General features: G+C 38.1%; 2 protein-coding genes and 1 non-coding gene across 3 annotated transcripts; all 3 read right to left on the reverse strand.

Moving 5' to 3' along the window:
- Positions 1 to 6882: 6882 nt before the first annotated feature.
- On the reverse strand, positions 6883 to 27370 carry LOC145785670 (cytochrome P450 4F12-like). Its single transcript, XM_082597359.1, has 13 exons — positions 27245 to 27370; positions 26808 to 26904; positions 23941 to 24028; positions 22916 to 23072; positions 20831 to 20884; positions 20375 to 20502; positions 19703 to 19830; positions 18991 to 19098; positions 17539 to 17683; positions 15203 to 15393; positions 14223 to 14353; positions 10579 to 10726; positions 6883 to 7494 (listed from the first exon to the last, which is right to left on the reverse strand). The coding sequence occupies exons 2-13, from the start codon at positions 26885 to 26887 to the stop codon at positions 7329 to 7331; spliced, it is 1524 nt and encodes a 507-aa protein (XP_082453485.1). The 5' UTR covers positions 26888 to 26904; positions 27245 to 27370; the 3' UTR covers positions 6883 to 7328.
- Positions 27371 to 63592: 36222 nt separating this feature from the next.
- LOC145785628 (uncharacterized) lies at positions 63593 to 66933 on the reverse strand. The gene is made up of 3 exons (XM_082597304.1): positions 66738 to 66933; positions 65515 to 65767; positions 63593 to 65074 (listed from the first exon to the last, which is right to left on the reverse strand). The coding sequence occupies exons 1-3, from the start codon at positions 66884 to 66886 to the stop codon at positions 65030 to 65032; spliced, it is 447 nt and encodes a 148-aa protein (XP_082453430.1). The 5' UTR covers positions 66887 to 66933; the 3' UTR covers positions 63593 to 65029.
- Positions 66934 to 68073: 1140 nt separating this feature from the next.
- Trnak-cuu (transfer RNA lysine (anticodon CUU)) lies at positions 68074 to 68146 on the reverse strand. The gene has a single exon. It is a non-coding gene; the product is annotated as a tRNA-Lys (tRNA).
- Positions 68147 to 72089: the final 3943 nt, after the last annotated feature.

Genomic DNA, 72089 nt, shown 5'->3' on the forward strand with positions numbered 1-72089 from the left:
AACAAGCGATTAAAATGTTGTGCTCACATAATACTGTGTGTTGACCGCGGCATAGATAAAGTGTACAAAATGCTGAACAGAAAATTGGATTGCAAAATCTCTTACCACTAACTGTTGGTGAGAAAGTCTTCGGCTCCCATGGCACATCAGTTCATACCTTAGGACTCATAGCACTCGCTAAGTTGTTTTCGCCAAGTCATGCGTCTCACAGTGTTTCGCTTTACAATGACTATAGGCCTACACAGTGGATGGAAGATAATAATATTGATCACCGAGGATTCAGAGGATTTGTATCTAACCGATTTGGGCGCATTGCAGATTTAGCGCGGTTGTATTTGCAACATCGTGTGCACATAGATGCGTTCTTTAACCAAGTGGTAGACATCAACAGCAATAAGTTGGTGCTTGCAGTTGCTGCATACGTTCAGAATGAATGGTTCACTCGATGCTCAGAAATCTACACCAAAATGGGAAATGTAATCATATTCCCTCTGATGCAATTTTTGGGCATTGATGAGACTGACAACAAGGTGCGGCATGACGACAGAAATTGGAATGGAGTGAAGTTTTTTTTTATCAAAAATTGAATGTGATGAAAGAAGTGATGGAGGCCAAGCGAGAAGGCGAACCAAGTGGTCTGGATAAGTTGGAAGCTGCAGTGATGGGGGAAGTTATTGATTCTGTGGAGAGGCAACTTTCGGCAGTCGAATTCCTGTGGCAAGATGTAAACGTGGGCGTAAATAGAGAAGCACTGAAGCAGGCACCACTGACAAATTTGGGCTGCGAGTCACAGTTTGCAAAATTTGACAATCGTATAAGAGTTACATGTGGGAGTACGTCTGTTACTACACACTCGTCGAAAAATGTGGTTTTCACAAATGGCTTACTGGTGGACTCCAGCTTTGAACAAAAATCTGTATTGGAAAAGAAAGCACGCTGGAAATGGGCAAGATGCTCAGAAGAAGTCGACAGCGTGAAAAAACTGGAATCGGACTTTCTGGCTACTGTCAAGGCAACAAAAAAACTTTCACTGATTAAAAAAGCAGATCTAAAGAACAAGAAGACACAAAAGACCTTACGTCAGATCGACTTACAAGTGCAAGTTGCATGGCGGTCCAGTTACTAGTACATCGCTTGATTTATTGGAATGTTTGAGTGGAAAACAACTTTTAGCCGAAGTTAGCCATCTTCGACTAACTAAGTAACTATAGCACCCGAAATTCGACAAATGAGACGAGTTAAGGTGGCAGACGGACGATACCGGGTTGAAAAATTTGTTGCAGAAGAACTGAAGTCTTCCATTAAAAATGTACTAAAGCCTGTATCCAACATTACGACGACTGTGGACTCTTTTTTGAGCAGAATTATGTGAACTGGCATGTGTAATTATGCGGGAATGATTGTCAATGAGATATTCGTATGATTATTTTCTGTTAGATGGTGAAACACACTAAAAAAATTTAATTTTTCATGTAAAAAGCGTTTTTTTTTGGTACTTTCAGATGATATCGCCACAGCAATGCAGTGAATCGCAAAACTGAGTTAATTTTTAAAATCTACGCCCCAAACAACCTATATTTAGACATATTACATGACCCGTATGATCAAATCTTCATCTGATTGATGAAAAATATCAATTTTTCAGCGGCCATTTTGAAAATGGCCGCTGAACCAACCTAAAATGACGTCATAGACAAAAAAACTCATCGGATTCTTATTCAGAGAGAAAAATGGCCATAAAAAAATTGGGTCCTGGAAATACTATTATTAAAATGTCTTTATTTGCCCACCCCTACTATTGCAGTTCAAGTAGAGGCTTTCACCGAGCCCAGTCAAGAAGAACAGAAGTTTGATATAAACCCAAGTAATGAAGATCTCCCACGACCGTCGAGTAGTGAAGATCTTCCACGACCATCGAGTAGTGAGGATCTCCCACGACCGTTCAATACCTCTTGTTCAATTCAAGTTACGCCAGAATTAGGGTGGTCCAAAAAAAACTTTTTTTGTAAATGTTAATGTCTCACCCTAAAATATTGTTACCATTGATGAGAAAATGATATATGTGAATTTTCATAAAGATTGGTTGATATTTAGGGGTTGCTACCGGGGTTCAAAGTTTTGTCGTTTGCCCCCATTTTAACGTTTTAAGAGGATGTGATACAGATATGATATGATACGGTACAGTAAAAAATATGGTACAGTGCCATGGCATATTGCAAGAAAAATACAGTTTAATAATTACTCTATATAGTCTGTTTATAAACTCATGTACGTCTGTATTACGAATTATACTAACTGGTCTACATATATATACAAAATGTGCGACTTTGTATACTTGTGTTTAAAGTTCAGAGACTAAATTTGACAATCAATAACAGCTTTAGAAGACAGTAAATAAACTACATGTACAAATGTACATGATGTAAACTAATATACATAGTACATACATAGTTATTACCCTCTAAACCAGGGGTTCTCAACCGTGGCCTTCGGCCCCCCAAGGGGACCACAGAGCGTTCTCAGGGGAGCCACGATAAAAAGCTTCATTAATAAATTATAACATGTATTGATGAATTATAACAGAATTGTGACACAAAAAACACTCATGTAGGTGTTAGTATCGTAAAGCTAGCTAAAAGCATGTTTTTTCATCATATGTTCTATCTCACTGCATGTTGCATCATCTTTTGTGATTGTAACGTAACAATTAAGGATACGCTTGATTTACTAGCGTAGTCTATTACGAAAAAGAAAGCATTAAATCATTTAATCATTCGTTAACTGTTTTTATTGATTTCGTTTCATTGTTCTTTAAACAAATACATTTTTATTTTGCTCAAGGGGGCCATGGTCTTTTAGAGCCACAGTCTGGGGGGCCATGACTCAGAAAAGGTTGAGAACCACTGTCTAAACCCTTGACAGCCTGTTTCACCCTAAAAGGGTAATCATCAGAAAGTCCTCCTTTTAGGTTAAAACAGGCTGTCAAGGGTTTAGAGCAGTGGTTCCCAACCTTTTTGACCTTGCGGCACCCTATCGAAGAGATAAATAGTTTGCGGCATCCTGGCAAAACTGGGTCAATTTTATGAGATTTCTGTATTTCATGTAACTGTATGAAATAGCACAGAATGAGTTGTACAGTATAGCGCGCATAAATAAATGTATTTATTCAAAATTTAGTGTGAAATTTGGGCTTGACTTCTTGCACAAGTCCCTTAATATCTCGAGGCACATTCGACAAAGCCACCCACATTTCTTCCTCGACTATAAGCAGTCGTTCTCGTTTTTTTAGTTTTAATGTTCGTTTGTACGGAAAATCCACTAATTTGGAGACCCAATTGTAATCGCAAAGCAATTCACAAAATATATTCATATAAGTATAAAGCAGTGCTCCGCAACCGGTGTGCCGCGGGATAACTATCATCAGAACATACTTTTTGAAAAGAAAGGAGTTTTTATGTTTTAAAAATTCTCGCTTTACCACTGCAAGACAACTCAAACTCTAGCTAGACTTCCCACAGTGCATTTATGATTTTTTTGCCTCACATTGAAGTTTTCGCAATGGGAAGGCTGCCCTAGTTTTAAAAAAGGCTGGTTAACGTGGTAGTGCGTTTTTAGAAGTCAGGCTAGGTCATTTTGAATTGTCAGTTAGCAGTGTTTAATGAAAAATTTCGTAATATTGAAAGCACAGCTATTAAGTGTAGTAGCCAACGTTTTGTCAATGGCGAGTCCATAACAAACGAGTAGCCTAATTATTTTGCAAAGAACTTCCAGCCAGGAACGAACGACTGGCCAGGAAATTTTTAGAGTGACCAACGAGTTTTTCATAACCCATGGTATCCATTGGAATAACTGCATCAACGTTTGCACAGATGGTGCTTCAGCAATGGTGGGCGAAGGAAGAAGTTTAGCTGCATGGGTAAAACGTCAAAATCCAGCCATTCAACTTATGTATTGCTGCTTACACAGGGAAGCCTTGATGATCAAACATTTTACAAGGGAGCTGACAGAAACAATGAATGACTGTATCCAAATTGTTAACTTTATTAAAGCAAGAAACAAGCGCAAATATCTCATTAAAAAGATGATAGTTATTTTTTACATTTTGAAAATGTGTCGGCCGAATTGTGCCGCAAAATTTTAAAGAGTTTTTAAGTGTGCCGTGAGTAAATAAAGGTTGCGGAGCACTGGTATAAAGAATAAATCAATTATAACTTAGCCTTTTCTCGATTAGCTATGTAGGCTATCGTGTTTGTATGCGCAGGTATGGTATCCCCCATGCAAAAGTTTCTATTTTATAGTGGTTCGCAAACAATCGTGCAATTTTATAATCGTGCTGGGTCACACAATCCGATAATCCATCACTGCAATTTGACTTTGTGCGCCGTGAAACGCAAAATAAAATCATGAAACCTGGCAATAATGATGCGTTTCAAACGTTTTTATGGAAAAAACAGCAACGATTCAAAATCTCTTTCACGCTGTTATTCCTGGGCGAGAAAACAAAGGCTTATTGTGGATTAGAGTTAAAATAAATAAATAAATTCCACACTTAACGGGTTAAAGTTAAAATATCTCGCGGCACCCTTGAGCATTGCAATTGGCACCCCGGTTGGGACATTGCCGAGCGTGGAGTGGCGTTGATCACGGAATACAACACATTACACACATGTGATGAAGAACAAAAACAGTATCTTTTGCGTGTCGTCGCCGATCACCGTCAGCGATATCCAGACTGCAGTAGAAAGACCCTCGCGCAATAATTCCTGTATGTAGTTTATTTGTTGTATTCTAAAGCTGTTAATGAATGTCCAATTTAGTCTCTGAATTTTAAACACAAGTATACAAAGTCGCAGCGGTGACGCGCTCGCTTTCCAATTATGCAATCCTGGTTTGACTCCCGGCTTATACTGGTTGTTGACAAACACCGCCCACGCCCACCTCTACCCAGGGTATAATATATTGGGTGGGCGTAGTTGCTGAAGTAAAGGCGGCCGAGAGAAAGGAACTGGCCACCCTACTCTCGTTAGTGCCGAAGGCTTAGTATAATGAGAACCTCATCCCTCGATGCTTGTATTCAAGTATGGGACTCACCTTTACCTTATACAAAGTCGCACATTTCGTACATGTACACCAGTTAGTATAATTCGTAATACAGACACATGAGTTTATAAACAGACCATAGAGTAATTATTAAACTGTATTTTTATTGCAATATACAATGGCACTGTACCGTATTTTTTACTGTACCGTATCATATCATATCCTCTCGAAACGTTAAAATGGGGGCAAACGACAAAACTTTGAACCCCGGTAGCAACCCCTAAATATCAACCAATCTTTATGAAAATTCACATATATCATTTTCTCATCAATGGTAACAATATTTTAGGGTGAGACATTAACATTTACAAAAAAAGTTTTTTTTGGACCACCCTAGCCAGAATGCATAAGACCATATCCTAAATCTGGGGCACGAAAGCAAACTTCAAGAAAGGGAAGAAAAAGAAGCCAATCTATTATTGCTACCGACACTCCTGAGAATAATAGATTGGAAGAGCAGGAAAAACAAAAATAACCCAAAAAATTATCGACCCGAACAGCAAAAAAAAAAAAGAGGCAGCCAAAACGAAAACTCTTGATCGAGAGTTCTTCTAGTGATGAATCGTTGACCTCTGAAATAATGCCATTTAAGTGATGACATGTCTAGTGAAGAAGAGTGTCCACCACCTATTCCAAAAGAAAAACCAGAAGTGGGGGACTTTGTACTGGTCAAATATGATTCAAAGAGGAATAAACCGGTTTTTTATGTCGGTGAAGTGGTCGATTTCGAACAATCTAACAATGACGGAGAGGAACAAGAACTTGACATTAAATTTTATAGAAAGAACTCCAAAAGTCGCAATTCATTTGTTGAACCACAAGTCGAAGATATCCACGCTGTGGAAAGCACAAGGGTTGTCATGGTGTTGCCAAACCCTGTACGAATCGGAGGATCTAAACGTCAAATGGCCGCCCAAAGATTTCCTATTAACCTTTCATGCTATAACATGCGCTAATATTCTAATGTTAACTGATGCTGTTGATAATTTGTTGGGTTTTCATTCTGTAATAACTGCAAATAAACTCAAAACGTCTGCATAAAATTGCTGTCCAAGATGACCCCACGCATGTCCGAAATTACCCCGGTACCGGGGTGACTTCGAACATTTGAGGACCGTAGAGATTATGCTTTTTATAAGCATTTCCAGTTTGCTGAAACAAACGACACTTCTACAAATTTTCGGCAAAGCTTTAGGGTTTACAACAAAATAACATTTACGAACTTGCTGGCCAATTTAAAAAACATACGGGCTGTTTTCAAAAAATCGTCCGAGCTATCCCCGGTCTCCCCTACAGACAATTATGCTTATTTTGTTGTTTAGCATTACAAACTGGTTGCACCTGTGATAACTTAGAAACAGTTACTAAAGAAAAGTTTCATGAATAATCTCACACTTTCATGTTGACCCTATGCGATTTTCAGGAATCTCATTATTTGAGTTGGGTGAAATTGAAAAGTTCTTTCAAGTTAATATTTGTGTGTGCAAACTGGAAATGAAAGAACGAGTATTTGCCAGTTTAGTGCAAAGAAGTGCAACCCGTTTTTAGAAACAATGTATTTAAATTCATTTGAAAACCATTTCAGTTAAATCTACAACCTGTCGCTTTACTCTACAAATTTTGTGTGTCAAAAATGTAACAAGATTTGGTCTCATGGTTTTATGTACAATAGACATATGTGAGAACATGTGATATGAATGTTAAGGGTAGCAATGCCATCCTAAAATCACGCTGATCCTCGCCGCTGCGGGGCGTGGCAGGCCAGTTCTCTAAAGTCTCTGACCTGGCTATGTTTATTGTGTTCTTCTCGCTGTGTCATTTATTTTGTACTCGTGCGCTATTGATCAAAATAAAACAGTTCATCACCATTAATACAAAACCAGCTAGCATCATTCATTCCTACCGCCAAGGATTCGACATAGCGTTCTTACCGAGGGTTCTTACATTTACCCCCAATACCATGCATCACCTACTACTCCCTACCAAACATCATGATCATATCCCGGTAATAATAAAATAATTAGAAGAAATAGTGATATTAAACAAATTTCTTGGGTTCATCAACAATGCATCTAGTGAATTCGGTTGAAATCGTACAAACTAAGGAAAACATACACAAATTAAAAATTTGCATCATAAGAAAAAATCCCATAGTCTATCTTACCATACTTTGTCGCGTTGCAACTCAAAATTGTAACGAGTTTAAAACAAATTATAGTTTGGCTGAACTATCTTGGGATTAAGTTAAGTTTAATTCCATGCTTTGCACGATACGTCGCGTCAACAGATGGAACTACCTTCTGGTCAGGATACACCTCTAACTTGAATCGTTTCAGCGTCTTAGCGATGGTTATTTTTAGCTCGTTCATGGCAAAATTTTGACCAATACAGTTCCTGAAAAAAAAAATATATATATATATATACTGTTAACCATTATTTATTCAACTACAAAAAGTTTGCGCTACCATTGGTTTCATGTACTGCAAGGTACAATCATCAGGCGCATACGGAAAAACACATAAGCAGAAAATTAAAAGCTATACGTCAAAGGCAATTTTTTATCAAGCAAAATTTAGGAATGTTTTGAAGATGTTGCTAAGGAAAAGCGGACAATCATTCATTGTGACGTCTGAATAACAAATGAAATATAATTTTTTGAAAAAGGAAAGGGAGTAAAAAAAAGAAAACTAAAGGCAATGGTTAAGATAAATATGCGATATTATGGTAAATAAATTAAAGCAAATGCGAAAAGCAATAGGCATGTTCGATAGGAAGCAGCAATTGAGCGTAGGCTAATTGTGAAGATGGAAAAAATGCAATAAACATGGAAAGTGCGTCACAAGCAATACTAACGATAAGTTTTTAATTTAAATTTGTTGCGATGTCTACATTTTGATATAATTTCATCTCTCTTGTTGATACAAATTGATTGATCAGCAGTTGCAATTAAAACTTTTTCAGTAAGGCACAAATCACATCTTCTCGATCCGCAGCGGTATGGTTTCGAATGGGCAATAATTTTCCAGTTGATTTTGTATTCTTGATTATTACATTTCAATGACCAAATTAATTTGGAAAGTTCAGTTTCATTTTTGTATTTTATATTATTGAAAGATTTTGTGTGGTTACGGAATCTACCGTAGTTTTAAACTGTCCCTCTGTTAATCCGTAGTATTTCTTTTGAACGTCAGGTTGATGGAGAACTGTAGCTTCGTAGACTATGCATTCTGCAAGACAATTACCACTCAATGGGCAATCGTCTTTTTTTCGGCAATTGCATGTTTTGCTGCTGGTATATCCGGGTTGTTTAGAATTTTGCAGTTGTGGCTTTGGATCAGGTCTGATATGTTCTTCATGTAAGAATAACTGAGTTTAATGGTATTACGGTTAAAAAGTTTGAAATATTTGTGATGAGATGTGAAGTGTTTATTAACAAGAGATAGAAATTGTTTTCCAACATTGCTTTTACATTGGTACTAAAGGGAGGATTAAACCAGGTGACGTTTCTTTTTCTTTGTTTTTTCTCCGGAGAAATAGCTTCGTACTTCAATGAGAAGTCATATCCACTTTTCTTCAATGCATTGTCGTAAATGGTCTTACACTTGTCAAACTCTTTTTTATCAGAAGACAGACTGCTTATGCGCTTGTTAATCATCTGTGGAAGTTGTTTTGTGATTAAAGGAGGATGGTTAGATTTGACATAAATGTACAGAGGATTGTTGTTTTCTTTTCTGTATGGCCAATATTTGTTGAGATTTAGATCAACGTTACGTCCAGAAAATCTGTGCAAGAAAGATAGGTATCAACTGTGATGCTGAGACCATTCATTTTGAAGACTTTAATGAGATTTTTTCTTAATATATCCAATTGTCTGCCGTTAGAGTTGTGCACTATTGCAAGACCATCATCTCGGTATAGTCCAACGTTCGTGCTGCCAAAAATACTGGTAAGCTTGCTCAGAAAGTAACTCCCCACTAATTCACAAATCTCAGCACCATCATAGCTTCCCATAGTTACGTCAAATGTGCCTTTATTTTTAGATTTAACCCAAGGACCATTAGAATCAAACAAGAGAGAATTCTTTGCTTTCCAGATCGTGTCCTCTTGGTGAGGGGTAATTTTTGTGTAAAGTTTAGCAAACTCGAAGGAATTTTTCAATAAGGCAGGAGTAATTGAAGGATAAAAATCAACAATGTCGAACTGGATGAACTTTGCTTTATGCTTATTGTTTGCAGCTTTAAACCAATCAATGACCATGGACGAATTACGCCACTGGTTTATATTAGTACTGGCAATTAATGAGCTATTGATAGAGTCCAAGTACTTCTTGCTAATGATGCCCAGTTCACTTTTAGCTGGATTGATTAGTCTGCATTTTATGTTGTTTTGAAAATTGGCGTATGATCTTTCATAGTAATAAAGGCTTTTTTTGAAGCAAGAACTTCCATTTTATCGTCCAAATTTAAAGATTGAGCAGTTTCTTTTGCACTTTCATTAATCAAATTAATATCAGAATCTGAAGCTTTTTCGTATGATCTGGTTATATTTTCCTGAAGGAGTTTGTCATATTGTGTCTTTGGCATTCTGTATAAGTTAGTCGACTTGTCAGCAAAAGCAATTACTTCTTGTGACGATTGAATAGATGACATGTCCTCTTTCATTTTGTCTAGAAACGGATTATTAATCTTTTTGAACTCAATGGCTTTCACTAACGAGTGCAAATCACTATCAAATGCTATATAAATGCTAAAATGTATATATACTGTATATAGAAGGTTTTGTAAAACAAGCAAAAACAACGCAGTACTGACCCAAAAATATGATAAAGGTTTTGTAAGTTGAAACATGCAGCTGGCTATCTCATTCTTTTATTGTCGAACTTGATTTCAAGCATTGACTGCCTCTTGCATGAAGTTTCCAAAATTCTCTGTTGTTTGCTGTGTGTATTAAGTGTATGTTGGTGTTGGTTTAAGTAGGTCAATCTTTGTCTGCCTTGGGCACGCTGCCTTTCAATTTTGCCTGTGAGAGAGATGTTCTAATTTTCTTTTTCGCAGCAAGTGTCCTAAAAATTTAAGCTGATTTTCTTTGATCTTTTTTATTAGATTCTTTGTTTGTTTGACTTGATTGTTGATTAAAAACATTTTGGTTGCTTTTTCTGTCAGTCCAGGAAATCCTCTGCATTTGGCTACATCAAAGAGAAAAAAAATTCGCAATTGTTGAAAGCACGTTACGTCTGCGGCAACCTATACTAGCAAGTTTAAGTCAGAATAGTGTGTGTCGTTACAGTTACAGTGCAAAATTACATTTATCTTATTGCAGATTTAAGTAATTCTTGATGAGGACACACGTACGTGTCGAAAACGTTTGAGTTGATTTTTTTTTTAGTTATGTTAGATTTTTTTGTATAAAAACATTTTAAACCCGCTAAAGTTACTTTGTTTTGTTTGTCTAAAATTAGCTTTCTTGTCGATGACATACCTGGGACCTGCTGAAAAGGGAATGAAAGCGAAATTGTTCTGTGCAGCCGCCTTTTCTGCTGTAAATCTGCTGGGGTTGAACTGCTGAGGATCTTTCCAAAATAATTCACTTCTTTGTACTCCATCGATTGCTATGGCAACTGTGGTTCCTGAAATAGCATAGAGCTTTAAGCCAACCCATGCAAATGTGATTGCTGTAAAATAGTAATTTACACCTAGTTCGTACGGCGTACGTCCGTAAGGCGTACGCTTCCAACAGAACAGTCTAGCAGCGCACTGATAGGTTAATCTTACATCGCAGGGGCAACAAAAGCTTGCGTTGATTTTGATATCAATATGTGAAGGCACAGAAAAACAAGCTTGAATTGAGTACTAGAAATGTTTCCAACAAGGATTTCTAGAAGTACAGGGTGTGAAACTACCTTCTCAGAGCAGGGTGCGTTAAATAAGAGTTGCCAGGTGTTTTTGCAGCAAAAAAGTTATTCTTGACTTTTCTAGATGTAAACCGATGCTTGTTTGGTAAATCTATCCCAAAATTCAACAACTGTAGTTTATTAACTCCTTACTGTAAGCTGTTCAAAGCACTTGGGCTGTAGTCTGAAAAAATACAAATTTAACAAATGAACTACTGCAGTCAAAAGCTATACATTTATTTAAGGGTGGTACTGTACAAGTAATTTCTTGGTGTCATGTTTATAATTTCTAAAGGGCAAAGTAGCCTAAGTTTATAAACACCATTACATTTGATAACGAAACCTGGTCTTATCCAGGGCCCAGGCTAACACGTAGTTTAATGAGTTTACAAGAGATCACTTTGGATTAATAGTCCAGTCGTTGAAGGGTTTTAGCTTGACTTAATTGGTATAAAGCTGAAACTTTGCACATTGGCTCTGTTCATCGTGTACATTGACCACAAAAAATCCCCATGGAAATCTTTTGGGGAAAAAAACTTATCCGCTATTTTTTTCAAAATGGTGGATTTTTTTTTGCTTCAACGACTGGACTACAACTTTTACAGATTTGCTAGTTTTGGGTTAGGTTTGACCAAAAAGCGTTTGTTTAGCTTTGAGCAACGTGATAAAAAATATAACTTTGCCTGAAAATGTGAAGAAGATCTAGCATCACTTTTGCATTACGTACCCTACTCTCAAAACCAAGATAGCGGAAATTGTACTTCCCGTTACGCTCTCGATTTCCCTAATTTCTAAGCTAAAGTTGTTCAGTATAGTATATACTAAAAACAGAGAGAGACTGTTCACCAGGCATTTTATAATAAAAGTAATTTGCGTTCTTCTGGTGACTATTTACTAGGTTACCTCCTGATGTTAAAGTTACCTCCTGATCTTTAACATCAGGAGGTAACCTAGTAAATAGTCACCAGAAGAACGCAAATTACTTTTATTATAGTATATACTATTGAAACAGCAATAAACTTTCTCCATTTGAGGTGCCAAGGTACAATAACGATAGTCAAGCTAAGCTATCACATTATACCTGTTAGAAAACTGATAGCTAGATGTTGATAAAATTACTGTATCATTGTTATTCCTTACAAAGACACTATGTGGTGTCGAAAACGTTCGAAATGAAGTTTGTTTTCATGTGTTTTTTTTATTCTGTAAGTGTTAAAAAAACAGATAAATAATATGTTAAATCTGGTTGCGTTACTCGGCTTTGTGTGGTTGTTGTTAGCAAACAACCATTTTAGACAGTGCATCATTTTAAGTTCGTGTGCAAGAACGGTGTGTCGTCAGCGCATGTAAGTTTGGCATCACTGTCCATAGGGATTACACAGATTTGCTAGTTTTGGGTTAGGTTTGACCAAAAAGCGTTTGTTTAGCTTTGAGCAACGTGATAAAAAATATAACTTTGCCTGAAAATGTGAAGAAGATCTAGCATCACTTTTGCATTACGTACCCTACTCTCAAAACCAAGATAGCGGAAATTGTACTTCCCGTTACGCTCTCGATTTCCCTAATTTCTAAGCTAAAGTTGTTCAGTATAGCAGTGACGATCGGTGAGGGAAAGCAAGGAAAGCAGTGCTTACTTGAGCGAAAACTATGCAAAATATAATGACTGAATTCTAGGTTTAACTTCTTATTATTTTTATCAAGTCTATTTTAACTTGAAAATTACTGTGTTCGTGACTAGAATTACTCGTAACGCTTGTGAGTAGTCTAAGTCCTCACCAAACCGCATGTCTTGCTTATAAATGCCAATTAACGCAAACGCTTTTGTCAGAAACCATCACTGAAGCTTCAGGGAAATCAACTTTCAAAGTTGCTTACCCTACATTGAAAAACGCCTTCGTTTTATCCAATCCTCAATCGTTTTGCAAAACGACACCAGCTGCTTAGCCAATCAGATGTGTTATCTGGTGTTATGGTTAAAGTTGCTTTCCCAGTGACGTCAATGCGTATCTCATAGCGGCTGCTTTTGGTTTCAGGCGAAAGGAATACAGCCTCTACGCATGAGTGATTTTCGGGCTTGTAACTATAGGCTACTGAGTACGCTGAAAATAAAGCTGGTTCTCTTACCAAAAAAAACATAGATTCTACAATAAAACATGCAATTCCAAAGGGTACATTAACCAACCAGTTCTGAAACAGCACAAGTGTTTTTTAAATTCTTTGGGTCAATAGACTGACATCACAAGTTCAGAGCAAACATACTTGTGTTCTTCAAGAATGGACTAGCTTAATTTGTAGGCTAATTATTTGCTCTTTACTAGTGCACCAGTCCAATGCATGTCGTAAATGCTTACAGATGACATTGACAATAAGTTTTTGTGCTCAGTCTAAAAAAGCAGCCAACATTCTAGACTAGTCCCAGTTTGATTGATTGATTGAATCTTTATCCTCGGACTGGAAAAGTCCGAAGATTTTGTTTTGGAAATGCTCTCAGAGCGCACCAAATTGGAAGTGTTTTTCAAAATTTTCTGGGGGAGGCCCCCCAGACCCCCCGCTGGAAGTGTTGCCTTCGGCAACACGCCTTCGGGCTTCGCCCGACGGTTACGCCCCCTCGTGCCTACTACCTTGCTGCAGCATATTTCCAAGTTGCTTTCCCAATGGTTTAAGCCACCGAACGTCACTGCAGTATAGTATATACTATTGAAACAGCAATAAACTTTCTCCATTTGAGGTGCCAAGGTACAATAACGATAGTCAAGCTAAGCTATCACATTATACTTGTTAGAAAACTGATAGCTAGATAATGATAAAATTACTGTATCATTGTTATTCCTTACAAAGACACTATGTGGTGTCGAAAACGTTCGAAATGAAGTTTGTTTTCATGTGTTTTTTTTTATTCTGTGAGTGTTAAAAAAACACATAAATAATATGTTAAATCTGGTTGCGTTACTCGGCTTTGTGTGGTTGTTGTTAGCAAACAACCATTTTAGACAGTGCATCATTTTAAGTTCGTGTGCAAGAACGGTGTGTCGTCAGCGCATGTAAGTTTGGCATCACTGTCCTAGGGATTACATTTAAAAACAAAGATATCACAATAATTTCCTATTTTCGACTTGGAAATTATAATAATACTCTTGTTCAAAACTGAAGAAAAGGAAAGTGATTTCACTTGCTATAACATTTCAATTAAATAAAAGTTCTTTGTGAACATCTTTTGTAAAATGCACCATACCTTTGAGTATGGTTTTCCCTTGAACGTGAATATCTTTATTGATAGTTCGGGGAGCTCGAGGAGCAGGAGGATACAAGCGAAGACTCTCCTTGATGCATTGAGTCAAATAAAAAAAGGAAGAGAGATCAGACCTACAAAAAGACTTTGTTTTATTCAAAGTGAGGCAAAAAATGTATTATAGTATGTTTATTTGCAGATTTTTAAAACTGTGTTTTGTTACTTTTTATGTAATCTTTTGAACCATAAACAGACATAACTCAGCAACAACACTACATTTAACATTATAAACACAAAAAAACTTGTTGCTTTTTGTTTTTATAATGTTAAATGTAGTGTTGTTGCTGAGTTATGTCTGTTTTATGTAATCATTTAAAAAATTTAAATATCATTTACAAAAATTAAAAAAAGTGAGGTTTACAATGACTTTTTCGAAAAAACCAAGATAAACCTCATATCAGCTAGTTACAAAGTAAACTCCCAGTGGCAAGGAAAGCTCATAGCAAATGTACATGCAACCTGGTTTTATAAAGACGAAATACATTATTTTGCCAGTATCTAAAAAAGGCTCATGATTAGAAAATGAAGTTGCTCGAAATTTAGAAAGTTGCATATTCCAGCTTTGATACGTTCTAGAAAAGCAATAAATGTCCAGCGAAATGGACCAAGCATAGTAAATTTGTAAGACAAGAGACATTAAAGAAGCCGCCTGTACGGTGGCGTAAGCTTTATCAATATACAAGTCTCCGCACCTAACTGATTATATTTACTCATTATGTTTATTCGTTCGGTTGTATCCTAAATGAAAAATTCTTATACATAACTTTTCATCCTCAATAACATCGAGGAACCAGAACAGAGGTTACGAGACATCAGCGTCCGTTTCATTACTTATATGTGGAATAGGTTCACAATGAGTCTCCACCTCTTAAATCACTGGTGATGGGCTGCGGAATTAAAAAAATAATAACGCTAGTACCAACCAAAGCACATCATTCCTGTTTCTCATGACGGTTGAAACTTCTTTGAAACACATTTCCTGGATCTCAGGATAAGAAGCAAGGCAATAAAATGTCCACGAAAGAGAACTACTGGCAGTATCATGGCCAGCAAATACGAATGTGTCTATCTCCGACCGAATCTCAAGGTCAGTGAAGCCTACACCATCACTGTCCTGCAAAACATAAGCAGATAAAAATAATCATATTATTATACAATAAATACTATTAATACTACAAAAAGTGCTCAATGCCAAGCAGAGCGAATTACATCAAATAGTTTTTACTCTCTAACACCTCTACAGCCTGTTTCACCCCAAAAGGAGGATTATCAGAAGGTCCGGTATCAGAAGGTCCGGTCCTTATTCTATTTGAATAAGGACCTTCTGATGATCTTCCTTTTGGGGTGAAACAGAGTGCAGAGGTGTTAGAGAGTAAAAACTGTATTTGATATACAATAAATTAAATATAAGTGCTTAATACCAAGAAAAACGCTATCAGAGCGAATTCAAGCAAATATAGCCAACTAAAAGTAAGGATTCCTTCTGAAGGTCCAATCAAGAATGAGGCAGGCTGGTTGAGTTTTATTGAATAGTAGAAACTATATTTTCTATACATATAACACGTATGTATGCATGATTGCTGGTGAAATATAAATAAAAACCATCTTAAAAATTTGGATTACACAGGCCATGAATTAATCCACATGATAAGGGTGTGGTATGTCTGTTTGTCAAGAGCGAAGTCTTTCTCTCTACACTTTGTGGTCCAATGGTTTGGCAAAGTCCATGCGCCAGGTGAAAGTGGCGGTGGTGCGGACGGACGCAGCCTGGCCCCGAATTTTTTTTCCCACGAACTTTCTGTTACTTCGCATAGATTTTGTACTTATACCGTGTGAATGCAGACATTTTTCGTTAGCGAGTTTGGTTCAGTGGTTTCGTCTTTTACCTTACATTCGTGAGGACATCGGTACGACGCCCACCAAAGTCAATTTTGTTTTTCTTTATATTAGTTTTTGCGGTGACAAAAGCTTTTCATAAAAAGTAAGGTTAGGGTTAATGGGTTAGGATTAATTTTTAGGGTTAGAGTTACTTCTTTATCAATTCGGAAAATCTTACTTTTAGACTAGTGACCACAATCAATTTCTTTTCTCAATGTGTTTAAACTTGACTAGACTAGGTGTGTCTCCAGGCTACGTTTTTTTTTCAAGTTCAATGTTTAGATTTAGACCTGGAGCGTGAGTATCGGCTGAAAATCGGCTGCTGTGAGGGCGAAAATCGGTAAAAACAGTTACGTGCGCCGCGCGGTAACCAGTAATGCTACACTTACAGAAATATGCAAATGAGACAGAAAGTTTGTGGGGAAAAAATTTTGCAGCCCGGCCGCATTTACGCTGAATCACATTCAGCGTGGTGCATTCTAAGCGTATTTCCAGCTCTAAATTGTGATGAAAAGTTAAGATAAAAACAAAATTATTGACTTGTTAAGGACCGTAACCTCAGTCTCAGCTAGCTGCCAGACAACCTTCAACTGAGTTAATGAGGGTGCCCGCTCTTCTGGTATTTCACAAAAAATGCTGAGCAGGGCTCGTCTGCCAAACTTATTGTCGCACTGCAGCCCAAACGTTTAGCCTACTCAGGAAGCTGTGTATTAATATATTTTTGTGATAGTTGTTTGGTACTATCGTCCTGCATTGTTTTAACAATTGGTGCTTTTCAGTTGTTTTAGGAATAAGGAATCGACTTATTCATCCACTTACTTGTTTTAAATCATTAAGTTTGGTGGCTATGCTTTATTATATTTATCGATACAAGTACTTGAGATTTGGATCTTTACGTTTTAAACCACTACGGTTTGACCACCTGTTTTCTTTTGTTGCTGTATTTTAGTTTGAAAATACACCTCATGTGATCTGTTTCCCGCCGTATAATTTACTCGTCGTAATCATTCTTGTATCATTTGTTCAGTTTGTGCTTTTCAGTCCAGAGTGTCGTTACAGTTATAGTGCAAAGTGAAATTTATCTTACAATTTTCGTTTTATGTACATTGCAGATTTAAGTAATTCCTGACGAGGACACAAGTAGGCCTACATGTCAAAAACGTTTGAGTTGATTTTTTTTAATTACTGTATGTTAACTGATTAGGTCATCCAAAATTCATTAACTCGCAAGCCTTGATGAGAATGAAGTTTTAGTACAAAATTACTACGACTTGCCAAAACTTACAGAGTTCGGCTTGTTGCCGACCCCTGTAATACATCATAGAAGTGCATAAAAAGTCTACACTTGGCATTAATCTAGCCGACGAAAGTTGATACATACCTTTGCTTGCAATAACATGTCAAGAAAATCTAAATCGTCGTTTCCTTTAGACTCTTCCAGCCGCTGTTTTCTTCTTTCATTGATAAGCGAATAGGAATACTTGTGAACAAAGTCACTGTGTTTATAAAATTCCTTTCCGTCAGCACTGTTGCAAATGCAGAACTATATTATTTCAATTGCAAACATACAGCCGCTAATTTTGAAAGGTTTCATCCATTTAGTTGTTTGTGCTTACCACAGCATCAACTTAATTCCTGAAACAACTCATTCACATTTACGTAGGCAAGTCTGCAATCCACCTTGCCCACTATCACTAACCCAGACAGCAAATCAACCGTTTATCACAGGGGTGACGAACCTTTTTGCGGTCGCGGGCCACTTTGTCAATTACACATGAGTTATCGGGCCACACAACTTTTTAATCGTAACCTACTATGACATCTTTTAGAAGCGACTCAAGATATTATTCATGAAAAGCAACAAACGGCAGGTGAAAGTAATAAAACCATTAACCAACACAGTTGAAATGATCTTATGCAGAATCGAAACATACAACAGTGAAAAATAAAAACAAATCAACTTGAGCAAAAAGGATAGCGCACTGATAATGAAGACAGTTTAATTTTCGAAGCGTTTGCTTTCATATGAGTATGATTTCTTCTTTTTTTGGCTCCATCCTTTTTGCTCAAGTTGACTAAATGTTTCGACCATTATGCTCCGAAACAACAAATCAGTTAATGAAATTTCTTTTTCAAACAACAAACAAAAGCCCATGCGAATCATATAGCTGAAGCTATCTAATGAAGCATTGAATCATAAAATATTTAAAAAAAAAACATTGAAGCGTTGAATTTTTTTGCTTAGTGGGATTTTTGGAAAATTTTGCTTAATTAAGCTTCAATATCAGGTCGAACAGACGATGTGGCAACTCTCAACTGCGTACAAAGATTTTCATCTATCAGCCTCGACCTGTAACGACTTTTTGTAAAGTGCACTTTAGAAAAGAACTGTTCGCATAGTACGTGCTGCCGAAAACAGATGACCATTTGAGAGCGTGATCTCTCAAGTTTGGAAACTCTTCCTTTGATCTTTTGTCTTTAATACATGAGCGAAGAGCGATTGTTAAATTGTTTTGCGGGCCGCACAAAATTCTTTGACGGGCCGCAGGTTCGTCACCTCTGGTTTATCACATTGATTCAACGTCTGCAGACGTTAAATCTTTGTAAAAAAACGGTTGATTTGCTGTCTGGGAAAATTTATGGTTGAAAAACGATAGATGCAACGTTAAACAATGCACGTTTGAACTGTGCTCTAGCTAGAAAACTCAAATCAAAAATGGTTTCACGAGCAGTGTGAGAACATATATAATAATATATTCCACTTACCTGCTTACAAAGTGGTTCTCATTAAATAAAAGACAAAAAAATGAAGAAAAAGGACTCTGCTTCATACCTTGCTCTGTACAAAAAGTCAAATGATGCAAGCAGATTTCGGCTTTTCAGTCTTTTAAACACCAGTTCCGTAAGAGCATTTAAGGAAGCAACCAGCGAATTATTTGCACTGTAATCATAAAAAGATACTTGGTAGGGGGTAGCTTGGTTCAAAGAAATGTGACGAGTTTAATTATAAGTGAATGTTAACATTGCTTATTGCTTGGTAGGCTATTATATATGTTTGCGGCCATTTCTCATTTTAGCAATTTGATCTTATATCGAAATTCTACCAGGCTACCATACACAGGAGCAATCGAGCGTGACCGCTTAAAGAAAAACTTTTTTAACGCATTACTCAGCAGTCAAAATTGATTTAAATAAGGTGAAACACTGCTGAAACTTTTATTGGACACAGTTATGGAGAACGCAACCTTATGCGTATAAAACAAGTTTACATGGGTTTATACCTACTTGATTTGTTTCATGTCAATATTAGTAAGTACCGTAATAGATCTACTCTATCCTCTATTCATCGATCTCAGAGCTAGGTTTTATTTTAAAACCCTGACGACCAATTTCACATGTGCCACAGTGCTAGATGTAGATGGTACGGCTTTATTGAAATAAATTTTGTTAATAAATAATTAATCAGTGACAAGGGAATAAACAAAATGGTAGTGCTGAAAAACAAAAGGACGCATTGAAAGACCTGTTTGAGTCAACTAACTAACCTCACTTGGCAATTTGTGGTGTTACTCATCAAGCAGCTCAACACATTGTCCAGAGCTAAAAGGCCACAATCCTCAAAAACATCAACAGTGTAAGGATCTTTAATTTCAGTCAGCCTTGACCACTTATCCTGATGAGAAATATACCTTAGCGACGTTTCATTTACAAATTTAACGTAAAAAATTTACAAAATTAAAATATTTAATCAGGGATGCAAGCAATACGACTACTTCGCAACTTTTTAAAACCTAATTAAAAGCTTACCGCATCGAACTATAGTTATTGCTTGACATAACCAATTTGCTGTTTCTAGATTCCAGAAGTCACATTGTTATTGATACCGTAAAAAATTGAAGTTGCCCAAATCTTCTAAAAAACAAACTTAGTCTTCCACATAAAACTAGAAAACTGAACCCTAGCAACAACTATCTGACACAAGAGGAATACTTATTCTACAGAATAACATATTTAATCCGAACGGTGTGTGATCTGTTTTGGCATATGAAACAAACCTATGGGTCATCGCCCATGTAAAGTGTTTTTTGAAACAAAAAAACGCTTCGAGATGACACCCAGAGGAACATTCACCAGCCTAAGAAAGTGAAATGAACAGTGCGTGTTTGCAGCAAAAGTTGTCACACAAAAGCCATGTAAAAATGAAATTCATATCATACCAACATTGTGTTTGCGCATTCATTCATTTTCTGGACATATGACCTCAATATCTCAAAATGGAAGGCCGGAGTCAATAGACGACGATGTTGTAGCCATTCATTGTTGTTGAGGGTGCCAACTCCGTAACCTAACCATATGGATGAATATGAAATTTAGAGTACACGACATCCTGTCGCGGCCGACCTGTCACTGGACAGCTGACCACGGCAGACATGTCTGCACCTCCGAGCCATGCTCAGCAAATTTATTCCAACTTTATATTATAATGTTAGATTTCATAGAGTAAATTATTATTGTGAAAAAAATATGTGAAACAATTTTAAGATATTAACGTGGCTTTAAATTTACGCCCATTCAAGGTTAAAAAGTGTCGCAAACCCCCCTTTTTTAAATAAATTATTATTGACAGCAAAAGCCTGCTTTCTTTTTCAGAAGTTTCTACAACGTCTGCTCACCTATCCAAGGCAGAAACGCATGATAGTAAATATAGGGTTTCGGAGCTTCCCACACTGCAAAATATGTAATATATACTGTATAATTATATAAGACCAGTTGGTTGAAAAACACCTTCAACAAAAACTTTACAATACTGGTAAACAATTTTTAACCAGTTATTATAACTGCTGCATTTTTGTTATGGATTCATTGCAATCATTGGTCGTACACAACGGTTGCTGTTGATAGTAAATATAGGGTTTCGGAGCTTCCCACACTGCAAAATATGTAATATATACTGTATAATTATATAAGACCAGTTGGTTGAAAAACACCTTCAACAAAAACTTTACAATACTGGTAAACAATTTTTAACCAGTTATTATAACTGCTGCATTTTTGTTATGGATTCATTGCAATCATTGGTCGTACACAACGGTTGCTGTTTCTAGGTAGTCTCCTACAGGTCAGCAGTTGTAAACTGAGCACATGGCAGTTAAGCAAGTGACAACTGAGCTAGCAACATTTCAGTAAGTGGCTGCAAGTTGGAAAATGATGAAACTGAGCAAGCCGAAACTCAGCATCAGTCAGCAAAATTAATTTAGCAAGCAATGACCAAGCAAGTCTGGTGCTAGGTGAAAATCTCATTTTCTTACTTGGACAGTAGCTGAAATGTACTTACTGAGTTGAAGCACTTGCTGAGTTGTCGCATGCTGAGTGGTACGACGACCGTTCCTAGGCCTTTTTCACTCAATTATCAAACACGGGTGTATACAAAATATGCAATACAACTTATCCATAGGCGTCCAAATAGGGTGGGTCGGGTGGGCGGCGCCCACCCTGCCGTGAAACGAGGGTGGGCAAAATATGTTTCGCCCACCCTGTTTTCATGACACTTATGAAGTGTTCGTTACAATTATTTCCGTTTTTCTTAAACGCTGAATTATTACACATCCAACTGCAGCGCAACTTCTTGTTTTACGCCATGTTTCTCGCTAGGTATCCGACAGACCAAAGCAATTCCGCAACAACGCTGCGTTGAAAAAAGGCGGTACTTCACTGCATTGTTGTTGCTACGGCAACTGCCACACGCCAATCTTTTCTCCGAATGGTCTCACTTTCGTTACGTCACAATCAAACTTCAGTTCCGGGTCAGTGTAAGGAAATATGAATATGACATCATAATGAACATGACAATAAAATAACCGATACAAACTAAAGACGTACTGAAACAATCGCTTTTTACAAATCTTTCCTCACAAACTTGTTGCTGGGTATAAATTGGGGCACCGCGCGATGTTGTCATTTCATTATTGAAAAGTTAAACATGAAGCAAAGTCAAACATCTACTCGCGCATTCTTAAAACCAGCTTCCAAAATGCGTCGAGATGATAACGCTGAAGAAGCCACGTCCAGCACGAATGAACGTACAGATGACATTGATGAAGAAAGCAGTGCTTGGATGGACAGTGGTGAAGCCAATGTCTCAGGCAATGCACCGGTAGTTGTAAAAGACAGCATGAGCCATGGATCTCTACCTGCTCGATTTAACGTTAACATGCTGCCGGATCAGCTTCCGGTTCGGGTAGGTTCCGTCAGCAGTCACCTGTCCGAACATTTTGCTGCAAATCTGAAGGCGCCACTTTAAAGAAAACAGGTCACGAGTCACGCGCTTTTTAGGTCGCAAAGGAAAACATGAAAGAAGTTTGTTTAGTTTAGCAGCGCTCGTAAGATCGCAAGGCGCAAGAAAGCAAACATCAAACCTATTAAAGCTTTATTGCTGCAGCGACGCTAAACGCAGTCTTTGTGAGAAAGACTAACCATTGCGAACATACACATTCAATGAAATTTGTTTGAAAACTCTCGCCCACCCAGAATTCCCCTCTTCTAAGAAAAAATCGACGCCTATGAACTTATCTACATACATTGTTGAAAATAATACACTAACATGAAATGCTTAGCAACCGAATTAACAACAAATAAAATACCAAAAAAATGTTTTGTGGGGCAAGTGGGTGTTGCAAAACATATCCCAACATTCATAAGTACCCAGATTAAAATTTTCTGCTGAACAGGAACAGAAAAATATCACAAATCAACCACACCTGAGGCATGAAGCACTTCTTTTACAAATTGAGGATGATGAAGTCTTAAAAGCGCAGTAAATGGTCCTGTATAAATAGCAAACCCAAACGGAAATTCTTTTTCTTTTTCTGTGTAGTATTCTATATACCTTTCAGGAAACTTGTTTCCTTTTGTTACCTGCACAATAGTGCACATGAAAAGTTGCGAAACGATGGAAGATTGGACCTATGTTCTTGCATCACATAATAAACATGGAAATCTGTTTACAACCTTATTTCTAATGTTATATATAACTATGAATTAGTAACACAAAGTAACAAATTAAGCTAATTCTCAAATAAATATACCTATATCATTCAAATCACAACTCGCAATAGCACAAAAAAACGTTTTAGCACCAATATATTTATCAGTGGCAGAAATACAGCACTTCTAATTTTCAACAGTCAGTACTTAGTAGGATTTTTGGATGAAGAACCACTTTCTTTATTTTTTGTCAAAGAGACTTCAAAACAGAACCACGTGCTATAAAATACCACAAGTTGCTGGGTTGTTTGTGCATTTAACAAATACAAGATTTTAAATCATTTGTTAGAAAGACAGCAAGCATACATTGATTTAAACATATCAGCTATATTATCATAATTAAACAATGTGAAAATGCCATTTTGGTATATATATAAGCATCAAAAGGTAATCAGTAAAAATCTATATGGAAAAAATCCACACAAACAACATCCAATATGTAAATTTTATATAACATTTTAAAATCGAGTTTTATATTTAAGATTTGGCAGATTTATTAGTAAATTGGTTAAAAAGGAATCTAGTTACAGAAAGAATTCTCCTTAACTAAAAAGCATGAGCAAAAAATATGTAGTAAATCGTTAAATTTATTGGCTGAAATTGAAATTCCATCGACAACAATTGCTGAGCTATCAGGGCGGGCAGACGGTAGATATAGGCCTAGTTAATGTTGTGCAAGTACAATATGAAAAGGTGCAAGGTAATGCATTCTATGCAATCATGATTGAGCACACCTTACCATGCCAAGGTGACCCCAAAACCAATGACATGCAGGACCTTTCCACTCTTCTCGCAGATTTTTCCGAATCAAGTAAAATCTCTTTAATCTTCACAGAATTAAAACATGGTATTTGCTCATAGCATGACTAGTAAGTTAAGTAAAAAAATTGTTAATTAGGAATGCAACCCATTTCGTCCCCTGAACACTTTGTCACCCGATTCCAGCTTCTGAAAAGATCGAGAAAAAATAGAACAAAGCCGAAGTCGCTGATAGGAGTTTCCGCAAACATTTTAAAATTTAAAATCATTGAATTTTTATGGGCCACCACAAAATAAGTATGACTTTTTCTGTGTAATATTGTCGAGAAATGTTAGTTGGATCATTTGTAATGGAGGGGCAACAATCTTAATTTGATAACCCTAACCTAAAAGTGAGGTTCGGTTTATCAAAACAACCCTAACCCGATATCTGGTTTATCAACTAATTTGGTGCTTTCGCATTTTTTCTCTCGATCTTTTCAAGGAAAAAATTTTGAAATGTTTGCGGCAACTCCGAAAAGCAACTTTGGCTTTGTTCTATTTTTTTTCACGATCTTTTCAGAGGCCGAAATCAGGGGACAAAATAGGTTGCACCTTTAAATTAGTATGCTACTATCTACTACTAGCTACTATCTAAGTTGCAAGACCTATTCTCAGTTCTCACATTGCATGGGAGCATGCTTAGCAGGCCTCGAAATATCCGGCGGTCATGGCGAACATGACCTCCGGAATGACCTCGAATGTCTGCCGAAGCTGACTCATTGGTCGGTCATAAATGACCGCCGCAAAATTCTTGACAAAAATAGAGTTAATGCAGCAAAAAGATATTTTAAATTTGAATTGTTACAATTGTTTGTTTAACGCGAGCAAATACGGAGCTGAAACAATAATAGTACAGGCAATACCTTTAAAGATCGCATTAGAGTGGCGTGGTTAACAAGCTGATGGCAAAAGTAGCCATTTTTACATCATTTCAACGCCTTGCAATGTTGCCTTGAAATAAAGTTGTCTGAACTTTTCGGCAGGATATGTATTCTAATTTTAACAATGAGAATTATTGCGTTACATTGACCGTTTGTTAAAAAGAAATGTCACAGTCAAGCAATTCTCAGTTGGGCAGTATGGGCACCGCACATGCTTAGGCAAATGTGGCGACCTTATTGACGCTGATACTGATAGAAATAGAATTTCTGCACAGAAGGGAGGGTGTTAGACACATTTGTCTGACACCATTAGATAGGTCCTGAGCTAGAGATTTACGACTCGCACCGGCAGTAATCGCTTGGCACAACGATTCTATAACGCAAAAACCACGGAATAAGTGATCGTAGTTGCTTTTGTAATAAGGAAATTTGGATTGTCGTTTTCAATTGTGTTTATTGCGTCATTACACGACTGTCATTAACGCACTGATTTATTTGCAAGCAATCTGCTCCAGTATACTTCAGGGTCGGTTAATTAAGCCATCAACCATTGCAGAGTTATTCTGTTGTACAGAATCTTCTTCTACAAACACGACTACACAATACTGTAGTGTGATTTTATGCAAAATCTACATGCAAAAAATATGTCCGGTTGAGATATTAAGTGTCCGCTGAAAGGGCCAGTCCGGTAGGACATGCTTGACCGCCGGAAAAAAAGTACAAATTTCGAGGCCTGCTTAGGGTTGCCACTGTAACATGATGATGCATGTAAGCATGATGCGCCTGTGCAGTTATTCATAACTAAATGAAAAATGGAAGTTCAACATCAACCAAGAGAATGAGATGTTCTGTTGACATGATTTTTAAACATTTCACCTGCAAATTGAACTGGAATCAAATGTTACAAAACTGCAAATAGAAGATGCAACACAACAAACCACTAGAAAAAGCAGAAAACAGTATTTATAAAGTTAGCTGAGACTCCCAATTTGGCATGGCAAGACATGACCACCAATGTGCCTTTGAGCAGTGTCAAACTGAAACAGCTGAAACCAAGATTGGCATAGTGAAGTTTCCAATTGTTGTTGGGGTCTGTGAATTATTCCATCCACTTGGTGATGCTGTATGGAGAGTGGTCTTAAAATCTGTTGCTCAAGCGCACACTCCGGCAGTCAAACCAGCGCTTGATCTTGATATTTCTTTGTACACAAAGTTGGGGGCGCTTAACCACTGAGCTCAGACGCGGATCTATGGGGGGCCCAAGGGGCCTGGGCCCCCCCAAAATTTTGTGAGAAATTGTTGAATGGTTTGATATGCTTCTAAACAGCTGATATAAGTCCCACAGCGGACTTACAACTCCCCCTTTGGCACGCGTGTGACGTCACGATATTGAGAATGATGCTTTCAGTCTCTATGTCTCTAAAACAAAGTTTGCCTAATTTTAAGCGAACTGCATTAAAAGAGCGAGTTTTGCCAATACCAAACATTCAAACATCTCAGCCAGGAATTAGCAACAAGAAAACATAGAGACTTAGCTTTATTACCGAAAAAATGCCGAAGAAAACATGATCTTATCCTTTTGCTACGCCACCGGACAGCACCATTTTACAGGAATATTTATACCCTTATTTTTGTTGAAAATGCTCTCAGAATGCACCAAATTCAAAGTAATTTTTCAAAAATTTTTGGGGGAGGCCCCCCAAATCCCCCGCCGCTGGGTGTTGCCTTTGGCAAACACGCCGTCAAAACCCCCCAAATTCCTGGCTACACCACTGATTGTTCATATCTGTTTTATTTTTTTCTTACTTTTCAATTCATTTTCAAATTTTCTGGCCCCCCCTAAAAAAAACTCCTAGATCAGCGCCTGACTGAGCTAATGGGAAAGACAATAAATGTGAGCTAGGCTACGTTAGCATAAGTTCACCTGTTAAAGACATTGAAAAAAGCAACAGTCAAAACAGCAAGAACAGCTGTCTTCATCACCAACAAGAAATTTTGTTCCATATCTATCCAACTCTTATCTGATAAATAAAACTTACGGTAATAATAGCCTTTAAGTACTTAAACTGAATGACACATGAATAGGTGAATACTGCTCAAGTAAACTAATTAATATAAGCTATCATACTAGGCCCATTCCTACTTTCATATGTTACATACTTTTCAAAATTATGATGAATTCTTAAATAGTGTTTAAAATACCAAAGAAAATCTGATAACTCAATTGATGTTTATTTGAACTTAGAAAGTAGGCTACTTCATAGACTTTACCATACAAATCCGAAACAGTTTAATTTAGGGACCAAGCTCTGGTAGTTTGTTCCTGGTAGACCTAGTAATGCTCCGTCAATATCAACTTACAGTGACAAAGTGCAAAGCTTCCGGAGTCGGGCTTGGAAACTTTCTGCTGTTCGACTTCAAAATAAATTCTTCTTTCGTACCTCGACAGATCTTTGAGTTAAACCACGGTTAAACCATAGATATCTTACATATAGATATGCAACTCAGCAATCGTGGAATTATCGTCACGCTCGACTGACTTGCAAATAAATCATGGACACAATCAACAATCAAGGTTGCCAGCTTGGCTAGCGTATCTATGGTAGGCTATTATTGTACGGTTTGGGCTTGGCGAGTGGTGGCTTTTGAGCTCCTTTGGAATATTTTGTTTGGCGTATATTTCAAGTTTTCACAGAATAGCCTACTATGAAAAATCAAGACAATAATCTTTCTTCACGTAGGTTACGCAACTTCTGTTTCATGATTGTTGGAACTATCATTTAAGCTTATTTCCAGTGACTCATTAAAGCTTGTTGTAGGCAGTTTACAAACCTGAGATAGAGGGGCGCCGGAACGATTTTAGGGTGAGATATACGGTAGCGATAATGCTGGGCAACTCGTTCGTTTTCACGCTATTATAGCCATGAAGGTCGAAATGTGAGACAGATGAATAATTGCAATAGCTTGAACAAGAAACAAAAGGTAAATTTCACATTCATAGCATCACAATCTGCTGCAAAGTATAAAATGTGTCCACGGGATAATTTGTGTGGGCCTACTCTAGGCTATAGGCCCTATAATTTGGCTAAAAGCAAATAGCAGAAGTTGTTAGCCTATATTGCAAAATTTGCAGTAGCTTACATGACCTTAAAAGGGCACCATTGCCCCCCATCCAGAGAAAATTTGAGGACAGGGGGCATCTTCCCCCCTGCTGAGACAGCTTCATTAGCATCACGGATCAAACCGCCAAACCAAGACAATTTTAATGTTTGGTACACACCATAACTAGGCTACCAAATGCTATAGCACAGCTTTCGGTAGCCAGCAGTAAACTTTCATTTTGGTAACACTCAGTAGATTAATTGAATAAAACTTCAGCTTGTCCTGGAACTACAGCTCCAAAAAAGGTCTTTACCTACTTATCAATGGTTGACAGGCTTGTTGTTAGGCATTGTCGGAAATTTTCAAGCATTTTCAAGGGTTGTCAGGCATTGTAGATTAGCTACTTTCAGGCATTGTCTAGGATTTCCAGGCATTGTCGATCATTATCAGTGGTTGACTGGTTTGTTAGGCATTATAGAACATTTTCAGGCATTATCGAACATATTCAGGGGTTGTCGAGCATTTTCAGGGGTTGTCAGGCATTGTAGAGTAGCTACTTTCAGGCATTGTTGGGAATTTCCAGGCATTGTCAATCAATATCAGTGTTTGACAGGTTTGGTAGTCATTATGGAACATTTTCAGGCTTTGTCGAACATTTTCAGGGATTGTCGAGCATTTTCAGGAGTTGCCGAGGATTTTCAGGGGTTGTCAGGCATTGTAGAGTAGCTACTTTCAGGCATTGTTGGTAATTTCAAGGCATTGTCTAAGATTTCCAGGCATTGTCGATCATTATCAATGGTTGACAGGCTTGTTGTTAGGCATTGTCGGAAGTTTTCAAGCATTGTCGAACATTTTTAGGTGTCAGGGGTTCTCAGGCATTGTAAAGTACTTTAGATTCTTTCTGGCAGGCATTGTCGGCAGTGGCGTAGCTAGGGAATGTGCTGCCCGGGGTGGATTCAGATTTCAGGTCATTTAAATGCTGCTGTGTTTGTGTATACCGTAAATACGTTTACAACCTACGCAAAATAGAAAGGGATCATTCTGCTGCGCATGCAGAGCTGGGAATAAAAATGCATGAAAATGTTCGACAATGCCTGACAAACGTGTCAAAAACCAATAATGATCGACAATGCCTGGAAATCCTAGACAATGCAAGGAAATGCCCAACAATGCCTGAAAGTAGCTTAATCTAGAATGCCTGACTACCCCTGAAAATGCTAGACAACCCCTGAAAATGTTCGACAATGCCTATGGCAAACCCGTCAACCACTAATAATGATCAACAATGCCTGGAAATCCTAGACAATGCCTGGAAATTCCCAACAATGCCTGAAAGTAGCTACTCTACAATGCCTGAAAACCCCTAAAAATGCTCAACAATCCCTGAAAATGTTCCATAATGACTACCAAACCTGTCAAACACTGATATCGATCGACAATGCCTGGAAATTCTAGACAATGCCTGGAAATTCCCAACAAATGTCTGAAAGTAGCTACTCTACAATGCCTGACAACCCCTGAAAATGCTCGACAATCTCTGAAAATGTTCGACAATGCCTGAAAATGTTCCATAATGACTACCAAACCTGTCAAACACTGATATTGATCGACAATACCTGCAAATCCTAGATAATGCCTAGAAATTCCCAACAATGCCTGAAAGTAGCTACTCTACAATGCCTGACAACCCCTGAAAATCCTCGACAATCCCTGAAAATGTTCGAAAATGCTTGAAAATGTTCCATAATGACTACCAAACCTGTCAAACACTGATATTGATCGACAATGCCTGGAAATCCTAGACAATGCCTGGAAATTCCCAATAATGCCTGAAAGTAGCTACTCTACAATGCCTGACAACCCCTGAAAATGCTCGACAACTCTTGTATATGTTCGATAATGCCTGAAAATGTTCGACAATGCCTCACAAGCCTGTCAACCACTGATAATGATCGACAATGCCTGGAAATCCTACACAATGCCTAGAAATTCCCAACAATGCCTGAAAGTAGTTAGCCTACTCTACAATACCTGAAACCCCTGAAAATGTTCGACAACCCCTGAAAATGCTCCACAACCCCCCAAAAAGCCGACAATGCCCGACAATGCCTGACAATGGGTATTTAAAGGTACCCTCTGTGACTGTGATTTGTTTTCAATCGCCAGAATCTCCATAAAGCAGTCCATGCGGAACGAGAATGTGACGTCATCACAAGCAATCCATACGTCAACTTGAAAACGAAGAAAGTTTTATTTAAACAAAAACCAAAAAAATATATTAAAAATAAAGTTGTTTTGCTTTGCCAAGTTTGAAGTCAATGCATACAGCCATAGCTACGCTGTTAGCCTTCAAACAATGTTACGCACCACTGAGTTGCATATCTAAATGTAAGATATCTATGGTTAAACTTCCTCATCAGACATCAAAACAGCTGGTCTTAATTCTAACCAGAGTTGCCAAACCCAAATTTAAAAAAATGCCAAATGTAACTTAAAAAACTGCTAAATCAGGAAAAAAATGCCAAACCTTATTTCGAGGGAGTCGATCAACAAAAAGTGTCTTTGTCAGATAACATTGTTGGTCACAGCGGTAAACCATAATCTCTTCGTGGGAAAATTGTAACATAAAGTTCCCGGATCCGTTCGTCTGCATGTAATGACCGAAAAAGAAACACTCCTCGAAACGTCTATTCAAAAAGTGTATTCCTGTAAAATTAGCCCGCGGCTATCGAAAATGGGACGCAACACCGTACGCCTCTAAAACTGTCACTACAGAACAGATTACTTGGATAAAAGACGGAACTTTTGTCCAGTTAGCAAGCACTAAGCAAACAGTTAAATGTGCGGCCAACTTTCAAACAATCATTTTACGAATGACCAGAATAGATAGCAATATCTCAAACTCACATATGCAGTACTGTGACGCAATAATGAAAGACAATTATGAAGTCATTCAAACAGGTGTTTAAAGCTGATGTAATATTTCCTGTTTAAACAGGTTTCAAACTGAAACAGGCCCAAACAGGTCCAAACAGGTTTGACACAAGTCTTATGAACGATGGTGCAATTTTGGCACACTTTCTAGCAACTTCCATGACGTAATATTCAGTAGACTTGAACGGTTTTTTATATGACGTTTGATTAGGTGAACCATTGTCTGGAACATAGCGGCCCCTAGTTATGACAGTCTGACATGGCATAACTAAAAAAGAATTGACGACAATTGTGAGCCAATGAATAAAAACACATGATACACAAATTGTTTGAATCACTCACGTTTAAGTTAATACTCAAATACAAAGGGCATGCAAAGAATGAACAGCAATAAGAATAAACACGACGATACATGAAATTGGTACCATAGGTACACACTAAAATAACGCTATATACAATGGTTGCGATAATAACCGACTGTTCCGGGCTCAGACAAGGGTCGGCCACCGCAGACAAAACCAGGCTCAAACCCTAATACTTAGGTGTTCTTTACGGGGGCGAGGCACGAAATATCCCTCAACACATAGTCTACTTTCACTTTCCCCGTACTCTCATCATAGTTGCAGACGGCAACTTTAGCTCTACGAACCACAGGCTTCCCTTTCCTAATTTGTGGAACTACCTCATGCACCCTCCCAAGTTGATACTTCCCACGTTTACCAATGTCCTGGAGAGAACCTACCACTACAAGTTGACCAGGCTCCAAATTCTCGGCCATTTTTAGCCATTTTTTTCCGGCCCTGAAGACCTGGCAAGTAAAAATCGATCCATTTACTCCAAAACTGCTGAGAAAGTGACAAATTGAACCGATAATCCCTTCTTAATTGGTCACGATCATGTGGTTGCCCAACAGCACAGTATGGGTCTAAGTATGGGGTCAAAAGTGAGGCAGGGGTGATGACAGTAAAATCCCTAGGGTCGTCACTCAAAGGTACCAAAGGGCGTTCGTTCACGATCCGAACGGCACTGCCTGTGTACGTAAGCAGTTCAATAAAATTGGGCTTACGAATTGAAGAGTCCAAAATGTGAAAAAATGCAATTTTAAATTGTTTAACCATTGCCTCCCAGGCGCCACCTTGCGCCAGAGCATACGGAGGTATAAATTCCCAGTTTATCTCTCTCTGTCTCAGGGCGTTGTGAAATTCAGCTGATTCTGTAGGGTTTTACCTAACTTACTGTCGTAATTTGGTTATAAAATAAAAGGATAATTTAAAAGAATATTGAGACTCTAAGTCTCTAATTTAAAAGTATACTTTAGAAGGATAATTTAGGCTTCTGGCTGTCTAGTCTAGGGGTATGACTTCCTACAAAAGGCAAACGAATTAAATAGAATCATACATTTTATTGTTTATCAATATTACTAGTTTTAGTATTCGGGGAGTTGAGAAAATACCTAACTAATTTAATTTATTGAGACGGGTGTCGGGTGAGTGACATTCTCCCGGCGTGAATTTAACCTTCTCGTTCTAAAATTCAGTCCGTTCGTTTTGCTAGTCAAATTCCGAATGCCTGTCATTTTCAATTCCCCGCTTACTTCATAATATACCGGTAGAGCCTTTTCATCAATAACAGCTATCGTAAGAATCAAGGGAAAAGCTATACCGGTTTCATAGTTATGTCGCTTTAGAAATACAGATGTGTTGAGCTAGATTCTGTGTGAGTGGCGTTTGTTAACAGGAAGCTTGACTTATGTTCTATGAGAACGTTAGGTTTTGAATTTGCAGCATTGAAATGCATTTTGCAATACTGATAATTTTCGGTTAAATGTTAAAATATAATTTTGTTAGTTAAAAACATGGTACATGTTACAATTCTATCAACTCGGGTAACTTCTTAGATACTGCCTGAAAGGTGCTTCCATTATCGGAATAGATAGCATTAACCTGCCCACGTAAATCTGTAAACCTTGTAAAGGCAAGTAAAAATCACTCAGCGACAATGACGTAACCAGCTCAACACGAATAGCGCGAGATGCCATACATGTGAACAAGAGTCCCCAAGCTTTTTTGTGACTTCTACCTTCAACAAAGGTTAAAGATCCAAGATCTAAGCCGCAATCAAAAAAGGGTTTCCTATGCGCAGTTGTGCGAGACAAAGGTAAATCAGACATGAGCTGCTTTATAGGCCGTGCTTTCTCAATCGCACATACACCACAATCATTAAGATACCTCTTCACGGAGGCAAGCACTCCACTTAACAAGCTTAAACCCACGGCTATCAAACAAAGCAATTGATTCATGAGTGATTTGCTGAGCTTCCTCTAAGCTATCAGCCGAAAATATAAAATCATCCATGTACATATTATTTGCAATATTGCAGAGAGTCAATTCACCAGCACTGCTAGGATTCTGCTCGATCATTTTCTTTATAGCCAAGCAAGCGATATATGGGCTACTCTTTATTCCCCAAGGGTGTACACAAAAACGAAAGGGTACCATCCTACCACTCTCAAGGTCATCATCTTCAAACCACAATATACGAAACAAATCCCTTTGCGACTCAGGTAACTTTATTTGAAAGAAGCATTTCGTCACATCAGCCATGAGACCAAATCTACCAAGCCGAAATCTAGCCAAGACATCTACCAGAGAGTTTAACAAGTCAGGACCCGAAAACATTACATCATTAACACAAGTTCCTCGAAATTCAGACTTGCCATCGTAAACAATACGCTTTTTTAATTGTGACGTCACAAAGTATGGTAAATACCATTCAAATCCCTTGACATTTCCTGCTTCACCAGCACGCTCAATATAGCCATTAGATTTAAGATCTTTCATGGTGTCAGTAAGGAAATCACGAAGTTCAGGTTGTTTTAAAGCCTTCTTCCTTAAAGCAGCAGCTCTATCTGACGCCAACACAAAATTGTTAGGTAGATCAATATCTTCCTTCAACGGAACAGGTATCTCAAATCGACCATCTTTCAACTCAATATTCGGTTCAACAAGTTCTCTAGCCAAAATGTCATTGCGAGACAATTCACAGGTTTCATTTTGCAAGGTCAAATCCTGAATGACTTTATTCAGGTCTGCTATTTCCATATCACGAGACTCAATTTTACGCTGAAAGCCAGAGATGACATCCGACTCTGAAGACGTCTGCACTCTGCACACGTTAGCAACGCTTTCATCTAAGGGTGACTTACCACCACACGCCAACCAGCCGAGAGGAGTGAGTAAAGCATGCGGTTCACTACGATTTTCACCAACACGCTCCTCTTTGGCCCACATCAAATAAGCGTTGTCGTTGCCAATCAGTACATCTACAGTACTACAATCATTCAAATGAAACATATTCACGTCATGAAAATGACGGAAACCATTTAAATCTTGTTTATGCGGTAAAGTTTTAACATCGTCAGCCTAAGCTGGGTTAACCACCGAAGTTATATCACAAAACATTTCATCTGTCTCTAACGACTGGATGTTGAGTTTAACAAGGTTAGCACAAGTAGGTTTCTGACCAGCCAGGGTATCCATTTTAAACGACGCTTTATCGTACGGTTTAAGACCAAGTTCGCACACCAAATCACTCGAAACAAACGTTAACTGCGAACCAGGATCATGCTGACAATACACCAACTTCGATTTGCCAGTCATTGGATTCAAAACACGAGCAGCAGTAACGCGGTTAAAAGCTGCTTTAACATTTCCAATCTTAACATTACGCACAGGAACTCTGGCACCAGTATCATCTTTGCCAACCGAATCCAGAGAATCACGTGACGTCACATAAAAATCATGCAGAAGAAAATAGTGTTTCCTATCGTTGTTAGGCCCACACTTACGACAGTTATTTGCATGAACGCAATCCCTAACCATATGCTGGCGCAAACAATTCAAGCATTTGCCAGCTTTCACAATGACATCTCTCCGATCTTTAGGTGTCAAGCGCAAAAATTCTTTACAATTAGACAAAAAATGATATTCAACTTGACCACGTGACGAACAACAAATACATGCCGGCAGGTCTTTACGTCTAGCCTCACCACCGCGCGGTGCGCTAGGGACGGTACATTACGGGACGCGCAACTCCGTTGTTCCTTCAACATTAGAAGGGTCAATTGCCAATTTGACATTTTCTTTACGCTTTACTGCAGGCTTGCTTTCAACTAAAAACCTTAAATTACTTTAAAACCAACTTAACTCTTCTTATATAACCCATAAAAAGTAAAATATTTTGTAAATTAGAAAAAAACGTAATCCTTCTAGTGTTGCGGATAAGCCAAAAGCGGATGAAGTTTCGCATCCCTATGATCTACAATCCCTAGCGGTGCGCCAATAACAGTCGAGTACTGCGAACTCCCTGACATCACATCATCATGGGGTTTTACGGACGTCTGCCTAACCGGACATGAAGGCAATTTTCCTTTGCCAAACTTTTTAAAATGCTGCGACTCACCAGAATCGCCCATTAGCATAATGCTAAAATCAGTCGACTTACGCGTTTCTTTTCGAACTACAAATTCAAACAAACTCTGAAAAGTAGGTTCCTCAGTGCTACCATACTGATCACCTAAAAAGTCAAGATAACGCTGCTTAGCGTCAAACGGGAGTCGCTTAGCCAAATCCAAAACAAAACGTCCTTCTAATTTATCACGCTGACCATAAGCTTGCGCGTAAAGCAGACACTGCGACAATTCATCTTTACACTCTTTCAAATCACTGGAAGAGATTGAATTCAATTTGCTACCATAACGATACTTTCTAATTTCCGGTTCGGCGAAAAGACCTCCACGAACTCCAAAACGTTGGGACAAGCGAGCTAACGACATTTCTATCCTGTCTTCCTCTGACAAGCCAGGAGTGTCAGAAACCAAATTAGCAATCGTTTGCGCAGCTGTTCTAACACAAGCTGCTTGTAACAATGTCAAACGTGTTCGTTTAAAGGGCGAAGCTGCCATTAAGGCCGTAACACAATTTTTAAAGAAGATAAATGGCATATTATTACCATCGTAACCAATCAAGGCCGCCTTATCGAAAAACGTCCTACTATTTTGGTATTCAAAAAAGCAATCCTGCTGTTGAGAACTCGATTTAGCGGGAGAAGACAAGCTATATCCCTTAAGGGGCTGAGTGGGCTCAGTCACATGCACAGCCCGATCACGATCCTCACACACGTTAAAATCAGGAGACACGATATGCCTCTCACAACCACCCAAATTACGTGTAGCTGGGCGATCAACAACTAGCGGCGCAGAAAACTTTGAAGGGGGCAAAGCATTACTGCTAATGGCGGCCCCGTGACCTGTACGCTCTGGGGGAGGAGTTCGGTTGTAATTTGCAGACCTTGGCTCTACAGCCTTCGGAAGACCCTTAGCCGCGGCCCCGAGACCTCCTGAAACAGCTGGAAAACATGTGGATTGTACAGGTCCACTTACGGATTCAACAGGCGTCTGGAAAAGGTTAGGTAAATTAAACTGCGATTGATGTTCACTTCTGGAATGCCTAGAAGAGCCCTTCCTAGAGCTACGCCGGGAGCCCAACTCAGAACGATATTTAGCTAAAACTACCTCTTTACGTTGTTCGGCCCTCAACTGAGCGTCTTTGAGTGCGAACTCAGCAGCTCTAGCTTCAGCTTTCGCGGCGGCCTCAGCAGCTCTCGCTTCGGCCTCAGCTCTCGCGATGGCCTCAGCTCGTACGGCCTCAGCAGCTCTCGCAGCAGCCTCAGCTCGTATGGCCTCAGCTCTCGCGATGGCCTCAGCAGCTCTTGCTTCGGCCTCAGCTTGTATCTGGAGCTCCTCTCGTTTTAACTGTAGGTTAATTTGTGTAATTATCCGTGACGAGCTCTCAGACATCCTAGTGCTTACATTTGAGGCGCTATCCTCAGGATGTATGTCAGCATCCAACCTATCTGAGAACTCGCTTTCTTTTTGTTCGAAGTTATTTTTTAACGAGTTAAATTCGGGATCTACCCTATCACGAAGTTCTGCCAAGATTGCAGAGTTAACAATTTTACTCAAAAGAGCATGGAAATGCCTTAATTCCTCTTCTAAAGTAGAAAACTTAGATCGAAAAATTAACAGTTCCTGCTTATCACTCAAAGAACCTAGGGCTACAGAAAGTTTCCCAATTTGAGTCAAAATATCCCGTCTAAGATGCCGGGCCTCTCGAACTGACTTAGCCTCATCGTTACTGGGTCCCTCCCCAGAATGGCCTGCCCGACCGCAAAGAACATCATCAGGCTTAAACTCAGTCGAGTCGACGGCGGTCGAGTCCCTGTCACCACCGAGTGTAGACATATTAAATGTTGGGGCTAAATTTAACAATTAAAAAGTTAAATTACACAAACACACAAATTTAAGTTATAAAAAACTTAACTGTAAAGACCGTAAAAATACAAAAAAGAATTTAAATGCACGATACCGTAGCTGTACGGGTATGAAGTCCTAAAGTCCACAAAACTTGCTTGGATTCTTCCACTTGAATCCACAAGCACAGATGGATTGTCTTTAATCTTCTTTCTTGCCAATGAATGTCAAAGTTATTTTTCTTCAATACCAAACTGAGAAGAAATGTCTTTACTTTTCCTTGCTTCTGTAAGAGTGTAGACTACCAACCAACAAATCTTCTTTTATTATTTCTTGTACTTCTAAGTAGTTCTTCTGCACTAGCTGACAACAAACACGTCTTTTATTTTTTATGGTCACAGCGGTAAACCATAATCTCTTCGTGGGAAAATTGTAACATAAAGTTCCCGGATCCGTTCGTCTGCATGTAATGACCGAAAAAGAAACACTCCTCGAAACGTCTATTCAAAAAGTGTATTCCAGTAAAATTAGCCCGCGGCTATCGAAAATGGGACGCAACACCGTACGCCTCTAAAACTGTCACTACAGAACAGATTACTTGGATAAAAGACGGAACTTTTGTCCAGTTAGCAAGCACTAAGCAAACAGTTAAATGTGCGGCCAACTTTCAAACAATCATTTTACGAATGACCAGAATAGATAGCAATATCTCAAACTCACATATGCAGTACTGTGACGCAATAATGAAAGACAATTATGAAGTCATTCAAACAGGTGTTTAAAGCTGATGTAATATTTCCTGTTTAAACAGGTTTCAAACTGAAACAGGCCCAAACAGGTCCAAACAGGTTTGACACAAGTCTTATGAACGATGGTGCAATTTTGGCACATTTTCTAGTAACTTCCATGACGTAATATTCAGTAGACTTGAACGGTTTTTTATATGACGTTTGATTAGGTGAACCATTGTCTGGAACAATTGTTGGATGACTTTTTAGATTGATTCAACGTCTGCAGACATTCAATCAACGTGAAAATGACAGATTTTGCTGTCTGGGACTGTTTTGATGGATCAACGTTGCCAGGTTGTTCTACAAAAACAAGCAATTGGCGAAGTGAATCTGAAAGAAAGCCAAAATACGCAAGTCAACAAAAGACGGTGGTTTTTCTGCTTAGCTAATGTACTAAATAAAAAGTTAACAGTTGAGTTAACAGTCCGTTTACATTTGTTAATACACCCATTAGTTGGTTGGTAAACAAAGACAAGTGACTACGTGCTAAAAACTGACAGGAACGTTGCCAGCACAAATTTTTAGGAGATGGCGCCAAATGAATATTACGGTAGGCACTTTAAGAAGCAGATTTCTAATAATCCACGCGCGTATCCAATCCAACCACGAACCAATGAGATGCTACGTTATCTGCTATTGTGACCATTCCAGCATTCAGCCAGAGAATTAATAATTACTTTGAACTTTGTTTGGTAATTACAGAGAATAAAGAGCTATAGCAGAGGTGGGAATCAAACCCACGTCATTGTAATGTCTACTACCGCCCTAACCCAATGCGCTAAGCCAACCGATGGCAAGGCGATGATTTAATTCAGGTAGAATTTGCGTTTTTCCTTTATTCTTTCCAAACGCAATCTTGATGACGTCATAAAAAGCGTAGCTTCTGATTGGTTCGTGCTGGATTGGATATCTGCATGTTAAAGTGCCTACCGAATATTACAGCCAAGGGCGGATCCAGGGGAGGGGCGATTGAGGCAAATGTCCCTCCTAAAACCTAAAAAAGTAGCTTTATTCTTCATTTATATGTATACGATTTGGAAAACAACATATCGAAAGCAATGCTAAATAAGTCTTTCGCCATGTTCAAAGATTAGTTAGGCCTACGTTAGGCTAAGATAGGCTATAATACATTTGCAATGCCTACAACGGCTTGTTACGTCCAGTGATGTACGCGCATACAAAAAATATTGACGCCGTCAGCGTAAACGTAACGTTCGAAAAACCATACGCCGTATGCGTCAACGTAACTTTTAAAAAAAGTTGTCAGCGTCAGCGCATACACTATGGCGTAAACTCATTTTGTTTGCTAGGTGCCAAACATTCACACGGTATAAACCACTCGAAACAAACAAGTTTTATTTTGAATTTCCACGAAGAAACACAAGCATTTTATTATTTTTTTTTTGTAACAGTTTTTTTTTTCCCCTTTATGTCTTAAATTTTTCTGAAGGTGTTGCAACCGTGCCAAATTTCTCAACTTAATAACTTACTTCGGTCACAAGCACATTTTAACATTCGTGTTTTGTCGCTTCTACCTTTTTCTCGACCTTTGCTATGTTGACGTGTAGCCTATTGTTTTTGATATGATGGTCAGAAATGAAAAAACAACTGAACTGAACATCTGAAAGTGTTCAGCTGACATTTTGCTGCGTTTTGGTTTCAATGTCTTCGCCCATTGAAAACATTCTTTCAACTTATTCAAAATTTGGAAAGTTTGATAAAAAAAAATGCAAACAAAAGCTAAGACATTAAAAAGTATGCGTTGACGCATGGTTGACGCTATGCGCTAAAAAACCGCAAAAACTTTACGGCGTAGCCTCAAGCGACAACTATCCAAAAAAATGTGGCCGCAAGCGTTAGCGTAAACAAAAAGTCTACGCTGCAAGTCTACGACGTAGAATTTGCGGCGTATACGTACATCTCTGGTTACGTCATATATATATTGTGGAATCTGCTCTATGTTCAGAGATCCAACTATGGAAGGAGAATGGAGAGCAGTCCTGAAATGCGTTGCTCAAACGCACACCCCAAGAGTCGAACCAGCGCGCGTGATCTTGAGCCGGGCGCGTAACCATTGGGAAACCAGAGGTGAGAAACTGTAGTTGAAGTTGTTTTTCAGCAGCAGAAATTGCGCAACAAATGGTGACTAGTCTTTAACTCATAGCCTGCAAGCAACCGCAGTAGAAGCGAGTGAATGGGAAGACAATCTCGAGTTCCAGACCTTTGATGTTTGGCTTAGCTATGTGGTTAAACTTCAAGGCAAAACTCTTGTGTTCTTCAAAATTTTTATTGATTTTTGAAGTTCGAATTCAAAGTTAGGCTACCATCTGCAAGTGCAGCATTCAAGTTCATGAAGCCCACTTGATTTCCTTGTTTAATTCGACTTATACAGAAGTAGAGTTTGAATATCAAATTTTCAAATAGCATGCTTCTTTGGAAAACCATTAAACATTTGTGTGGAAAATCTAGCAGCCTAGCCCATACCGTACGTGCATACCGTGAACAAAACTATATCGAGGGGGAAGCAATCCCCTCTTTGCTAAATGACTACGCCCCTAGTTGTCGGTGTTTGCATGATTGAAGATAAAACATTCCAATTCCACCGTACGTTGATCTTGTTTCAAGATAATATTGGTCACAGCGGTAAACCATAATCTCTTCGTGGGAAAATTGTAACGTAAGATTCCCAAATCCGTTCGTCTGCATGCAATGACCCAAAAATAAACACACTTTCGAAACGTCTATTCAAAAGTGTATTCCAGTAAAATTAGCCCGAGGCTATCGAAATGACTGGTGCAACGCCGTACACCTAAAAACTGTCACTACAATACAAATTACTTGGATAAAAGACGGAACCTTTGTCCAGCTAGCAAGCACTAAGCCAACAGTTAAATGTGCGGCCAACTTTCAAACAATCATTTTACGAATGACCAGAATAGATATCAATATCTCAAATTCACGTAGAAAATAACTGTGACGCAATAGAAAGACATTGTCACGCAATTCAAAACAGGTGTTCGAGCTAGTGAACCAATGCATTCATGTTTAAACAGGCCCAAACAGGTCTGACACAAGTCTTATTAACGATGGTGCAATTTTGGAACACTTTCCAGCAACTTCCATGACGTAATATTCAGAAGACTTGAACTGTTTTTATATGACGTTTGAATAGGTGAAAATTGTCGGGAACATAGCGGCCCCTAGTTATGACAGTCTGACATGGCATAACTAAAAAAGAATTGACGACAATTGTGAGCCAATGAATAAAAACACATGATACACTAATTGTTTGAATCACTCACGTTTAAGTTAATAGGCAAATACAAAGGGCATGCAAAGAATGAACAGCAATAAGAATAAACACGACGATACATGAAATTGGTACCATAGGTACACGCTAAATGACGCTATATACAATAGTTGCGATAATAACCGACTGTTCTGGCTCAGACAAGTATCGGCCACCGCAGACAAAACCAGGCTCAAACCCTAACACTTAGGTGTTCTTTACGGGGGCGAGGCACGAAATATCCCTCAACACGTAGTCTACTTTCACTTTCCCCGTACTCTCATCATAGTTGCAGACGGCAACTTTGGCTCTACGAACCACAGGCTTCCCTTTCCTAATTTGTGGAACTACCTCATGCACCCTCCCAAGTTGATACTTCCCACGTTTACCAATGTCTTGGAGAGAACCTACCACTACAAGTTGACCAGGCTCCAAATTCTCGGCCATTTTTAGCCATTTTTTCCGGCCCTGAAGACCTGGCAAGTAAAAATCGATCCATTTATTCCAAAACTGCTGAGAAAGTGACAAATTGAACCGATAATCCCTTCTTAATTGGTCACGATCATGTGGTTGCCCAACAGCACAGTATGGGTCTAAGTATGGGGTCAAAAGTGAGGCAGGGGTGATGACAGTAAAATCCCTAGGGTCGTCACTCAAAGGTACCAAAGGGCGTTCGTTCACGATCCGAACGGCACTGCCTGTGTACGTAAGCAGTTCAATAAAATTGGGCTTACGTATTGAAGAGTCTAAAATGTGAAAAAAGTATTTGGTCACATCAGCCATGAAACCAAATCTTTCAAGCCGAAATCTAGCCAAGACATCTGCCAGAGGGTTTAACAAGTCAGACAATTCAGGACAAGAAGACATTACATCATTTACACAAGTTCCTCGGAATTCAGATTGTTTTAAAGCCTTCTTCTTTAAATCAGCAGCTCTATCTGACGCAAACACAAAATTGTTAGGTAAATCAATACCTTCCTTCAACGGAACAGGTATCTCAAATCGACCATCTTTCAACTCAATATTCGGTTCGACAAGTTCTCTAGCCAAAATATCATTGCGAGACAATTCACAGGTTTCATTTTGCAAAGTCAAATCCTGAATGACTTTATGCAGGTCTGCTATTTCCATATCACGAGACTCAATTTTACGCTGAAAGCCAGAGATGACATCCGACTCTGAAGACGTCTGCACTCTGCACACTTTAGCAACGCTTTCAACTAAGGGTGACTTACCACCACAAGCCAACCAACCGAGAGGAGTGAGTAAAGCATGCGGTTCACTGCGATTTTCACCAACACGTTCTTCTTTTGCCCACATCAAATAAGCGTTGTCGTTTCCAATCAGTACATCTACAGTACTACAATCATTCAAATGAAACATATTCACGTCATGAAAATGACGGAAACTACTTAAATCCTGCTTATGTGGTAAAGTCTTAACATCGTCAGCCCAAGCTGGGTTAACCACCGAAGTTATATCACAAAACAGTTCATTCGTCTCTAACGACTGAATGTTGAGTTTAACAAGTTCAGCACAAGTAGGTTTCTGACCAGCCAGAGTATCCATTTTAAACGACGCTTTATCATACGGTTTAAGACCAAGTTCGCACACCAAGTCACTCGAAACAAAGGTCAACTGCGAACCAGGATCATGCTGACAATACACCAACTTCGATTTGCCAGTCATTGGATTCAAAACACGAGCAGCAGTAACGCGGTTAAAGGCTGCTTTAACATTTCCAATCTTAACATTACGCACAGGAACTCTGGCACCAGCATCATCTTTACCGACCGAATCCAGAGAATCACGTGACGTCACATAAAAATCATGCAGAAGAAAATAGTGTTTCCTATCGTTGTTAGGCCCACACTGACGACAGTTGTTTGCATGATTACAGTCCTTAACCATATGCTGGCGCAAACAGTTCAAGCATTTTCCAGCTTTCACAATGACATCTCTCCGACCTTTAGGTGTCAAGCGCAAAAATTCTTTACAATTAGACAAAAAATGATATTCAACTTGACCACGTGACGAACAACAAAAACACGCCGGTATGTCACTATGTCTGGCCACACCGCCGCGCGGTGCGCCAACAGCAGTCGAGTACTGCGAACTCCCTGAAATCACATTATCATGGGGTTTTACCGACGTCTGCCTAACCGGACATGAAGGCAATTTTCCTTTGTCAAACTTTTTAAATTGCTGCGACTCACCAGAATCGCCCATTAGCATAATGCTAAAATCAGTCGACTTGCGCGTTTCCTCTCGTACTACAAATTCAAACAAACTCTGAAAAGTAGGTTCCTCAGTGCTACCATACTGATCACCTAAAAAGTCAAGATAACGCTGCTTAGCGTCAAACGGGAGTCGCTTAGCCAAATCCAAAACAAAACGTCCTTCTAATTTATCACGCTGACCATAAGCTTTCGCGTAAAGCAAACACTGCGACAATTCATCTTTAAACTCTTTCAAATCACTGGAAGAGATAGAAGTCAATTTGCTACCATAGCGATACTTTCTAATTTCTGGTTCTGCGAAAAGACCTCCACGAACCCCAAAACGTTGGGACAAGCGAGCTAACGACATTTCTATCCTGTCTTCCTCTGACAAGCCAGGAGTGTCAGAAACCAAATTAGCAATCGTTTGTGCAGCTGTTCTAACACAAGCTGCTTGCAACAAAGTCAAACGAGTTCCCTTAAAGGGCGAAGCTGCCATCAAGGCCATAACACGATTTTTAAAGAAGACAAATGGCATATTATTACCATCGTAACCAATCAAGGCCGCCTTATCGAAAAACGTCCTACTATTTTGGTATTCAAAAAAGCAATCCTGCTGTTGAGAACTCGATTTAGCGGGAGAAGACAAGCTATATCCCTTAATGGGCTGAGTGGGCTCAGTCACATGCACAGCCCGATCACGATCCTCAAACACATTAAAATCAGGAGACACGATACGCCTCTCACAACCACCCAAATTACGTGCAGCTGGGCGATCAAAAACTAGCGGCGCAGAAAACTGTGAAGGGGGCAAAGCATTACTGCTAATGGCGGCCCCGTGACCTGTACGCTCTGGGGGAGGAGTTCGGTTGTAATTTGCAGACCTTGGCTCTACAGCCTTCGGAAGACCCTTAGCCGCGGCCCTGAGACCTCCTGAAACAGCTTGAAAACATGTGGATTGTACAGGTCCACTTACAGATTGAACAGGCGTCTGGAAAAGGTTAAGTAAATTAAACTGCGATTGATGTTCACTTCTGGAATGCCTAGAAGAGCCCTTCCTAGAGCTACGCCGGGAGCCCAACTCAGAACGATATTCAGCTAAAACTACCTCTTTACGTTGTTCGGCCCTCAACTGAGCGTCTTTGAGTGCGTACTCAGCAGCTCTAGCTTCGGCTCTCGCGGCGGCCTCAGCAGCTCTCGCTTCGGCCTCAGCTCTCGCGGCAGCCTCTGCTCGTGCGGCCTCAGCTCTCGCGTCGGCCTCAGCTCGTATGGCCTCAGCTCGTATGGCCTCAGCTCTTGCGATGGCCTCAGCAGCTCTAGCTTCTGCCTCAGCTTGGATCTGGAGCTCCTCTCGTCTTAACTGTAGGTTAATTTGTGCAACTATCCGTGACGAGCTCTCAGACATCCTAGTGCTTACATTTGAGGCGCTATCCTCAGGATGTATGTCAGCATCCAACCTATCTGAGAACTCACTTTCTTTTTGTTCAAAGTTATTTTTTAACGAGTTAAATTCGGGATCTACCCTATCACGAAGTTCTGCTAAGATTGCAGAGTTAAAAATTTTACTCAAGAGAGCATGGAAATGCCGTAATTCCTCTTCTAAAGTAGATAAGTTAGATCGAAAAATTAACAGTTCCTGCTTATCACTCAAAGAACCTAGGGCTACAGAAAGTTTCCCAATTTGAGTCAAAATATCCCGTCTAAGATGCCGGGCCTCTCGAACTGACTTAGCCTCATCGTTAATGGGTCCCTCCCCAGAATGGCCTGCCCGACCGCAAAGAACATCATCAGGCTTAAACTCAGTCGAGTCGACGGCGGTCGAGTCCCTGTCGCCACCGAGTGTAGACATATTAAATGTTAGGGCTAAATTTAACAATTAAAAAAATTAAGTTACACAAACACACAAATTACAGTAGTTATAAAAAACTTAACTGCAAAGACCGTAAAAATACAAAAAAGAATTTAAATGCACGATACCGTAGCTGTACGAGTATGTGAAGTCCAAACGTCCACAAAACTTGCTTGGATTCTTCCACTTGAATCTTCAAGCACAGATGGATTGCCTTTAATCTTCTTTCTTGCCAATAAATGTCAAAGTTCTTTTTCTTCTGTACCAAACTGAGAAGAAATGTCTTTACTTTTCTTTACTTCTTTAGACTACCAACCAATAAGATCTTCTTTTATTATTTCTTTGCTTCTAAGTGCTTCTTGGCCTACCAACTAACTAACTTCGTCTTTTATTTTTTTTGCTTCTAAGTGCTTCTGTGCCAAACACTAGACAGAGAATCGTCTTTTATTTTTTATGGTCACAGCGGTAAACCATAATCTCTTCGTGGGAAAATTGTAACGTAAGATTCCCAAATCCGTTCGTCTGCATGCAATGACCCAAAAATAAACACACTTTCGAAACGTCTATTCAAAAGTGTATTCCAGTAAAATTAGCCCGAGGCTATCGAAATGACTGGTGCAACGCCGTACACCTAAAAACTGTCACTACAATACAAATTACTTGGATAAAAGACGGAACCTTTGTCCAGCTAGCAAGCACTAAGCCAACAGTTAAATGTGCGGCCAACTTTCAAACAATCATTTTACGAATGACCAGAATAGATATCAATATCTCAAATTCACGTAGAAAATAACTGTGACGCAATAGAAAGACATTGTCACGCAATTCAAAACAGGTGTTCGAGCTAGTGAACCAATGCATTCATGTTTAAACAGGCCCAAACAGGTCTGACACAAGTCTTATTAACGATGGTGCAATTTTGGAACACTTTCCAGCAACTTCCATGACGTAATATTCAGAAGACTTGAACTGTTTTTATATGACGTTTGAATAGGTGAAAATTGTCGGGAACAAATATGCAGACTTTAAAATGCAGCGATTCATATTGCATTGAAATCGGCTACTTGGTGGAGCTAGAGTACCAATTTTAGAACATTGGAACAAATACCAAAAAGAATGTTCATGTCATCATTTCAGCTTTACATTCTCGGTCTTGGAGCCTGGAGAGCGTAACATTAACCCTGACAAAACATTTGCCTATTGCTTAGGGCAGGGGTGGCTAACTTCTGATCGATTACAATCGACTAGAAATTTTATTAATTACTATCGATCGACCAATTGGAGATGAAGCCACCAAGCATCTTTTTCCTGTGACACCCTTACTGTAGGCCAGGGGCTCTATCCACTTTTAGAATTCGGGGGGATGATTTTTAGACAGTGGGCTAAAATCATCTTAGTCATTCCAAACCACTCCAATAAGTGGGGGGTGATCACCCCCCTCACCCCCCCTTGAATACAGCCCATACTGTAGGCCTAAATGGATATACATTTATCGCACATTTATCACCGTCTGTCCTCAGCTCAAGCTCATGTCCGAGCATTGGTTTTGTCATCAGGCTGTCGGATGTGGCTTCTATGTGCATTTTTATGAATGTTTCTAGCGTTTCGGCTATTTGGAGTTGAATTCGCAGATCTAAAATTCTCTTTGGGCTGCATATTATTTATCGGAAGCTGTGGACAAGTTTTGAATTCTCGATAAGCTTGAGATAGCCAATAATCTTTATTTTAAACAGATTACTATCTACGGGTCTCTTAGGTCTCTTCGGTCAGAGTAAGTCTCTCACCTCCCTGGTAGTCTCACGCCTCCCTTTCAAGTGTAGTGTGCCTGCTGAGTGTTTGGGTGTGTGGACGGCTACCGGAAAGGACGCATTAATGATGATTATTGGGTAACAATTTCATTTTATATGGAAGATTGTAAACCTGCAAGATGTAGTGGAATCCTTCTTGAACTCTAAGCGTTGCGCAAAAAAAATCTTGATTTGACATTCTGGCACACTTGATGTGCATCCAGAAATATAAGAAACATATTTTGGCAACCCTTGCAATTTTTGGACTGTGTTAACTTCTCGAGACCTCGACCATTGCACTGAATAGGTCTGTATTCCCTCATTTTGCGATGCCAATCATTTTTTAATTTTTGAACAGCATGATGCAAAATCCTTTCGAAGTGCGAAGTTTTGGTGTTTTCTGCATATCAAGATTTTTGTGCATTTGGCTTCGAATGCATAATGAAACGAAAAGGCTGAAAATTTAAAGCGAAATAAATCGCGATTTTTCACTAAGAAAACTATTTCGATATGACAACAAAATAAAGAATTTCTCTTCCAAGCAAAACATTTAAAAACGCCTTTGTTTCAAATCGCCCGAGTATTTTATAGATGGAGAAACAGGAATAAAAGTTAAATCAGTGTCTTTCTTTTTATTATTTCATAATCATCACGATGTTGCTTCCTTGGTCTTTAGCGCAAGTCAACTGTTAATGCCATCAAAGTATTCAAAAGATTACTTTCCTTACTTTGTTGTGGGATAAGAAAGCGCTTAATTAGCATTTATCAGCATTAAAATCACCGCAAAGGCATAGGTACACAATTCGGGCGTTCCGCTGTCTCAGATACTGTTTTTTCACAAGCCATCCATTCTCTACCCAGGTGCACAGGCGCCCAAGTGTCTGGGCCAATTTGCTATGCAGGCCGCAATGACAAGAATGTACTCCTTCCCTTAGTTGAAGTTGGGAAGGTTTCAATCAGAGATAGTTCTCTTATTTTACGTTGATACTACACTTCTCAATATCTAATCAGTAACAATAGCAAAAGTATGTCTTAGCGCTTGGCTTCCCAGGTGCGGGCTGGCGACACTCAGTCGCCCAACTCTCGACTGGAAACAAAGCCAGTCATAAAATTTCTCTCAACCGCACGTGCGACAACGACGATTTAAAGAGTTAGTGAAGAGTATAAAAGAAACAAAGATAACACCTTCCGAGAGCAAGAGAAGATGTCATTCCCTCTCTAAAGTTTTTAAGGCGAAAGAAAAAATACAGTGCCACATCCGCGAGTATATAAATTCATCGATGAAAATTTGTGAAACACAATTCGAAAAAAAAATTATTGAATGAAAGGCTGTTATTTGGTTATCACGATAACAACAGAAAAATGGTTAAATCTATTGCACTCAACACTAAGAACGCTTCTAACAAGACAATGAAGACAGCTTCTTCTATCAGTCGTCAAAAAGAAGACTCTGGAGTTAGCCAACTTTTAAGCAAGCTTCAGTCAATTTTGCCTGCATCTTCAACAGATACAGAGCTTTCAAGCTTAGACATCATGCAGAATGCAATTTACTACATCCATGATCTCAGCAACATCTTAGCAACTCCTTCCCAATCATCAGAGCCGGATGAAGAAAAAGAAAACAAAGGTTCCTGTTGCCAAACAACAAACGTCTTCTCAGTTGGCGACGTCTACTCCAACGGTGACAAGTCCCACTTCAGCCAAGCATGCCAGAACAACGGCTTTCATCCGACTCCAGTCTGCTGAATGCAAAATGGCGAATCGAAAGCTCGAAGATTCTGCAGTAATACGTCGTTGAGCTGGCTGTTTGTCACGGCCAAAAGAGGGAGAAGTCGACAGGACAATGGTTCAAGCGGAGAGTCGACATTGAACTGCACGCGCGGTGCCATCGAGAATAGATGAATATGTGAAAGCAAATTTTCATATTTCAACATCTCTGACTGCTTAGTCGAAACGACGTGAAATAACGTTGTTTGCAGCGGAAATTGATTGTTTATTTTTGCGCAATTGTGTTTACTGTGCTAAACGTACCTATGTGTTATTTCGGAAAATGTTTTAATTTTGCTATTTCAAAGTATTCTTTTACCTCAATTATACTATATTATGGAAAACAACGATTGTGGTTTATAAACACAGTTATGCGGTCAGTTTAGAAAAACATAATAGGCAGTAAACTCAGATCAGGATATATCTTAAGTTCGTGACTAAATAGACACCCTTCCTAATGAACACCCTAGCTTTTCAATATTCAATTTAAATAGACACTAGCAAGAGCAACCGAAGGCTAACAAATTAAGTCAGTGGGGTAAACTTCAAACTAGAAAATTAACACAAGCTGAAACGGCGTGTGTCATCAATGGTGTCATCCTCAAAACACATACGCGCCAAATTAACTTTGATGCAATACAGTCGACTTTCTCTCTTGCATTCATGACCGTTTTTAAGGTACTAATCATTAATAACCGTTATATTTCGGTTTGGAACAATCCTGTAACAATATAACTAGTTGTAAGTTATGATAATAAATCAATGAAACGGATTTTCAAATTTCTAAAGCTTAAATCAATCAGTACACGAATTATTGCAACTAATTTCAGAGGTTCACTCATTGTTAAAACAATAATTCACCAAACTGGGATAAAACGCTCAGTTTTAAAAGTTGTTAGAAAATTCTCAGATTTGCAAAGGACCTTTGGCCTCAGGACAAAACGGTTGCAACGCCTGGTTCAGTTCAGTTTGTTTTTATTTCTGACCATCACAACGAAAAAACAATATATGACAAACATAGCAGAGGTCTAGAAAAAGGTAGAAGCGACAAAACGTGAACGTTACAATGTGCATGATACCAAAGCAGGACAATCAATTAAAAATATGGCGCGGTCGCAACACCTCAATTAGTTAATCTAAATGCAGATACTGAACTCAGGTTCAGCAAACGTTTCGAGAACGAAATATTTAATTTGGTTCTCGAAACGTTTGCTGAACATGAGCTTGGTACATTTTGGAATCTTTGGTCTTCTATTAATGCAATCGTGCGATTACAAATGGCCAGAATATGTTACGACACTTTTGTCGTGAATTAGAGACTTGAAAAGATTTATATTTCAACGGCTATAAATCGTAACAACAGGCAGGTGCTGTTTTAAAATTAAGGCTAAAATTCTTTAAAGTTTACGAACTTTTTATGGGTTGAAAGCTTTATTGTATTTACAATTTAACTTGGCGTTGTAAAAAAAACTAGAACATCTGTTCAATACTTCAAGAAATCTCCCACCAAAAGAAATAAATAACAAAAATGTAAATATGTTTTACATCAGTTAATCCCCCAAAACCAAATTTGACCTGATTGACATAGATTCGACGACTGCAGATGTTGAATTTATGTAAAAAAAGAACTAAGCGTCTGGGTAAAACCACAAAAATTTTATTCCTATTCTCAGAGCCACTTTCAAACTGTGATTCCTCACAAAAAAAAGAAACTAAAAGAGAAGTGTGAGAGCATGACGTAGCGCTTGTAAACAAACCAGAGACTGGATGGCGTCCGTTTGCACCTGGATCTTATTTTCACACATGTTGATTGCAGTCAGAGTTTTCACAGATGGAGGTTTGGAATATTTGAAATTGGCTGGGAAGTCACCAAGAGAAAACCGACGAAATCTCACAGGTGGAACACTTGATGTTTTCAAAACGTTTTTAAATGTGGATGCAATATGAAACAAAAACGCTATAACGAACCTCTGCGTCACCCTTAAGCTATTGTTCTTTCGGATACGATACTCTTGACTTTAGCACCTGCGCATAGAAGCCGATATTGGTTGCTGCTCTTAAATTTCAAAAAAGGGACAAACCCTGACTTGTATTTGGCTTCAACGTAGACTACGTTTTTTATCACCAAGTTGTATCAAAAAAAGCAAAGCTTGAAATATGTTGAGTAGCAAACTGCTATATTTCGATGAATAAATCATATGACTGCTTTTGTTGTAACGAAGTAGGCCTACTCTTTGTCACAAAAAATGTCACTCGACTTCCTGATCGAGCCTACATTGAAAACACTTTTTATGCATACATACTTTGAGTTTGAACTATCGAAGAGTGATGTAATCAGCAATCTATTCAAAAAAAAGAACGCCTACTAGGTTTGCTACTTTAAATGTTAGAACCAAATTTTCTTTGGCTGAAACAATTGGAAACTTTTTGTCATGTCTGAACAGTTTTGAAATGATACTTTATTAACAGCTCTAGTTTTTTTCTTTACGTTATTGATTCGGCAGTTTTAAGTGCAACTTCGGAGCTGAACACAGTGAAATTAAAAATGCATAATATCCGTGCGTAATTTTCAAGTGCATCCATTAAAATTAACAAAAAATATGATTCGAGTGATCGTGTCAAAAAGTTTCAATACCTATTTTTAATAGGCTTTTTGTCGTCATAAGGTCTACTAAGATTAGGAAATAAATAAACGGGCGTAGTGAGCACTGAATTAGTTTGTGGTCAGACATGCTGGCGCCTCAACACACCTGAAGACAAATTTGAACTAAGAAAACTCATTTCTGGCGTCATCAAAAGCTGTTTTGAGGAGAAAAAAGAAACTTAACTTAATCTGAAGATGGAAGAAGAAAGAATCTGTCATCATAATTACTTTTAAATCACTTACCTGAACTTGTTTGGGCAAAAGTGTAAACATCATCTGATAATGAGAAGTAAAAAGTTTTTTATTCTTTTAAAATTAAACAAAAAACACAACAATGAGCTTCCTGATAATATGGTCAATGTAGAAACCGTTTTTGCTTCGTGCGCCCATTCTCTGAGAGTATTTTTTAGGCTCATGGCTCATCGTATTTTAAAGATTTTAGATTTGAATCCAAAATACGACAAATAGATGATGTAGTTTATTATTTAAAATCCAATGATATAAAATTTTAGTTTAGGCCCTGTTATTATAAAACAAGCAAAAACGGTCATGTTACATAATGACGTCGCACAACAAAACCGTGATGATTGATTAGATCCAAACAAAAAGCCTGTAAGCATTAAAGATTTAAGTCGACAAATCTTGATAGCTTTTTTTAGAAATCCAACACATTCGGCACAAACCTGCTGGTTAATGGCTGAGAATGCTTCATGCTAAGCGTGAATGAAAACATATTCTCTCCAGATTGTCATAAGACGTGACGTATGACAGGCAGGTGGCACGCGCATGGGAACATGCCAGGCTAAGCGGGAAATCGACGATGAAATCGTAAACACCAGCAGCCAATCTTCGTAACGTACGATTTCTAACCATGGTGCAACTTTGTGAGTTATTTTTTGAAAAAGAAAAGTTTATTGATACTTAGTAAAATATTTTGTTGTCCAGTTATTAGAAAAAATTTTTTGATTTTGGTAACTAGAATAAACGAATTCAAATCTTTTTTGAACTATAGACTGTAAAAAAATTTCGAGATTTTTGTACGTTTTGCTTCGCTTTCACACAAAGCTTGTTGAGTCTAATGACCAATTTGCGTAGTAAAAAGGAGGAATGTAGGTAAACATCCATACGGAAAATATCTCGACAGGAAAAGACCAACTTGAAAAAGATCCCTTCCCTCGTAAAGTATCCAACCTGATACTTGGCCTACAGCATTTAAAATACATTTTTTGTGTGGATATTTTCTGTAACATTTTTCCGTATGGAGTTTTACCGATAACCGCGAAGGAGACCTAATCACCTGATATCGGTCACTTGGGAAACTTCTTTTATTGTCACACTTGATTCCAAGCATAGGCTGCATCTTGTACGAAACGTTTTCAAGTTGCTAGGTCTTTTGCTGTGTGGATTACATCTATGTTGATCCACATGAGATTTATACTTAGAGAACACATGGTTGTTAATATACCTTTAAAGAAACAAGTCCCAAAATACTGTCCCAAGCTGGTAAACCCTTGGACCGGAGAAGGGTTCACAAGAGAAAGAAATAGCGCGAAAAATAATATTCACATGTTTAAATCATCTCCGCTATTAAATAAAACAGAGGCAATTGCGATACAACAAGCTTGAAAACTGAATGCTGAGAAGAGTTTGGCTGTTCATCAGGAATATAACCTTTCTAGCAGTACTTTTACTAGTACAGTAGGCTATACATTGATCGCTGCAACTACAACTAAGAAAGCTTGAAAACTGTTAATTGCAAATCTTTCCAAATTTATGAAATTTATCCAATCAAAATATTAAACATTTTACTTTTTCTGTTTATGAAACATTTACTACAATCGTGGCTACCTAGAGACATGGCTTGATTTGTTTTATAATATTCTATAGAGTTTTTCAGATTTTGCCAACTTTTGGAAGTGTCCGAATGAAATTTTCTAAAAATTATATTTTAACGGCATCTTCCCCAGGTGACAAAATGGGTTTTAATATTATCAGCCATTGAAACACACAGGCAATTTGATTTATAAAATTTTAGTCAGACTGTTAATTACTCGCTAACAGTCTGATTGGACGTTTTTTAACTTTTTTGTTCTCTTTTTCGATTGCTTCCCCAATAGGGTGTACCATTTTGCAAAAAGTTTTTAGAAATTATTGCGGCTATGTATTACGGGTTTCCACTTTTGTTAAAAAGTATTTTGGTAGAGTTTCAGAATTTTCCCGCCAAAACTGTGGTTCTGCCGCCATTTTGAAAAAATGGCGTCCAGATAAGATATTATGAAAATCTGCAGCCTTAAACTGGCATAATGTGATCATATAATATGTCGATTACGGGGTTTTTGGGGTCGCAGAACACGAATCTGAAGTCAAAAGTGCTCTACGACAACAATTTTGCAAAGTGAAATTTTACCACTTGAAATTTATGGTGAAATTTTTCAGACATGGACACAACCTGACCAAGAATACCTCACCCCAGAATGAGCATTCCTGAAATATTGTCAAACTGTTGAAATAACAACACGATTCATTTACAAACAAATTGAGTTAATCACTCTCAAACACGATCCATCCCTGTTTCTTCTGCATGCTATTCCTTATGCTTCAGTCCTGATTGATTTCAATTCCCAGTATTTCATCAACACAATAGCCTACCAGAGTTATGCAAACACTCAATTTACTGAATTTTTGACGAATTTCTTTAACAATTGAGTTTGGCTAAGGTAGCTTTTTTGTAATTTTAGATCTGTTCTCTGTGCCTTTGCAGTTTGCACGACAAGCAAGAGAGCTTGCCGGTGGCTTTCGTCAGAACACCTGTCAAAAAAATCAGTGATTAGCTTAATCCCGCGTTCCGCAATATCGTTGACCATCCTTACGTTCAAAACGAATTTGCTTAGTTTCTTATAATCACTGAAATTTTTCCATTCTGGTACTGGCATTTGTTGCCATTCTTGATCAGTAAGTTCCAAATTGCTTTCCCAATTGTTGCCTCCAGCAATGTAGCCTACAAGTACCTTGCCACTTCCCTGAATTGACGGTAGTCGTATCAAATACCTCCATCAATGACACCTTTCTCTCTCCAGTCTTCCACCAATTTTATAACGGCCTGTTCCTGAGATGATCTGGTGCCGTCTGGTCTCATGCACCCCCAGAAGCTTTCATTTCTGCATTACCTTCATCATCAAAACTAACGCCAGATACATATACACAGCACCGTTCTGATGAAACATTTCCTCTCATTTTCAGAATCTTACCGGCCCAGTGAATTATTGCCAAATCAGGGGCCTGGAACTCATCTCTGATAATTAATTTGGGAGTGAGAGAACCTATAGTCTTATTAGCCAGTCTATGAGCTGCTGTGACTGATATTAGTGCCTTCGACTTGTATGCCGGACGCTTGAGCCACATAGCGAACATTGTTCTTTGCCGATAGCTCATCCAAGTCGATCAGATGTTAAAGGTATAGGCTAGGCGACGTAATACCCATTTTCTTTTCCATTCAGGAGTTTTCCAGTTGTCACTGTCACTTTCTGTTTCTTCATCTGCACTTAAGTCCAACTTCACGGTTTTCAGATTGTCAGCAACATCCTCTTTCTGTTTCCTTTCACCAGCTGCACTGTGTCGTTTTTCTCTAGCTCAGTCCTGTCTCTTCTACAGAGCATCTCTGCCGAATGCGCAACCTAGCCTACTTGATCTCTGGAGCTGATTTTTCAGATGTTCCAAATCTGTCTCCCAGTCAATAATACCGGAATGCATGAGATTTGATCGCGAAGTAGTTTTACATATATTCAGAGGATCCTTGAGCTTTTCTTCCATATCACGCAAACGTTTTTTTAAATGAATCACTATTATTCCTTTCACGCCTGGAATCAAGTTCTAGATACCAAGTTTCATACAAATTATTCAGATGCCGGTCTATATCCGCATTTTTAGCAATAACCTTTCATGATTACTTCTCTTTTCCAGATTGTTTCTCGTTTTTCTTGCCAAATACCTAACCCACACCAAAATGATGTTTCCATACCAGGGGAATTTCCTCCCTTGCTATCACGATGGATTGGTTGATCGTTCTGTGACTTTCGTCTCTGAGGAACAACAGCCTAGTCTAGCAAGAACGTCAGAGCTTTTAGGAAGCTTTGGAACACCTAGTCTTTCGCTAGTGTTCCCAATGAGGAAGAACTTTCTTTTTGGTTTTTGTGCCAGTGAGCGGTGTGCTTCACCGGCCGTCTCATTCAGTGCCATTACTGATCGGAATCTTGTAACTTGCGTACGATCACTAGCTACTCTTCGAGTCACTGAACTAATGATGATCTTCGTCGTGTAGAAGTAAAGCATTTACCCAGTTGGGAGAGCTCACTTCGGCTTTTCGAACTTTTTGGTCTGCCATGGGGTACTCTGTTGCCGTCCATTAGTTAATAAGCAGGTAGGTTAGTAACTAAGTAACGGCTATAGGCTATACTGTGGACGAGTTAGTAGATTTTCATCAGATGTGAAAGTACACGAGAAAGTACATGTTAATTTTTCCCTCATACTGATTGATATAATCACACCGACTAGAAAAATTTATGCATAGCCTACATGCATTTCAAGGTTAAAATGACAATAAGATGCTCTTTTCATGTAAATCTGCAGTCCGAAACAGTGTGGTCACATCTAGCCTATATGTCAAAATTCACTTTGCAAAATTGTTGTCGTAGAGTGTTTTTGACTTCAAATTCGAGTTCTGCGACCCCAAAAACCCCGTAATCAACAAATTATATAATCACATTGCGCCAGTTTAAGGCTGTAGACTTTCATAATACCCTATCTGGACGCCATTTTTTCAAAATGGCGGCAGAACCACAGTTTTGGCGGGAAAATTCTGAAACTCTACCAAAATACTTTTTAACAAAAGTGGAAACCCGTAATACATAGCCGCAATAATTTCTAACAACTTTTTGAAAAATGGTACACCCTATTCCCCAAGCAACAAAAAGCTTTTATACCATTACGAGTCAGCAAAAAGTAAAACAATCTTACAAAGTTTCCGTTAGGCAGTTCCAGTAACGGTATTCAAAACCTGCAAAATGTTGCAAATCAAGCCGCACCTTCAGGAAGCCATACTACAATATATAATACCACAAATATCCATTTCTGAAATATTCCGTTCAGAAGCAACAAGAAAATATGAAATGACGCTGGGAATGAACGAATAATAATTACTGTATTTTATGAAACAAAAATCAAAAAAAACTTTTCGCTGCAACCCCTTTGATATGCTTTAATAGCCACCCTTTGGAAATATTAATAACAGCTCTAAATCAATTATTTGTTTTTGTTGTAAAATCTTGCAACAAAATTTTCTCACACCTTCTAATAGTTTCTGTACCGTTTCATAAATTACGTTGCATAGCAGTTGTATTTTCAAAAATAGTTTAATATAATCGTTCTTTTATTGCAGAAAGACGCCACTGGACAATGCTTTGTTCTGGAATTTGATCCACTTTACGTTGATCTAACGTTATGGGACGTAAACAAGCCTTAAAACCATAAATTGTAATTGAGCAGTTATTGAGATTTACAACGTTTAGAAGACTTTTTAAAGTCATCTTATAATTGCCTCATCAACAAACTGCACCCATCGCAACGACGTAAAATAGATGACGCTTTTTGCAAAGGCGCTTGCGTAAGATCACGCATTGGCTGACTTAATCACTCGCGTGATGTCATGAATGATGATGAAAGTGTCTTTTAGGACGTGATCCCCAATGGGCTCACCATCAGGCCAGGGAGATGACTTCAAGGCGTGGGAAAGTGTCGCGCTCTGGCTGACAAATATTAGAACAAAGTGAAAGCGGCAGGTGGAATTCGTGTGTGAAATCAGGAGTCCGTTTGCCATTCTTGGTCGTAAACCTCCATTACATCACGAAACTAGCCTAGACTCAAGACTTGTGTCAATCAAGCACGCTCATTTGACCCCGTACTAGTTGAATTGAATACGACCAACATTTGGTTTTAATCTGGAGTAGTTGAGTGCATATTAAAACTAGACTATTTTGGTTGGTAGAAAATTGGTTGGGCGAAGTCCAGCAAGAAACAGATTGTTCAAACTCACGTTTTTGTTGAAATTCTAACTAAAACATTGTCTCTGGAGCTTTTTTCATATGCATTGATATCACCATTGTCAAAAATGTCATGAACTTTTTCGATTGATCAAACTAAAGTGCGCTTTTTTCGTTGGGCTCTACATTATACATTTGTAGTGGATAAGGAGAATGTAAAAGATTTTGCTAAACAAACATTCTAATTCAAAGAAAATGAAGGGGTGTACCAGCAAACATCTGTAGGATTGGCCCTTGATACTAGAGAAGGATCCACAGAGGATGCAAACTGATATGAATGAATCAACAAGTGAATAAAAAAAATAACAGTTAACCTCTCAAGTACATGTAGCTTCACACAAAGTGAAATTTACATGCCGTTTGACTCTTTTTTATTTCTTTAAAAGTAATGTCTAAAAAGATATTATTGTCCAAAAAAAATGTCTAAAAAGACATTATTAAAAGTAACAAAGACATTATTAAAAGACATCGTTTGTGTTTGTTTGTTTCTTTAAAATAAATCAAGTTCATATCAGTTCTTTCTATTTATGTGAAGCAAGCCACATAATTGAACTGTAGCCTGATCAACTGGACAAAGTGAAAGAAACAATAATTCAATATTGATCTGTTTTCCAGAGAAATCTACAAACAAAGAAAATTACAAGCAAAAAACAAAAACTGCTCATCTTTGGCTTTTGTAAACAATCAATCTTTTCAGTTTCGGGCTTTGTTAACAAATACACCTGTGTCAAACTTGGCAACAAAGTCAAAACTTTTAACTTTTGGAAACGCTATACTTTTATCATTTATGCAATTTTTTTATTTTACTTATTCGTATTTCTTTCAATACTAAAACGAGCGGGAGATTGCTGCATCACGTGATTAAAAAACGATCCAACTTCGTTTGTTGCTAGATTTGTCAGACTTTTGATGGCCGTGATTTATCGCTGGATCTGACCAAGATGTCCCGGTGGAGTTAACATTATTGGGACAAGAAAGATAGTTTGGTAAATAATTGCTTTAGTCACATACCTGGCCCGACTGAGCGTGGGAATCTCAGAAAAACTAAAAAGTGACAGCTGTTGGACGGATGGGAAAGTTAGCTTTGGCGTGTGCCGATTCTCCCTGTTTATTTTGGCATCTTTCTTCCACAAGATTATAGCAAGTTTGTTTTTAAATCGGCTCGCGATGGATTATTATTTTTACAAATCGCTATTATGTCTGCGCGTGTAAGCCGTCATATTTAATGCGAAATGCTGCATTTTATTTTCTACAGGCAAGCATATGCCTCATGTAATTACAAGTTTAAGCAAATCTAAATATTGCACTCGTAAATGAAACAATAAATACTATTAATATTTTCTACAACCTCTACACTACAGCTTTCATAAATTATGAAGAAGATCAGTCAGTTGGTTACATGAAAAGGGCTAACATGAATATGGGCAAAAACGTTTGTAATTTTCAGTTTATTTTCATGTTATTACGTTAAATGCCGTCTAGTGGTTAGGTTTTATTTGTCTATGTTATTTTTAATTGCGCGTAAAACGGAAAGAAATGCAAAACTTTTGCAATCTTAGATACTCAGCAACTATATTCAAACTAAACAAATCTGAATGACTTTGATCGAAATTAATTTCAAAACGAGAATTAAATCCTATTAACATAACAAAGGTTTTGTTCAGCTCGAGGAGTAGGCTATATTAATTATTATTAATACTGTCCAGCCGTTTAAATAAAATGTTTAATCCTTTAGTCAAAATAATTCATTTTCTATTTAGTACTGAAAGTAATATTGCTGTAAATAAGAATAATTATAATTAAAAATGTAATAATTAATTTATTTGAATAAGAACCTTTTGATCATCCCAATAAGAGTGAAGGGTTTTAGTGAATAGCCTAACTGTATTTAGTGTAGCCTAATAATTAATCTCAAGGGAACTTGTTGATAAAGAAGTCTTAGATAAAGTTTGCTGCAGCGAGAGCAACAGACTAAAGCTACTTGTACTTTAAGCTTGTGTCCTATGAATGAATGTATGCAGACAGTTTTGCTCGGTTCACGCAAAGCAAATTTCTTCACTTAGAGAATATAATTCCAAAGTAAAATGAACCCAAGACTAAAACTTTTTCAACAAAACAAATTTTTCGTTTTGTTTTAAAACATTTTCCAAAATACTTTGACCTAAATCTTGGTTTAAGCAATAAAAAATCGTTAAACACATCCCCATTCAATAAAACGGCTGTTTTTAGTGACATTTTAGTGACTTTTAGTGACATTCAAACGATGCACAGCCTACACAGCAACTTTGCTGACTGTGGCACAGCACTAACTTTCTCTTTTCTAAAAAACTCAATCGCATTTCGTTTTCGTTTCGAATGCAAAACAAACGTGCCTGGATTTTAAAACAAAGTAAAACTAAAATAAAACCAATTCACAACAAATCGAAAAAAAATTGTTTCAAATTTATTGACCTACTCTCGTCTTGATGAATCCTGGAATGAGTGATAATAGGGTTGTGAGCAGAACAGATAATAAGAATTCAAAAAACGAAAATTAACTTCAGTCAAAATACTGATGTAAACCAATTTTTAGATTTTCATTTTTTTCTTTGTCTTTGCTTGAACAGGTTCTTCAAGCATTAAAGTTTAGACAACGTTGTTCTGGCAACCCTGTTGGTAGACCATACGTCGTATGTGCCAAAGGATAGGACGTGTTTTTCTCAAAATCGCATGTTTTTTGAAATTGTACCTGCTGCTGTGCTTAAAGTTGTCCCCTGAGAACCATCATTACTCACGTGACAAGTAGTTAAGCCACAATTCATTTCAATATGAGATGTAAACGGTTATTTGGCGGGCAATAACACTACTGGGTAGCATATGGCATCGCAGCAGGTGCTATATTTATCACACTTTGCTACAAAAGAATTGCACCAAAATAGCTATTTTTCTTCGACTCAATCGGAAAAACAGTCTTGATTTTAAGTGCTTTTGGGTTCATACAAACACGTGCTAATGCTTCTCAGCTTTAAATGTAATTTGCTTCATAATTGCGCCATCAACACGTGTGGCGGTGCTAGTGAAAAATAGAAAAGTTTGAACCCAGCAAGCAAGTCAGGTCTTTTTGCATTTCTTCCACATTGAATTTGTAAAAAAAGGACTGATTTGCTGACTAGATTTTTCAAGGTGTTCACTGTTCACTCGATGAAACAGAAATTGAAAGAATAAAGCATCAAACTGTTTGATATGTATTTGCTTTTCCTTTCGATTTCATCGGATACGCAAAATTCCTTCATTTTTTGCAACTGGTTACGATAGCGCTCAAAAAGTAAAACGCCAATCAATTGTATATTGTTAATGAGCGCATCCGCATGGGAATGAAGTGGTGTGCTTATCAGCGACAGAAAGGTCTTGAAAAGTTCTCATGCGCAAAGCATCTGCCGTGACACCCATTTAAGTAGTGACGTCACAAGGTGAAGGTGATTTGAAGTAACAATTTTTAAGAACACTTGTAGGTTGATTTGAATGTTCTCTTTCGTTCCTTCCTTTAAGTCCCTTTCTTAGCCAGTTGATGGGTCTCTCTTACACCAAGATCAGTCATAAGTTCATAACAATTCCAATGGTTGAGGCCTGAGGTATGTGCTAAAATGTGATTTTATGATAGATACCTCTTCTGCTTCATTTGAACTTGTTTCTTCGCCACTCCAAGGGTCAAAGGGCGATTTCCATCATTTTACGATTTGTGTAAAGCTAACAAAAGTGTTCAATAATATGTATTTTTAACGACGAAAATGATAAAAGCTGTTATAATAGTTTACGGGTTTACGCCATCGACTGATTTCTTACAACCAATGCGAGCTGAACTACGTAATTAAATTTCGAAACTGGTCTGAGAGAAATTGAGGGTGTTGCAAGCATGATGACGAGACGTTGCTTTAGTGAAAGTTTCTTTTGTCATAATAAGTTTGTTAAATCAAGCGGCTAAGACAAATCAATAATATGATTCTATAAAGCAAAGGAAACATAGAACTTCTCCGGTTCGCACGGAACTTTTAACAAACCAATCTAAAAACTATTTCACCCCGCTGAGTTCGATTGTGTTTTTCCCTATTTGTTCAATGCGTGAACGAACTAAAGGCGGTTTTAACTCAGCATGGGCTCACCAATGTAGTTTAAAATCCTAACTCGCGGTTGCACGTTTAAAAGGTATAAAGTAACATAGCAAGGCAATATAATTTGCAACGACTTTCCGCAGGGATATTAGCAAATCGTTATCCATGCATATTGCTTGAGTTGAAGCACTCGGTTGACCCGCGGCCACTGCAAGTCTCTATTAGTTGTCTACATTTAGGAGGTGAACATTTCTTTTATGTTGTTTCAACATTGTTAAAATGTCAAGGCAACAAAAGAAGGAGTTGTCAGCAAAGTTGTCAGCATTTAGCAACGCGTATTTCTATCAGGCCTGTCGTGGAAGCTCATAACTCATGATTGCAGCAATTATCGCAATATAAAACATCCGCTGATGGTTGACTCAACGTAAAACGACGTTGAATCAATATTAAAGCAATTTTTTAGTGACTGAAATGACAATCTTGGCAACCATTGAGTTTTGACTGCTTATAAAGATTATATAATTATGTGAGCTTGCTGCCATATATCTCGATACTGTAACACTGATAGGGCAAAAAGACATTGGATGGATGAAGAGGAAGAAAGTGTTGACCAGAAAAATATAACTGTACGGAATTTTTCATGCGTGGAATAATAAAAATTGTCTATTGCTTTGTACTTTCGTGTTGTCTTCATATTAAAGATGGCGATCATCTTCAACCTTTCGTGGTAGCCAGGCTTCTGGTCACCAGAAGAACTCAATAAAAAAATTCTAACTTCTTTTATATGCTGTATTTAAGTTTAAAACCTCGTTCGCTCATTAAAATCCATCTGCAACTACAAACTTTAAAATATATCTGCTACTTTAGATGTTTAAATTGCAGAAAACGTATGACAAATGAAATAAACGATTTGCTGTAAAATTGTTTTTTCAAGACATAAACTGAATACAATTTTTATACCTTTTCGTAGCGTGGTTTGCCTTTATCATACCGGTATAGCAAAAACAAGCAAGAGCAGGAAGTTGTGACAGTGAAGTTTTGCATGAAAATGCATCAAGCAGACAAATTCAATGAGTATATCCTTAGAACGGTAAACTCAAAATACATTGAAAGACTTTCTTATCGACTTTGTTATAGGAAAGCCGACTCTGTATCCTATTGCATGATATCCTTCATATTTCCAAGATATGGTTTATAAATATAAAGGAAACGCCAATCTTTGAAAATTTCTAAAGGCGCTCAAGTGAGCTATGAATAGCGTTCTATGAAAACTTCCTTTCCTGATGGTGTAGTGTTCAATGAGGGGCCAACATTGACATGGCGAGTAGAAAGGTTTGACTTAGCGGCAGAAGGATCATTTGGCTTTGAAAAGCTTTTGATTTATGGACACTTCTCACATTAAGCTGGAACATTTTTACTCGCTGCAATAAGCACATTCTATGTTTTTAAATAGAACCACATACATATGCTCTTCGGTCTTCGCGCGAACACGAACACACAAAATTTCAATCGTTACTTCTTTATTGCTTTGCATGAAGCAAAATCTACCGCTTGTTGCTGGGACAGGATATAGCCAATTTTTTCTTGTTACTATTTTATGATATTAATATTTTCAAAAGTAGCTTTACCAAAGGGCAGAAAGTATTGCCAAAAACGTTCGAATTTAATATGTTGTTAGTTTTATGTATTGTGTTTAAATTATGCAATCCAATCCTATTAGGTTGTTAATTGTTATCAATCAATTGTCTATGTTACACAACAACTATCTCTCCACCAAAGCTATACTGACTTTACCGAAGCGAGAAAATTGTCTGGCTCTGGAATGCACACTCGGTTCCAAATTCAAAACTTGATTTTCAGGCAAGTTGTCAAAGCATTTTATTATACGATGAAATGTTTTGCATAACATAAGGCACAGAGTGGTGAATGACTTCTTGACAACAACATACAGGTTAATGATAGGTTAAGAAAAAAAATCACGTTTTTATAAAATAGAAAAGGAGTTCTCAACTGGAGAGGGGGGATAAATTTATCGTCTGGGAGTAAATGTTGTTCATCAAGGAGGTAAATTGAAGGCAGAAAAGATAAGCCGAACGACGAATTCTTAAATTTTGATTTGGATAAGTTAAGGGTACATTTATCTTCACAACGGAAACGGAAAGTTGAGAACCTCTGAATAGGCGCCCCAGACAGCAAATCACTCGTTTTATACATTGATTCAACGTCTGCAGACGTTGAACGTTGACTCAACGTCTGCAGGGTTCTCTCATTCTCTTCTGGTCTGCAGACGTTGAATCAATGTAAAAAATGACTGATTTGGTGTCTGGGGCTAAATAGGAGTTACGGCACGTAAGTATTACAAAGTTAATGCAAGAGCAACACGTAAATAAGACACTTCTGAAAATAAGCAAATATTTACATCATTTTTAAACGATTATTATATAGTATATACAAGTGTATTTAAAGTAACACGAAGATATACAATATCATTTATTGGTGTTTGCGGTAGTATCTAATTTACATTTGCAAATAAAAACTCATAAGTCCGAAAGCAGCTAGCTTTATGGAAGACAAACCGTTTGGTTACAAAATTTTGTAGTTTTATAATTGCACTTTTAAGATTAGCTGCATACGGTACTCAAGAATAGGGTTCACCTCGTTCTTGGCTTCAAGAGGAAATTAACTTTCGCTATGAAGGCCACTACAGTGGTCCACATTAGGTGAACAGAAACGGCTGTAAAATTCCCACTTTTAAGAAACAATATTTGAAACAAACGAAATTAATGAAAACAAATAAAAAGCAATAAAAGCTCTTGTTCCCTGAGTGGAAAACATCGATAAAGGCAAGGTTTGAAATAGTTACTGTATGTACTTCCACGTAGGCTTCCTATCGCAAATATCAATACAGTCCTTGTATTTAAAAACAATTTCCAAATGCTTAGGTAGCGTTACACGCTTGTGTATTTTTGCAATGAGGTAGCCTGCAGTACGTAAACTGATTTATTTTGGCTTCGAACGAAAGCTATCAATTCATTGTCTTTATGTTGATCGCAAGTTTGATCACAAATTAACATTGCATTTCGTTGCATCAACGTGTGGTTATTCAAAGACTTTCCGCAAACGCTGGGAAACCTGGAATTCAGCCAGCAAGTTCAAATTGGGAACTGGACTTAACACCAGCAGCAGCATCTCGTTCATCCTCTTCTCGTAGCTGCTTTAAACTTTAGTCTTCATCCAGCGACATCAACGCAGGGAAAAACATGAAAAATGGTTAATCTCGAAGTTTCGGCGTGGTTTGGGTCGCAGTGGCCATTGTCTGAAAATAACAAATAAAGCATAAATACAAACTGTTTTGACAGCCAAATGCCGAAATAATTTTTAAACTGTTGTTTTAGCATTCATTTTTAACACAGAGGTACAAGGATTTATATGATTTGCATGGATGCAGCAATAGTGGATCATTCATCGATCAAACAAATCAGCCGATTAAGCAGCTTATTTCGTAGAGTAATTGTTTCCTCATGCACTAATCGTAATCCACAGGTTAAAATTACTAAGCCACCGATAAACTTTGAGAGGACCATCCTTCATTAATTTATTAGACATAAGATTTTTAAAAAATCTACTGTTGGTGTTCTGCTGTTGCATGAACACGCATTTCTTTTCGAGTAGATCAATCAAAAATAATTTCGAAATCTCCCTTTTCTTTTAATGACTATCCTGTGCTGAAAAAGATCTGAAGCAATGCAAACTTACCGCATTAGTGACGTCACGAAACGACAATTTCTTCGCGTCGCTGGATACCGCCATCACAGGGTCAACGAAAACTGGATGATTGGGTTGCCGTGACGAAAGTTCTGGAAAAGGCTTTGGAACGCCGGGAAATTCATCTTCCAAAATTTGGTGGAGTTCATTGATGTAGTCTACGGCACGTAGGACTATTTCAAGGCTAGATACTGACTTTGCTTTGCATGATGGAACAACTTCGCGCAGTTTTTTGTACAAACCCCTGGAAATGAAACAAGAATGTAAGTAAAAATACCATTCAAAATAAGCACATAATTGAAAAATCATGTGGAGAGCTTCTCCAAGCAAAATCAATTTAAAAATAAAAGCGAAGTTTAGTTTCTTTTTGAGGCAAAACTTCTTTGTTTTGGTGTCGTTTCACAATCCAAGTAACATCCGTAAACTCGTTCCGAAGCTCAAAAAAGAGAAGCTACAAGCAGTGGCGTAGCCAAGGGGGGGGGTTTTGGGGGTTACAACCCCCCCCTTTGGCACGCGTGTGACGTCACGATATGGAGAATGATGCTTTCAGTCTAAAAAAAAATTGCCTAATTTTAAACAAAATTGCATTAAAAGAGCGAGTTTTGCCAATACCAAACATTCAAACATCTCAGCCAGGAATTAGCAACAAGAAAACACAGAGACTTAGCTTTTTTTTCCCAAAAATGCCGAAGAAAACATGATCTTATCCTTTTGCTATGCTACCGGACAGCACCATTTTACAGGAATATTCGTACCCACATTTTTGTTGAAAATGCTCTCAGAATGCACCAAATTCAAAGTAATTTTTCAAAATTTTCTGGGGGAGGCTCCCCAGACCCCCCGCCGTTGGGTGGTCAAAACCCCCCCCCCCCCTTTCAAAATTCCTGACTACGCTACTGGCTACAAGGCCCCAATTTGTGTCAAACAATGCTATTAAATGTCAAGACGAAATTTTGTTAACCTTTTGGACATGCAATCAAATATGTAACTTATTTGGAATCAGACCCTTAGCCTCATACGAAACAATAACACACAATGGCTGTAGCTCAAGCCATTCATACCAAACTTCTCACAAGTACTTGATTGCATTGTACCGTTTTCAAAATGTTTGTTTACATAACAAAAGCTTCAACTAACTGATATCGATTTCAGGAAAAACTATACTAAACATTGGGCTACCTTGTAATATTTTGCAAATCGTTGCAGCTGCTTACCTCAGTTCTTCTTTGTCATTTAAACGTCTGGTTTTAACGAAGCAGTGTAGTCTTTCCTCTGCTTTTTCTGTGTAGCCATTTGATACATTGATTGTTCCCTTTGAAACGTTATAACTACTACCGTCTTTCATTGTGCTTGCTTTTACCATTGTGAGTTTGTCTGGTCCCTTTGTTCTTATATAAGTTGTTATATATGTAAAACTGTGAAGTAAATGATGCTCTTTCGCTTAGTCGCTGTCTTTAAAAGGTATTTTTTTCTTTTTTTGCTAGATCTTTTTTTCTTTTTTCATATTGGGCTTTTGAGAAAGTGGAATCTCACTGCGGCGAACGAAACTACTTCTCTTCAGAAACACATTCACAATTTATTTCCCAAAATATACTTAGAAACATTTTTTTCGAAATAGCAATGTAAATTTATATAAGGCGTCAGTTCTCTGAAATATATTTTTATGCAAGTCATATAGTAGGTATATATATACTTTTTTTTATAAAACAATTCATGCGGTCGTTTTATTTACATATCTTTTCCCAATCCACTTTTTAACATCTTTTGAGTTTTATTTATTTTTTGCCATATTTTTACAAAATTGGTTGGTCACTTCGTCATCCACTACTTTACAGTAGTCAGGGGGTGCAGAAATTAAGCGGTGAGGTAACGCATGCCAGTCCCAGGTGCAAGCGTAGCAAAGGCAAAGTCAGCTCACCCAGGTGGGAGGATTCAACAAGTTGCCTGATTCAACAAGGGGCTGGGGTGGTGATTGTGACAAAACACAATGATTTGTAGGTTTACTATACATCAATCTGACCTCGCAAATACACAGTGAATAAAGTTACTTCTCGTTTTTTTTTATGGGGGGGAGGGGGCGAAGGTCTCCACAATCCCTCTCCCTTTGATTCAGCACTGAGCTCACCTGCAATCTTTGTGATCTAAATGAAGTATTTTTCAAGAAAACCACAAATAAGAATGGCTCTGTTTCATAATACAATTTCTCCCACAACCAACGGGCTTGATGAAATGAAACTATCGTTAACAAGTGTTATCTTTCAAAGATTTCTTGTTTGAAACATATTTTTTTTATTTTTGAGTCTAATTTATTACCATAAAAAGTGGTTTTGGAAAGTTAAGTGGTTTTAAAAGGTTATTTAAAAAGTTAAAAAGTTTAAAACATTACAAAGTGGTTTTGAAAAGTTATTCATATTTTACTACAAATATTTATGTGATGCTTGCTTTGTCTCATTGAAGTTTTCTTGATTTATTCACTCAACAGAAAAAATCAAAGATTTTCCTCTTGTGTCCAATAATCAACGTTTAACGAAATCGACAGAAAAATAAGCGCGCCCAACGTGGGGCTCGAACCCACGACCGTTGGATTAAGAGTCCAACGCTCTACCGACTGAGCTAGCCGGGCTGCGTCAGCGAGAGATTGATTTCCATAAGATTAACCGCGGCTTTTCTCAAGAGAAAAAGGAAGATTTTCTTTTTTTCAATCATAATAAACTCAGAAATGTAAGCTTGACTATTTCTACATTTCCAGTTCCAAGATTGCTTCAATGGTAAAAAGTACTTTCGGACAAAATTAAACAAATTTTTTATTCAAATCTTATTGTGTTTAAGTAATGATAGAGCTTCCGTAGAAGGTTTGTCGTGGAATCATAGGCAATTAGGCATACGAAGCCGAGCAACGTGTGGTCACAGCGGTAAACCATAATCTCTTCTTGGGAAAATTTTAACATAAAGTTCCCTAATCCGTTCGTCTGTATATAATGACCGAAGAAACACACACTTGAACTTCTTTTCAAACAGTGTATTCCTGTAAAATTAGCCCGAGGCTACCGAAAACGAGGGGGTGCAACGCCTACACCACTTAAACTGTCACTACACAACAGATTACTTGGATAAAAGACGGAACCTTTGTCCAGCTAGCAAGCACTAAGCCAACAGTTAAATGTGCGGCCAACTTTCAAACAATCATTTTACGAATGACCATAATAGATAGCAATATCTCAAATTCACGTATGCAGTACTGTGACGCAATAATGAAAGACAATTATGAAGTCATTCCAACAGGTGTTTAAAGCTGATGTAATATTTCCTGTTTAAACAGGCCCAAACAGGCCCAAACACAATTCTTATGAACGCTGGTGCAATTTTGGCACATTTTCTAGCAACTTCCATGACGTAATATTCAGTAGACTTGAACGGTTTTATATGACGTTTGATTTGTACAGAGATTGGCCGTAACAACGTGATCAATTCAATCCAAGACGGACTATATAGTCCGTCTTGATTCAATCCAATTTATTTTTTCTTTGCTGGCGCGAACATGTAGAATACTTCAAAGTAAACACACGAATTTGGCACCGACAAAAGGAAAAGATGTCAAAACCAAAAGGTTTAAAATATGCATAAAACAGCGCTTGAAAATCACTATCTTTAAGTTCAACAATGTTTATCAATGTTAATAAGTTTATAAGTTTATCAATGCTCAATAAACAATGTCAACAAGTTTAACAATGTTAATACATGTTAAACTTGATCACGTTGCTCGGCTTCTTATGCTTATGTAAGTAAGTTAAATCTTTTTTGCTTTAGGATTCACTTTTACATATGCTTTTATTTCTAAATGTTTATTTGCTAAATGCTTTGTTTTACACATTTTTTTAAAATAGAAAAATAAATAAAAGTAGCCTACTTGAACTTAACAGCACGCTCTGTTCGTACTGCACATTTCGTCATCTTATTCATTTCAATTGTTATTCGTGCTACATTATGACAACATAAATCGCCATAATGCGACTTATGTTTTATATCGATATTAAATGTTTTATATGTAAAATTGAAGTGTGCGTCCTCCTGATGGTCTCTAGTCTAAGACCATTAAAAGCATCGATAGCTTTTCTGAATGTGACCTTAGAAAATTGCTGTCGTGTTTTTGAATTGATTACAAATTGCTTAAAAGAATGAATAACATCTACGTTTGCCAACTGTAGGCAGGAGCGCCGGAAGCAGGAGGCAATTTTTTTTGTGGATGGGGGGCAGAGGGGCAATGGTGCCCTTTTAAGGTCATGTAAGCTACTGCTCATTTTGCAATACGATATAACAATTTCAAATAATATTTACGACACAAAATTCTGTATCACAGTAGGTTAGCCTACATCATTATTTATAACATAGCATGATGCCCTTCCTTACCATTGTTCTTTGTAACTTATACCGGACACTTGTATCATTACTCGATGATGCAGGCCCGGATTTAGGGGGGGGGCAGAGGGTGCAGGTGCCCCGGGCCCCCCGACTTTTGAAGGGCCCCCTACGTGGAAAAAATGTGTGTTTTGTGTTGTTATTTTTCCTTTCAGTCTTTAAAGTTTCTGTTAAAAAAAACTGTAGGCCTACAGTGCTGGATTAAAGGTACTGTAGACGTAGAGGTGGTTTTTCGCGCCGTAGGAGCGAAAAAATTTTTTGCACGTGGGCCCCCCGATCTAAAAGTGCCCCGGGCCCCCATCAGCTAAATCCGGCCCTGCGATGATGAGCTGATGGATGAGCATCATCGCTATATCTTATCTTAAAACTTAAAAAAATTGGCCTTTCAGCAACAAAAGTGCCCTGTTTTCATAATCCTGCCCCCCCCCCCCCCAGTCAAAAACCGTTCCGGCGCCCCTGACTATAGGCTACATGATATCTGTGGCCACTGAAAGAGCCATCTCTCAAAAAACATTTTTATGATAATGATTGTCATGCGTAATCATAAATTTCACCAAATTATTTTCCAAATTGATGATATATCAATAATATCACTTATTGAAATTGTTTTTTCAAATTAGGAACAGTTTTTTTTAACACAATCATGCTTTCTGATGTTGTGTCAACGTTAAATTTCAACTAACTATCTACGTTACACAATCTTTCAAGCGCTGTATTTTACTGTATTTGGGCTTTTCTGTGATTTGAAGCTTTTTTCGTGGCGCCCTACCCCAACCACAATTGAGGATAAGATGCTTTAGCATTAGGTGTTGAGGCGTCAGTAGGTCTGTAAGGTGCGACGGGTAGTTACTTGAACAAAGTTGTAGTTATAATAAAACAAACAAGGAAAATCAAATCGGTTATTTGAGTCCAGGATGATCGCAGTGGTGGATCACTGCTAAGTTTCTACGATAAAACTCACAATTTGTCATATGCTTATTACTTGTAGTGAAACAGTATAGAAGCATGGAAGACCAGCTTATGATGATGATGCTTATGATGAACCATCGATGGACTACAATTTTCGTATTAAAGTCAAAACAAAATTGGTTGTATATTTAACCGAAGTGTTCCCGTTTGCCAGGCAGCCTAGTTCTTTGTATTTTGTAGCCTAACTTTGGCAGCTTTTCAGTAATCAAATCAAACATTAGCAATAATTCTTCGCTGAAGTAGATTGAAGCCTTAAAATGAGAGTTGCTATAACTTTTTTTACTTGTCTGCTTTTTTTGAAGCCTTTTTTAAATCGTGGAGTTTGCCCAAATTAAAACGTTTGAAGTTCAAGATGGTTCTGAAAACTTCTAAGTTTGACGTTTTGCCAATAAAGGCCGATAAATGTTAGATTTTTCAAAGTCCTCTGCTTATAAGTGTCACTCCAAATTACTACATTCAAGCGTTCAATCTTCTGCAGCCCACAAGAAAATATAACACTGATGGCTCGCAGAAGGATTCGGAGTTTAAATAATGTGTAGCCAGATAGATGATTTTCATTTATATCTTAAATTTGCAACGTGTATTAAACATTAAGTTTTGTTTACCAACCCGACAAGTTTAACCAGTGTGAAATTAAGGAAACAAATCTTTATTTGCATTCCTTGCAGTTAGGCTACATCTTTTGATTGCAGCCGCATTTTATTTGTGGTAGCTTCATTCTATTCGCTCGCACGCAAAACTTAGACTAATTTTAAGCCGTCCACACGTCAAAACACAGACAAGAATCCGCTGCTGTTTTGCGGTTGAATAGTCTATTCGCGTGTTCAAGGAGTGACCATCCATCTGTATTATCATCCCGCTGCGGTTCCCGCTACCCGCGCTCTGGCTGAAAGCGTCCTCTGGTTAGTGAGGTAGCTGCGTGGTTGTATATTGCGTGCACATTCGTCATAATATGGTGAACAATAGATATCTCCAGTGGTGGCCCGCAGGCCAAGTTAGTTATGTGTATTTGGCCCAACAGTGCTGCAAGTTTGCACACTCCTGTTGTTGATGAAGCACTGGTTAATCGCGGCGTAACTATATCGTTAATCTATTTAGCGGTTCTTAGCCTTTTGCCTTGTCGGCACCACTTTGAAATTACCAATCAATTCTCGCACCCCCTGCTAGGATTGACTGAAAAG

The sequence above is a fragment of the Aplidium turbinatum genome, chromosome 16 (genome assembly GCF_918807975.1).
Source record: "Aplidium turbinatum chromosome 16, kaAplTurb1.1, whole genome shotgun sequence".
NCBI classification, from domain to species: Eukaryota; Metazoa; Chordata; class Ascidiacea; order Aplousobranchia; family Polyclinidae; genus Aplidium; species Aplidium turbinatum.

What these genes read in the sequence shown, in the direction of transcription:
- LOC145785670 (XM_082597359.1), bottom strand. Translation starts at nt 26,887, where the DNA reads ATGGAACAAAATTTCTTGTTGGTGATGAAGACAGCTGTTCTTGCTGTT. An exon ending in ACATGTTATTGCAAGCAAAG is followed by an intron (nt 15,394 to 17,538) that starts GTATGTATCAAC and finishes TATGTTTTGCAG; the next exon opens with GACAGTGATGGTGTAGGCTT. An exon ending in AACAGGAATGATGTGCTTTG is followed by an intron (nt 14,354 to 15,202) that starts GTTGGTACTAGC and finishes GTCTTTTTGTAG; the next exon opens with GTCTGATCTCTCTTCCTTTT.
- LOC145785628 (XM_082597304.1), bottom strand. Translation starts at nt 66,886, where the DNA reads ATGGTAAAAGCAAGCACAATGAAAGACGGTAGTAGTTATAACGTTTCA. An exon ending in AATGACAAAGAAGAACTGAG is followed by an intron (nt 65,768 to 66,737) that starts GTAAGCAGCTGC and finishes TTTCATTTCCAG; the next exon opens with GGGTTTGTACAAAAAACTGC. An exon ending in TTCGTGACGTCACTAATGCG is followed by an intron (nt 65,075 to 65,514) that starts GTAAGTTTGCAT and finishes TGTTATTTTCAG; the next exon opens with ACAATGGCCACTGCGACCCA.